Below are 72,089 nucleotides of genomic sequence, written 5' to 3'. Positions count from 1 at the left end.
TTTTAAAAAGCTTTCTATAAAAAGACAAGAAAAGAACATATCAGCAGTTTACTTCTTCTATTCATAATCCTTATACTTGTTTATTATAATCTCAACATAAGCTTTAGCTACTTTGCACTGAAAGAAGACAAGCAGTATGATTGAATAAATGACTACAAGAATCTGGGAGATACTACCAAAAAGAATCATTTCTCTAGGAAAAGAGAAGAACCAAGAAATGTTTAAATATTTGAATAATGTTGGGTATGATTGATTTTGAAGAAAAAAAAATGCATGATGTCAAATCAGGGAAGAATTATACATACAAATATTGGACTATGCAGTGCTATCAAGCTCAAGCCCAAAGATAACACTGTGAAATCCAACTTTTTTTTTTATTTGTTTACATCTAGCAGAGACAGAATATTGCCAGACTAAAGCTATAACCTTCTAACTTAACAGATATATTCTGAGAGATTCTGTTCTGTCGCCAGTAAAGAGACTCACAGACCGGAGTTGAATTCAGCTCTTTAATAATAACAGTAACTTCAACTGCAGTCGAACCTCAGCAGCCCTTTTATAGCAGCTGCTCCATGGCTTGCAACCAATGACATTTAGTTAAACTTCTCGCCGCTATTGGCGGCCAATCAGGTACTAACGTTACTAATCAATTGTATCATTGCTTCTGTTAACCAATAGGAACATCGCCCTCTTTATTTAAATGCACTACAGATTCTAAGGTGTGGCTACTCTGGAATACACTACCTGACTCTGTGGTTTCTTCCCCAAACCCCCAAAACTTTAACCTTAGACTGTCTACTGTTGACCTCACCTCATTCCTAAGAGGTCTGTAGGGGGAGTGCATAAGCGCACCAATGTGCCTACGGTCCCTGTCTTAGTGTTCCTTTTTATTCGTATTCATTTCATATATTCATAATTATGTTTATACTGATACATGTCACCTAATACATGCTTGACAAAAATAAATGAATAAAAATAGAATAAAATAAATCTTCCCCCTCCAGCTCAGGATTGCAGAGTCCCTTATTTTGGGCTTCTCTCTGGCATGTAGAACGTCCTCCCTAGGAAACTGTGGTGCTCTTGCTAAGATTTCCTCAATTCTCCAGGTACACATTTCACCATAACTGCACTCTGTTGGCATCATCAGGGACTAAATAAATTGTCAGTAAATGGGACATTCCAATCACACACTCACACACACAAAACCCCAGCCATACAGAAGATCTCTGTGTTTACCAATTGTAAAATAATTATATCAACTAAGTTAAAACAGTTTACATAGACAAGGCCAAGACAGCTGTAAAAAGAAATTAATTAAAATGTCATTTCCCAAACTGCTTTTGTTGTCATCTAAATAGCCACCTTACTCATCCCATTATAAGCAGCACCTGGCTATTAACTATTTTACATGGTCATTTCTTCTTACTAAATAATATTCTCTTCTCTTTTATTTATCTGTGATGTCTTCAGGGCAACCTTTTCATAATCAGGGTTTGTTTTCAGAGTTCAAAGCAGTACAACTTCATCTAATCAGGCTTCTTAAAATAGGGAACAAATGTAAATACAGGTCGCATTACAATTGCAAAAAGGAGGAAAGTCACTTGAATTATCTGCAATTCTGTAAGTGCTTTCAAAAGCTACAGGACAGCCATGAAGTGATTGAACTAGGGATTCAATAAATAAGGTTCTGATCTGTATATTCTAGGAATATTACAAAGGGCAGGGAAGACTGTAATTGGCTTTAAATAAATGTGGCATTAATAAAAACAAAAGAAAATGATCCAAGGGAGCGAATTACAAAACAAAAAAACAAGAAAAAATTCCCACACGCATACATACACACACACACTGTCCCCAATTTCAATTCGTCCCATGTGTTTCCAAACCTCAAATTTATTCTCAAAACTATCCATTTTGAGGTAGCTATTACAAATCGTGCTTCCTCCCTTGTCCCCATTTTACACAAAACTATTATTTAGAAAAATGATTCTTATTTTTACAACATTAAAATGTGACAAACAAGTTTGAATTAATAAGTAACTGAAATGAACACAAGTCCCTTGATCTCAGATCGCTTAGCTCACAGCATGAGTTCCAGATAGAAAGTTAGAAATATACATTTTCAAATTAATCTTCATATAGCAACAAGCAGTTTTTCTTCCTGTTTCTAAATCACTCTGATACAGCTTTACAAGAAAATATAACAAAAACAAACCCAAAGTTTATCTGGAAACATGCAAGAGGGTTTGATTTAAAAAACAAAAACAAAAATAAAATAATGATGTAAAAGTTTACAATTTTTCAGTTCAGTGGAACATATATTATACTTTCTATCCCTTTTCTACGAGAAAAGTAAAGAAAAACAAAGACACAGGGAAAAGTTGCATATAAAACAGCTTTATGGAGTATGCATGCAATATATATCAACACTATCAAGGATACATTGCATTAAATATTTAGTTGCTAAGCTAAATTATCTACTGTAATATCATTGTGATGTTATTTTCTCATACTTGTCATTTCGCAGTATTTTCACTGTTTCCAAAGGACTTGTTTTATTCAAAACTATTCATATATTAATACTAAGGTCTTTTCTGCTGTCCAAATCCATTTAGCTGAGCAAGTGTGTTTATTTATATCCCACCTTTATTTTCACAAATAACTCAAGATGACAACCACATCCAACACACATTCCTCCTCCTATTTGCCCCACAACAACCCTGTGAGATGAGTTGGGTGAGAAAGAGTGACAGCCTAAAGTCACCCAGCTTTCTTTCGTGGCTAAGAAGGGACTAGAATTTATGAACTCCCGCTTTGTAGCTTGGTGCTTTAATCCCTAAACCAATTGGCTCAGTTTTTTTAAAATACTGATACTCAGTAAAGCACTTCATACCTACCTCCTATATAGAAACACTCTCTCCAGTTGCTTCATAGAAGATACTAATCCAAAATCTAGAGATACCTCCTCTAAGTTATGCCACAGACTGAATTCTCACTAAGTCCTGTTAGTTGTTGAATTAACCACAGTTGACTTTATTCATAACATATGCCAACTACTGATTGTTGTGGTTTACAATGTACAACAGCTGCATTCAAATAACACCTAAGTTAAACCCAAACAATCAATATTGTCTTGATATAGGATTGAAATATAATTTTTTTTTAAAAATTATTCTGCTTTTCTTCTGAATTCAGTATTATTGCTTTTGGGGGGGATGCAAGTAAAGGCAAAAGCATAAACCATGATAAAGAAAACCACAAGCAACTTCCCCCCTCTGCCCCTCCTCCATCTATAGTTGTTTTGACTACTGCAAATCTTTTTATTTCTTTACTGTTCTTCCTCCAGAAAAGCCTAGAGCAATTTATCAATCAATTATTGTCTTAATAAGCACAACAACAGCCTTTCACCCTAGTTCAAACTTATTCAAAGGCTGGAACAGAACTTTATTTTGAAGAGAATTATGAAAGTCACCTAGAGCAGGAAAAGAATCCAGGTTTATTTTGTAGTTTTGAGTGAATGCAATTCAGCATTCTCAATAATCTATCTCAGTAATGTAACCAATAACAGGATATTAACAAACTGGTGACCTAAGAGAAAATAATATGATTGTGTGGACATAAAGCACTTCCTGAGACCAGATGCCATATGGTGCTCCTCTACTATTCAAATCCCAGCCAAGAGCATCACCACAGTAGGCTCCCAGGATTGCAGTAGTGGTGTTCTGTTTCACTCAATAACAGACAAGAAGGCCTTTGATTAAAACAGGACAGGAAGGAAATGATCCATCATTATGGGGTTAAGGTGTCTCAGAAATGGAGCAGAGAAATAGGCAGCTTACCCAACATTTGGAAACCAAAGGGATTAGACGGAACATAATAAACTGAAATATAGGTAGTCCTGAACTTACAACAGTTCATTTAGTGATCGTTCAGGGCACTGAAAAAAGTGACTTATGACCATTTTTCACAGTTATGAGCTTGAGGCATCCTCATGATCATGTGATCAAAATTCAGATGCTTGGCAATTGGTTCATACTTATAACCGTTGCTGTGTCCCAAAGTCATGTGATCTCCTTTTGCAACCTTCTGACAAGCAAAGTCAATAGGGAATCCAGATTCACTTAACAACAGGTTACTAACTTATCAACTGAAATGATTCGCTTAACAACTGTGGTAAAAAAAAGGTTGAAAAATGGGGCAATATCTCACATAACAACACAAATTTTGGGGTTAATTGTAGTCATAAGTTGAGGACTGCCTGTACAATTGTAGTTGCTGTTCAAAAAACTTTTTATAGTTTCTTGGTCCCTCCAGCTGGGTCTGGTGGGGCCTTCATTCCCTTGAAAGAGTGTATTTGTGATCTGGGAGCACTCCTAGATTCATAGCTCTGAATAGATAAACGTTTGAACCTATAAAAATATTGATGTATGGGATGGCAGTATAATAAATCACGCCACAAAAATGGTGCAAGTAACCGTTTCAAGGTGAAAATATTTTTGCCCAAACATTTTCTTTTAAAGTGTTACAGCCAATTTAAATAACAAACATGTTATTTGCTTACTTACAGCTGCCAAAAATTTAGATGGCAAGACACTAAAAGAAAGAGATTTGGTATATTTACATATAAGATGAAGACTATCATATTTTCCATAAAAAATGAGATCTGCACTAAATAATAGGGTCTTGATTAAAAAGAATACACCTTGAAGCAATGCTTAGATGCCACACGTTTCTTTGTGATCACTAATCTAATCTAGGATATACACATGAATGCATGTCAAAGGACCCCAATAGTACTGAATGATTTATTTCGAGAGATGGGATTAAAGGATTGTGCTAATACTGTTGACAGTGATCAAAATAAACTGGGCTGATCTCTTTTCGAATGATTCGGTATTTATGGGCTTCCTCCCTCCCGCCCCTCATATTCAGAAAAAGATTATCTATGCCCTGAAAAAAAATCCAAGTCTTAAAATGCTACTATACACTCATAGGTAGTCCTCGACTTAGGATGAGTCAGTGACAATTCAAAGTTAAGACCTATCCCCTCCTCCCCACATCTTGTCACCGATATTTTGCCCTTGGACCTGTCAGAAAGAAAAGAAGGCTAAATCTGAACCATAAAAGAAATGTTCTACCACTGGCACCTTTCACCAGCAAGATTGGCAAAAATGTTTCCCAATATGTCACCCAAATGCTGGAAGTGCAATCATAGCCAAGGAAGGTATTTTCACATGTGGTGGACATGCCCCAAAGCTAGAAAATACTGGTCTAAGATACAGGGATGGCTGGAAGAGATGACAAAAATAAAGATTAAACTCAATCCAGAGACCTTATCAGGAATATCAGAACTGTCATGGAGTAAAAAACAATAGCATCTAATACTACACATCATCACAGCAACAAGAATAGCCTTTGCCCAAAATTGGAAATTAACAATGGTACCCACAGTTTAAGCAGTAATCAACAAAATTTACCAATGCACAGAAATGATTAGATTAACTATGATATTAAAAAACAAGGAAGAATTTTTTACAACATGGAATACATGGTACAAATGGTTAAATGAAAAGGAAATAAAGATGTATAGTGAAAATGATTAAAGAAATATTATGGAACAACAGAAATAAAGATAAATGTATAGCTATGTATATACGTATAGTATAGCTATGTATATAGGTGTAGTAGTGTAGTAACATAGAAAAACAAACAATGTATCACGAACTATTAATAACATAGATAAGTAAGAAATTAGGAATTAGATTTAAGATATTTGTGTAGTAAATGATTTCAGTTAACACTAATAGAGATGTGCACTGTTATGAAAACACTGTAAAATGTGAGAACGTGATTCTCGTTTTAAAATATTTTTTTCTTGAATAAAAACTTTTTTTGAAAAAAAGAAACTTTAAAGCCCAAACTCAGTACAGGTAGTGCTCAACCTACCACCAAAATTGAGCCCAAATTTTCTGTTGTTTAGTGAGACATTTGTTAAGTGAGTTTTGCCCCATTTTATTACATTTCTTGCCACAGCGGTTAAGCAAATCACTGCAGTTGTTCCGTTAGTCACTGTCATGCCCATCAGAATCTGATTCCAAGGGGGAGGCTGAGCAGCTGACAGGGAGTGGGAGTATGGCTCTGTTGGCTGTGGAAGAAACTGGGGAAGGGCACAGTCCAGCTGGGCAGAGGAGGGGAGAGGTAGAGGTAGAGCAAGGGAGAGGGAATTCAGAGGAAGATCCAGGCCCACCCCATCTTCATCCTAGGCACACAGGAAGGAATGGAGAAGGGATCAACGTGAGTTGCATAGCTTATCGGGGAGGAAAGGGCCCTGATTCCCTTCATTAGCTGCAGCTGGGAACACAGTGTTTAAAAAGGGAGTTTGTGCACAGCAACTTGTTGGAAACAAATTGTGTATTATCTTGTTTTGTTGAGGCTTATCTGGGTTCCTGGCGTCTTCCCAACTGTGTGTGTTTTGTTGGCCTTTGAAGCCTACAATTCCTTATCCTGCCCTGTCCAGTTAATTGCTGCAGAATGGTTTGTGTGGATTTTTATTTACAGTTTGTATGTACTTTGTTTTTGGACTGAATTTCCTCCACTTAGACTGTTCTTGGGAGAGTTTTTTTTCTCCAGCCGAAGGTTACTGGACATTGGGGGCAAAGCTAGAGGTATTAAAGGAACTTTTCTTACTTATGTGACTGTGTTGCCTTTGTGCTACGCCCCAGGTCATCACAGTCACATGGTTCTTTCATGAATCTGGCTTCCCTATTGACTTTGCTTGATAGAGTCACAAAAGGGAATCACATGACCCCAGGACACTGCAACAGTCATATATATGAGTCAGTTGCCAAGTGCTGAATATATATGAGTCAGTTGCCAAGTGCTGAACATGACCATGGGAATTCTGCAATGGTCGTAAGTCACTTTTTTTCAGTGCAGTTGTAACTTTGAATGGTCACTAAATGAACTATTGTAAGTCAAGGACTACTTGTAATTTGCTTTGCATCTTGGTAATGATTTCATCTCTCCATCTCTTCATCATTCCTTTTCGTATTTTGTTTGTAAGATTGGTTTGACGTTGTTTTCTTGTAATGTTGCCAGCAAACTGCATCCATTGTTTGCATTCAGTGAGTAATATATATGAAGTGTATATGGAGTGTATATGAACTTGAATACTTGAATTTGTTTTAACTTCCCTCTGAGCTGCGATTTGGCTGAATGAGCTTTCTGCCAAGGACAGATCAAGTTTGCCCCTAGGTATGAATTAGCTAGAATATGCTAAAAGAATTGGCAGTAAATTTATTAATTAAGATTGCCATCCAAGGCAAAAGCCATTGAAGCATAGAACTGAACTAAATTAATAAATCATAGATTAGCTCCTAACAAAATGACACCACTTTCTATATGAGATTCTAATATAGCAGTTCAGATCTGGTTTAAACTAGATTAAATCAAATACTGTCCAGCTTTTTGAGGATTTTGAGGATTTTGAGGGGGGGGAGAGAGACTGTTTTACACAACAGTAGTCGTTCAAACTTTTATATCTTGTGACCTTATAAATTATCTGCTGCTGTCTTTCGATTCAATAACTTAGATTTCCATTATTCAATTTGTTTCCTGATTCCAGCAATCAGTTTCAATCCAGCCACTTCAAATCTTCAGTCACTGTAATGTGTTGATCGCATGATTCATACGTTTCTGTGGTAAAATTTGAAAAGTATGTCATTGTCTATTCTATTGCCACCATATCTTCTTGGAAATAAAGGTTTGGAAAATATTGTGATTGAAAAACTAGTCTTTCCAATGTTAGAAAAGGTTATTTCATCTAAATGTAGATCTAAGAGTTTTTTTCACAGTTTTTCACTGTAATTTTTGTTATGAGTGCCAGGAAGTTTAAATAATATGTTCTCTTTTTGTGCCTCATTTGTCCTTTTTAGTAACTCTCCCCAGGCTTGAAAGGATCTTATATAAGATATCTTTGGTATTCCTTGTATTCTAAACTAGATTTAGTTTCCCATAATGCCTTTTTAATTTTATACAAAGCTTAGAAGAGTAAGGAGTATTCAGAAGAATGATTGCATGAAATATATAAAGTGCTGAATTACAAAATAAAATTTAAGTGATATCTAAGAAATTAATAAAATAAATGTTCACTTCTCTGCCCCATTAAGCTGATACTATCGAATGAGAGAGCTCATTGTCACAGCCATGAATCATTTTTCAGTCATACATCCTCAGTGACATTGCCCTCCTCTCACCCTTATCCACAATGAAGATATCCCAAAGGTGCTTTTTCAGAAAGCAACTGGACTTCTTTCTTTTTTCTTTTTTTTTCTTTTTTCTTTGAAGATGTTTCACTTCTCACCCAAGAAGTTTCTTCAGCTCTGACAGGATAGTGGGGAATGGAAGGATTTATATTCCTTGCAGCGCATTTGCATCCTTTTAGGGTTACTGAAGCACTTGAAGGTTTATCTGTGCCCTCAGGGTCACCTGAGTAGTTTTCCTGGTTCCTGTAGTCTGCTATTTCTTCTCTGGAAATCCATTCCTACTCCCACACCAGTCAAAGGGTATTCATTCCAAACTGTATACCTAAAAGAATATAAACCCTTCCATTCCCCACTATACTGTCAGAGCTAAAGAAGCTTCTCGGGTGAGAAGTGAAACATCTTCAAAAGAAAAAACAAGAATGTCCAGTTGCCTTCTGAAAAGTACCTTTGGGACAACCATGACCTGGATGACTGAGAATCTCTACAGACACAGTGAAGATAGTTTACAATTATATTTTACTGACAATTACTATTGATAGTATATCTGACATAAAAAATTATTGAAATCATTCCCCCCCCCCTCTTCCCCACCATAACATCTCCCAGGAAGGATAGAAGAATTATATTATACTAATATTCTTCTTTCAGGATGTAACTATCTTACCATCAAGACAACAGCCAATTTTATGTGGCTACAGTGAAAATGTGGCAACTACAAATGTGACATATTTGTCAATCTCAGTAATTTTATAATTTCAGTAATTTTATGTTGTGGGGGTGAGGTGATAATTTGAACTTTGATTGTAGAAATATATTGATTGGATATGATGTTTACCTGCCAGCAGATACCTTTCAATAGATTGTAATAGCCAGTTCAATATTTATAACAACCAATTTGAAAGGATGTTTCCCCTGAAGGTGTTGATATAAATTCTGTCCTTCAGTATCCCAAATCTCACAAATTTTATTGCATGAATAAACATTCATTCCTCGAACGCTATCCAGCCATTATTGATCACTCTAGCAAACATCCTCATCCAAGGAGTTACACTAGACAATCTCTGGACTAGCACAGGAAAGGATGTCCAAAATGTGATCACTTACAAAGTTTAACAGCAATCTTTAACTTTGTTTTTAAGTTTGCAGTCCACTGACATGCATTATACATCACTTAACGTAACACAATCCTTTATGTATTCACTCAACAATGAATGTTTCTTACATTTGGTGGAAGTGGCAAGTACTTTGCTAAACTTGCCTGGAATCAGAAACTAAGTATGATCAAGCCTGAACAGCTATTAGATGGGGAAACACTTAGAAAATCCAGGACTGCATGTTGGGAGCGGTAATTACAGAGGATGGTAAATGTTAAGTTTGGGAAAAGAGAGGCTGAACCAGAGCATGAGTGCAACGATACTTTATTATAACAATAAAGGACTGACCGTGCTTGCCAAGCCTGGAACTGGCTCGCAGCGATCAGCAACTGGTTGGACCCCGCAGCCTGCTTTTATAGCTGGCTGCTGGGGAGAACCAACCAATGAGTGAAGGGGAAGAACGCCCCCGTAAAGTGAATGGACCTGAGTGAGAACTCCTAGAGTTCCCAGGACATAACACCCCTTCCCCCCAGATGCGAACACGCATAGTCTTTGAGGTAGGCAGGAGGTTTATGTTGGCGCCCGGAGCGGCGCAACTCTGGGATGTTGTCTGTCCGTTCAGGACCTGTCTGGGAAGGCAGAGCCAGTAAAGTGTCACCAACGTGCCCCTCAGTTCGGGCAGGCCCGGGACTCGTAGGGTTGGTCACTGGGGACGTGCTCCCGTTGACTGGATCGGACTGGTCAGCCGACTGGACGCCGCTGTCCGTGTTCGGGCTTTCTGGAATGTCTGCTGGTGTATGAGTCTGTAGGAGTAGGCTGCTAGGAAGAGGGTCCATCTCGTCATTCTAGGAGAAAGGATTTGAGGGGTCTGTTTGTCCCCAGCTAGTAGACCCAGGAGGGGCTTGTGGTCCGTGACCAGCTCGAAAAAATGGCCAAAGAGAAATTCGTGAAATTTTTTCACTGCTGCAACAGCTGCTAGAGCTTCCTTATCGATCTGGCTGTAATTACGCTCTGTTGCAGAGAGCGTCCTGGAGAAAAAAGCAATGGGAGCCTCGGAGCCATTGGGAAGCCTGTGACTTAATACTGTCCCGATTCCAAAGGGGGAGGCATCTGCTGCCAGCACTAATGGAAGGTTGGGGTCGAACTGAATAAGTACCGCCTCTGACGTGAGTAGTGATTTGACGGCGTGAAAAGCAGAGTCTTGTGACCCCAGTGCCAAGGTGATTTTTTATCCAGTAATCTGTGTAGGGGTTCTTCCACTGATGCTTTATGGGGCAAGAAGGATGCGTAAAAGTTCAATAGCCCCAAGAAGACCTGTAGTTCAGTTTTGGAGGTTGGAGTGGGTGCCTCGTGAATTGCCTTAACCTTGGACTCCAGGGGGTGAATGCCTGAGGCGTCAATTTTATAACCCAGAAAGTCCACCTGTCTAGTGGCAATAGCGCATTTTTCTTTTTTCAATTTGAGGCCATGCTGTCTGAACCTCTCTAATACTGCTCGAACTCTCTGGAAGAGTTGGGGTCTGTCCCTGGCCGAGACTAAAATGTCATCGAAGTAGGGTACTACACCAGGGAGGCCCTGCAAAATCCGCTCCATGAGGGATTGAAAAATGCCTGGGGCAACGCTTACGCCAAATTGGAGACGCTTACATCGGAAAGCACCCCTGTGAGTGACAATGGTCTGGAGTTCCGCTGTTTGGTTGTCAACAGGGAACTGTTGATACGCTTGAGACATGTCCAATTTGGCAAAAATGCTGCCAGGTTCAAAAGTGTGTAATAAATGCTGAATGACGGGCACTGGGTAAGCGCTAACTTGCAGAAACTTATTGATTGTGGTCTTGTAGTCCGAGCAAATTCTCAGGCTACCGTCTTTTTTGAGGGTGTGACAATGGGCGTCTCCCATTTGGCGAAATCTGTTGGCTCAATGACCCCTTGTTTTAACAGTTTATCCAATTCCGCATCTAGTTTTGGCCGAATAGCGAATGGGACCCTACGCGGTTTTAGCCTGATTGGGACCGCCTGGGGTCGACTGAAAATGAGATAGGGTACCGTTATAACACCCCAGCTCATCGCTGAATACATCTGCGTAATCAGCGAATAAGGAGTCAGTGTCAGAGGTTGAGACAGCATAGACTCCTGATAGCCCTAGGCCGAGATGGGGAAACCAATCGAGCCCCAATAATGTAGGGAGATTGCCGTTAACTACCACTAGAGGTAGGTGACCTTTAAAAGCTCTAAAATTGACAAGGAACTTGCCTCTGCCGATTACAGGAATGGTCTTCCCCTGGTAGTCCTTCAGGCTAAACTGGCACTTCTGGAGCCGGCTAGTTGATAGGCTGGGCTGGAGCCTCTTGAGGGTGTTCCACGAGATAATTGAGAGCGCTGACCCTGTGTCAACCTCCATGCGGCACGGTTTACCTTCTAACAAAACGGAGAGAGAAATTTTACTAACAGTGTGGCAAGTGCGCTTGGCATGGTGGTGAGTGCGACAGTTCAATACTTGCCTCTGCTGTCCAGAGTGTGAGAAGGGGGGGTGTCTTTGTGCTGAGTTTTGAGAGGCTTGGCAGACTCTCGCGATGTGTCCCCTTTTATGGCAGGTATTGCAGGTGGCTCCTTTGAATTTGCAGGTGGCCCTCAGGTGAGATCCACCACAGGCTAGGCACAGGGTGATGTGTTTGGGTGGCCCGATGTTCTCTTGTTTGGCTCCTACCTGCGGGTGCCTGGCGTTGGAGAGGCGGTGGACGTCGTTTTCATCACTAAGGGCTTCCTCTGCTACCACCTCCTCGGAGTGGACTGGAACTGCCGTTAGCTTGGAAGTCGGGCCATGAATTTCGGTGGCTGAGTGAGCTGCCAGCTCCGCTGCCAAGGCCTCCTCGACGGCCTGTGCGAGGTTGAGGTCTCTTTTAGCGAGAAGGCGCCTTTGAAGGTGGAGGTCCTTGACCCTGCAGACCAGTTGATCGAGGAGCATGTCCTCCAGGTAGGTTCCAAACCCACAATGCAGTGCTGCTGTTCTGAGGGCGGCCATGTACTGATTGATGGTCTCCTTGTCTGATTGTTTCCTCATACGGAAGGTGAATCGCCTGGCAATCTGTGAAGGCCTGGGAGAATAGTGGTTAGTGAGAATTTCAAGTAGTTCAGACCAAGGAACGTTTTTCAAGTCACGTGGAGCCACGAGGGCTGTGGCAGTATTGAAGACGGTGGCTCCACAGTAGATCAGGAAATACGATTTTTTGCGATGCTCCCCAGCATCAGCCAGCCCAATTGCATCGATATAATGGTTGAAGCGGTTCTTGTAAGATTCCCACTTCTCCTCATCCGGCTTGAACGCTGGGAAGACTGGATTGGAATTCATGGTGAATGGAACCGGTAGAACAACCTGTGGACAAATCTCTCTGGGGCAGCAGCAAAAGGTTCTAGTCCCTGTGGCAGGCAAGTGATTTCAGCTCTGGAGAGGCTTTTCGCAATCCTCTCTCTCTCTCTCTGGGCTAGCACACGGTTTGACTGTCAGCCGTTGGCAGCGTTTGAATTCGTGCCTGTGTGGGCGTCAGTGACTTGACTACAGCAAGCGCTGTACCTTTTAGGTTTGAAATTCAAATGACAGCCGTTTGAATTTCGCGCCTAAACCAAACGAGCGGCTGCGGCTCGCAGCGCTTCACTTTTCCTGTAGCTGGGCTAACAAGCGGCTACAGACGCTTCTAACTTTCGATTCTGACCGCTCTCTCTGGCTGCGGATCAGCGTTCGCTTCTTAGTGCTTGCTGACCACTTTCTCTGTCAGCGGATCAGCGTTCGCTCTTTTTGTTTGCTGACCGCTCTATCTGGCTGCGGATCAGCGTTGCTCTTATCGCCGGCCGATCGCTCTCTCTGGCTGCGGATCGGCGGCTAGTGACTCAGCGGTTGCATGGTGCTTCTGGTAGCCATCCCACCCTCGTCGCCAGTGTTAAGTTTGGGAAAAGAGAGGCTGAACCAGAGCATGAGTGCAACGATACTTTATTATAACAATAAAGGACTGACCGTGCTTGCCAAGCCTGGAACTGGCTCGCAGCGATCAGCAACTGGTTGGACCCCGCAGCCTGCTTTTATAGCTGGCTGCTGGGGAGAACCAACCAATGAGTGAAGGGGAAGAACGCCCCCATAAAGTGAATGGACCTGAGTGAGAACTCCTAGAGTTCCCAGGACATAACAGTAAACACAGCACAAAACATCGTGGGCTGTTCCCTGATACCACTAGATGACATCGCTAGGGCTCGCTACCTTAGAGGAGTGAGGAAAATTCTCAGGGACAACTCAGGTAGGAGATATAGAAGCATAGCCAGCCGCACTGACAGGCTGAAGAACAATTTCTACCCGTGGGCTGTCAGACTTCTGAAAGGAAAATAACTTCATGTCAACATAGTATGATAGATTTGCAGGGCCAGCACGTTGTGCAACAAGCTCACATAGTGTAATAACATTGGGACTGGGTTAGGGACTTTTATCCTCACTGCGAGTTGTGTTGGGGATGGGGTGCACGAAGGGAGGCTCAGCCAATCTCATTGTACACATGTTGTACTCTGACAATAAAGGTAATAATAATTCTCCAGGAAAAAAACCTGAGATATCAGTTCTACATTTCTGTCAAGCAAAACTACATGGACTGTCGACCAGGCATAAAACTTGATTTGAAGGAGACTATATCTCTGCATCTTTAGGGCATCTAAAAACATACCATTTGTCCTGGTTCTGGCTCATTTCCATGTCCCTCTCGAACCCAGTTGTCATAGTTGTGGAGCAGCACTTATTTATTTCCAACTCAGATGCAATAACATCAGAAATCACCAAGCTCCCTTAGGGTCAACTGCTTTTCAGCTTCTGGGCTCTTCTCTCTCTTTAGAAGAGGTTCAGTTGAGGCGGCAATGAATTTCATCCTTTAGTCATTGTCCTCCTCAGTTGCGTTGATGTTTTGCAAACACGACCACAGCGTGGAGGGGGAAAGGTTCCTGCTCCCGCTATTGTTGTTGTTGGGGTAGGGTTGTTGGTGGGGTTTTTGTACGTGTGTGTGTGTGCATTTTGCATTTATTAGCTTTCTGCTATCGATCAGCTGGGTGGAACTACAGGTGAGCTCCCGTGGAGTTTTCCACCCGTCAAGATCAATTCTAACAAGACCTTAGACTTTTGTGGGGGGGAGATTTGGGGAAGAGAAAACGTCGTGCGAAGGAACCTTTTGCAAAAGAGCCACAACTTTGCCACGATTGTCTTAAGATACTCAGAAGCGCGCGACTGTCCCGTATCTCTGCACTACCGGCCCTAACAGACCATCTCTCCTGCAGGTGGCGCTGTCACCGACCGAAGCGCCTTTTATGCGAAGACGTGAGGAATATTGTTCCTGCTCGCGGCCGGTCGCTGAGAAGGCTTCGTTGAGCTGACGTGTGACTTTCGAAGCCTTCTTTTGGACACGCCCCTTTTCCCCTGCTCCGTCGCCTCTTCACCTTCCCCCGACCAAACCCGGGCTGCGATGGCCGCTACGTGGGAAGAAATCCTTAAGTTGTCCCAGCAGTTTCAATCCGCTCAGTTCGCTCAGGCGACGCAGAGGTGAGGGGAGGGGAAAGTACTAGGTGGGCAGAGCGAGGAAAAAGCCCCCCCACGCGCATCCTTTCGCTGCACTCACGAATACACGCCCCCCCCATCCCGAAAGACGCTTTTCCAATGCTGTGTTGCCCCTTAACTCTCTGCCCCATGTCAGGACCGTAATGCTTGTGGAAAAAGCGGCGCGTCCTTCCCGCTTTTAATAAAAGGGGAGGCTTCTGAACAAGTGCACCGTAATCTCTCAATTAGAGCTGCTCTTTCTTTTTTGCCTTCCTTTCAAAAGTATTTGCATTCCCTATTTGACTGCTGCCGTGAAGTGATGATTGACTGTGATGATTTTTGCTTGCCAGGAACTAAACAAACATGATGGTTTTCTTCATGCCAGGAATTAAACAAACAATCATGGGATTTGCTTAGATTTTCCTGTAAGCCTACTATCAAAGGGCCCAGATCCACAAAAACAAAAAAAATCTGCCTACATTTATCTGTATTTATCTATTCAACATGTCTGGGTTTCCTTGCTGCTTTTCATGGAAAGTACATGAAATTTACCACTGTGGGCTTCCTGTCTCAAACATATTTAATATAGAGCTTTCCTGGTGACATCTTCAAATGTTCAACATTTGAAGTACCAGTTTCCTTTGCAGACTTTCATACTATTCCTTTCAACTATTGCATAGCTTGTATAACAGGAAATTGACAAAGAAAGTGGTGTTATAAAAAAAAACACATGGTGATAAAGCTATTTAATTCAGCAGGATTCTTGAAACAGAATTTTGGGGAAATGAAGTTACAATAATAAGAAACATTGGGAAAATCAGCTTTCATAAAACCTTGCTTGGATGAATATATCAATCTGACCCTACTGATTTTAAACGTGTCTAACTCTGAAATAGTAGTCTCCATGATTCATATTTAAAATGTATTTCATATAATTGTAGTTCTATACAATTTTAAAAGCACTTGGTGCTGAATTTCTGATAAGTTTCAAGTCATTGTCTGAAATAGGTACAAAATATAAAGTGTTGAACATACTACTCTTTGTATTTAGATGTTCATGAAATATTTTGGATACTGGGAATTTGGTGCTGTTTGATAGAAAATAGACAAGAAGGTCCAGACCTGAATTATAGGCAGCTTTGAACTTTTAATTTTGACTGGTAGCACATATCACAATGCTGGTATGTATGTTTTTGTCAGATAGCACCAGTATTGACATAATCCTAATTTAACCTAAAACCCCTTAACCATGGGAGATGGACATTATTTCCAAATATCCATTATTGAAAATGTTTAAAATTAAACAGCTATAAATGGGTACTATTTGGGTTCTATACATGTAGAGAAAAATTATCCTAACAAATATATCTAAAATATAGACTGTTGATATATCTGTACAATATATTACAGGAGGTTCTTATGTAGCAATCACAATTGCTTCTAGCAATTATTTGGTCATTAAAGATAGCACTTGCTACGTGGAAAATTATGTGACAGTGACTATGCTTATGATTTTACTTCAACTCTTTGTTGCTTTACAGTATCAGAAGGATACTACCCCAAACAGCCAGCTAAACCTAAATGTGGGGAAAGTTTCCAGAGCCCAACTCACAAGGAAACTGGATAAAAGGGCAAATGTTATAGTCCTTTTTCCTCACTCCCCCATCACTTGGATCAGTCAACCAAGCATAGGAATAATTAGCAAGAAGAGAATTAATGTTTCTATTTAAATTCATTGTAGAGGAAGGGATTACAAGAGAGTAAGCAGGCAGACAATGGACTATACACACTGAAAGGAATGTATTAGAGTCTGTTGCCTCACACTTCCTGCCACCAGCTGTGTAAGAAGCTAAAAAGCCTTTATATGAAACTGATTAAGGTCTGGTCAATTTCAAGTAGCAGCCGTCCTGGAGAGATTTAATCAACTAATTAAGCTCATACAGCTGAGCTTGTTAATTTGCAATAGAGATGCACTGTGCTGTGGAGAAAAGTAGCTGAGGAAGAGAGCTTGTTCTGCGAGGGCAGAGGGGAAGGAAGTTCTGACACAGAACAACACAACTTAACTGATTGTAATATTGAATACTGTACATGACTAAGAGAGAGAGGGAGACTGCAAGCATTGTAAATGTAGGCATTGGTCGCCAAGTTACTTTTTAATCACCATAATTAAATAGTTGCTTTTATGAAGCAATTGCTAAATGAAGACTACCTGTAGTGGCAGAAATGACACATTTAAAGTCAGATGTTTAGGATTACATGCAAATTCTCTTTACCTGTTCTTTCAATTTACAGACTGTCAGAACGTAATTGCATAGAGATTGTTTCTAAGTTAATTGCTGAAAAACAGTTGGATGTAGTGCATACTCTTGATGGAAAAGAGTATATTACTCCTGCACAGATTAGCAAAGAAATACGTGATGAGCTTCATATTCATGGTGGTAAGTGTGCCTTGATATAATTTTCAAAAATTGACATAATTTGTTGTTAAACATCACTTATTTTTTAAAAGAAAAGTGTTACTGAAATGTGTATCTTTCTTATTTAGGCATTGAATAATTATAATTTTAAAATTGAAATCATGGTTCAGTGCCTAATAGTAGATACTGAGATTCTACCAAGCCACATTTCCAGTAGAATTTTTCCTACCATTAGATTGTTGAGAGAGTACTTGAATTTAGCAAGAGAAACATTTTAGACATTTCATTTCTAAAAGCATTAGCCAAAATGCTAATAATAATTTTGTTTAAATTTATATTGAACACTAAACATCTCTATTCAGAAATTTCACTAATGACATTTCCCATCAGGTAAGTAGGTGTATGAAATCCTTTTTGTCAAGTTATATATTGCTTGGCTAATATAATACTCAATGTTCATTTCTTAGAGCGAATGACAAGAAACATATATGGATTTTATATGGATTCCATGCGCATAATTTTCTCTGGTGGAAAATTACATATCTGTATTGAATAAAATTGTTAAAACAATTCATTGGACACATTTTTTATTACTGCATTAGTTCACTGATATTTTACCCATGAAGTGAATAAGAAACAAAAAGTCGATCTCATCTCTTTGCATTTTTATAAGAAGCGCTGTGTGGTATCTTAGTATGATTCAGGATTACAATGGCTTTGAATATTTTTTCCCTCCAATGACATTTTCTTGACAAATCTTGCATAACTTCCTTCATCCTCCTTGCATGATACAAAAGCAGTATTGTTGTAATATTAAAATACTTTCCAAGGCAGCTTTCTTTCTTGTGAATGTGTTCCTTGTGATGCTTGTGGCAATGCCTTCACAGCCCATGAAACAGAGATGATAAGAGTTTAGCACTTTTGAAGTTCATTGTAAGGATTATATCATGTCTCTACAAAAAACGACTGCAGTTTATATTGCAGAATGTAAAAAAACCCACTGTCAAGACTTCATCCCTAGGAATCTTGGGATTCTCAGATTAATGTTTGCATTGAGCTGATTTCATTTTTACTTTCATAGGGAAAGAAGGCATCTTTATGCCCTGATTTTTTTTAAAAAAAATCATTGAATCAATCCCTTTACGGAAATAGGATGCCATGTCAATGTAAAGCTTATTTTGAATCTTTGTACTCAGCATTTTGTAGTCAGCATCTTTACTATTCTTGGTGGTGCTGATTCAGTCTTTGCTTTTAAAGTTGTAGAAGTCCTGTTCTGCATCATAAATGGTATGTTTCCCTTAGTGCAAGAGAATACAGGTAGTCCTTGACTTAATAACAGTTCACTCAAACGATTAAAAGTTACAATAGCACTGAAAAACTGACTTTCGACCATTTTTCACACTTATGAAAATTTCAGCATCCCCAGGGTCATGTGATTGACAGATGCTTGACAACTGACTCACATTTATGATAGTGTCCTGAGGTCACGTGATCCCCTTTTGCAACCTTCTGACAAGCAAAGTCAATGCGGAAGCCAGATTCACTTAACAACCATGTAATTAATTTAGCAACTGCAATGATTCACTTAACAAATGTGGCAAGAAAAGTCGTAAAATGGGGCAAAACTCACTTAAGAAACTTCTTACTTAGCAACATAAATGTTGGTCATAAGTTGAGAATTACTTCTATATACAGATGAAAGTAGAGTACAGATGGGAGCAACCGTGCTGGAGAAAATATTATAGGCAGCAGTTATAGATATAAATCATGCTTAAAGTTGTCCCAAGTTACTTTGGAGATTTGAAGTCAAAATGAAAAACATAATGAACAAATATTAATATTTCAAGGCATTGATTTTTTTATCTTACTACAGGTCGGGTGAACATTGTGGATTTGCAACAGGTAATTGGACCTTATTATAAACATTATTTTCCCTTTATTAAATCAGTTTGAAGTTTATAGGTATTATTAATAGCTCTGTCATTAAATAATTTTTAAAGGAGGTAAAACTCTATTTGATATCTGTAGATTTTATAATCATTGTATATATCACCTACTTAGTTTCTATTATGTTTATAATTTTGTAGTTAAATACTTTATTCATACTAAAATATTCTATCATATTGTTTTAATTTAATTTCTTTTAAAGCTGTTGTAACTTTTTGAGGAAACCTTTCCTTTTATTCATCCAGTGTTGAATATTGGTGAGTGTATAAATAAAAAAATATATACACCGATGCATGCAGAAATATAATATTTCATTTCAATTAACCTTTTTTCTTCTAAAACTTCAAGTATATTGAATTAGTTTATAACATTTTTAGTGATATATTACTTTGTGTTTTATCCAGTCTTGATCTTTTTCAGATCCATATTTTAGTTAAAATTTTGTGTATTGAAATAGCTGCTAAATTATGTAGGAAATTGTTTTAACAGGAGGTAACAAATTAGATTTATTTTGCTACACTACAATATTTGTTAAACCAGATACGTTATGATTGCTATAAACTATTACATTTGTTCTGTTTCAACTGCTGTTAATTTGTTGAATTCCAGTCAGTGACAGTTATGAAATACTAATTACTAACATATTCCTTCTTTCTTTGCTCTGTCAGATAATAAACGTTGATCTGCTTCATATTGAGAACCGAGCTAACAACATTGTCAAATCAGATCGAACAGTTCGATTGGTATTGGGACAACTTATAGATGAGTGAGTTCCTTAGGATAATTAAATGCAACCTAATTATGATTGAGACATAATTTTTAGGAATAGCTTCATCTGTATTTATATAAACCTTTCAGGTTTCAAACCCAATCAAAATGCTGTTCTAGACTTTATTGTAAACTGCAATATATTGTATTTTCTTGTTAAACTGGAGACAAATGGTCTGTCTTGAAATTCATAGTATCACTGTCTAGATGGTAAAAAAACATCCAAAATAAAGAACAGCACTCTGGAATTATGTTATGTTGTTATGTTACGTTATGTTGCTTATTTATTTATTTATTTATTTAATATATCAAATTTAGAACTCACTCAAATAAGATTACTAAATAATACTAGGATGAGGAGAGCTAAAAAGAGATAGCACAGTGAAAACAGAGACATTTATGTCTAATATCTAAAATGAAGGTGAATGAGAGCAGTAACAAGTAGTCCGTCTTTGGGGACTACTAAAAGAGACAAAGAAATTTTCAAAAATCTTAATACATACAAAAATTCCCTTTTAAGTTACATTATACTATTTGGAGCTTGGGATTTTTGCAGAAAGAAGTACCAAATTTTATAAACTACATGGAAGTCATAGAATAACAAGAACAAAGAAATAGCTATTTATATATCTGTTTCCATTTTTCAGTTATAAAGACTTGTGTGAGTTGTATTCTGTTACACACTGGTTTTGGACTTCTTACAAGAAAAGACAATAGATTGAAAATAGTAAGCAAAAACAACATTCAAAACAATAGCCTCTACCAGAGACAGGCACAAAGTAACCTTTCTCAAGCTCTCTTAAAATCCAGCAAAGAAACAGAGATCCAGAGGTATGGTAGCATAATGTTCCATAAACCGTGAAATTGTTGCTTCATCAGCTCCCTGAAAATATGGACTTGACAGAAGCTTTTATTTGAGTAAAATGACTCTGTTCCTTGGAAGTTTTATAGTCAGGCACTATACAGCTATATCTTTTCTGTTTTATAAGTACTGCTCCTAAACCAAATACTGATATGATGTATATTTAATAGCTACATTTGAAACATTACACCAATACTGATTTTTCATGTCATATCAGAAATTATTTAGATCACATAGCAGAAGAAATAAATGACAAGTTGCAGGAATGTGGCCAAGTGAAAATATCTGACTTGTGCAAGACGTATGACCTTCCAGGAGACTTCTTGAAGCAGGTAATTCATCTGAAAATTACTTTTTTCACTGAAACTGTTTCACTTTGGTATCTATTTTGATTGCCAGATATATCCTAAATGTAATGTGATAACACTATTTTCTCTTGAGATTTAAATCATAACTGATCTCATATGCACAGCTTTCCTTAAGTTCTTTCTGCCACATTGTTAGGGTTAGGGTTGTGTCCAATTCCTTGGCAACTGCTTGCTTAGTAACCAGGAAGTAAGGTAGCTTTTAAATTATGAAAAGAAGCTAAGTACCAATTATATGATTGTTTTGATGAAATTCTCTATAAAACAAAAGTAGAATTCTGAGATTGTGCTAATGTGTTGCTTATATTGTGTGGTTGGTGGGATGTAGGCAACAGTATTAATTTATCTATTTTATATAATTGTCCATCTCACAAGCAAGTGGCTCTGGATGGCATGCAACAAAACAATAAAATATAAAATCATTATTAACAAATATTAAAAACAGTTTTTTAAAAAACCATAAAACTGCTAAAAACAATAGATAAAGGGATATTCATAGTGCACCTCACTAGTTCATCTGCCTCAGGCCCCTCTGGCATAACCAGGTCTTAAGAGACTTTTGAAAGCTTAGAAGGAGGAGGAGATTTGACAGTGTGGGGGGGCCACAGCAGAAAAGGCCCTCTGCCTTAGGGCCCACCAAATGTACCTCCCTAGATAGTAGAATCTATAACGTATCCATTCTGATAGATCTGGTGGGGTGGATAAATGAAATTGGGAAAGGCAGTCCCTCAAGTAACCAGTCCTATGCTATCTAGGGTTTTAAAGATCCCTACAACACCTTGAATTGAACTCAGAAGCAAACCGGTAACCAATGCAGCTCATGCAGCAGTGCTCTACCAGAGACACTTATAACTGCTTATGCCACTGCATTTTGCACCAGCTAAAATTTATAGATACTCTTCATGGGCAGCCGCAGCCCCATGTAAAGTGCATTGCAATAATCAAACCGGGAGGTGACCAGGGCATGAATAGGGCCCATTGATCCAGGAACAGGTACAATTAATACATAGTATGAAATTAGGCAAAAGCACTCCTTGCCATGACTTCCCTGACTTGAGAATCCAGAAAGACTCCCAGACTGCACACTAGGCCTCTTTGGGGCACTGCAGCACCATCCAGCATCAGAGATGGTGTAGTCCTAGAATCGGGAGCCTCCCAAAATCCAGTGCCACTTAATCTTACCAGACTTTAGCTGAAGTTTGTTGTTCCCATCCTGACCTTCACAGCCTCCAGACATCAGGATAAGATGTCCATAGTATTGCTTAGTTGACCAGGAACAGAAATATACATTGGATATCACCACCATACTGATGATACTTCACCCATAGATATGGATGAGCTCACCTCACAATCTTATTAGATGTTAAAACAGGAGAGGGGAGAGCACCAATCCCTGTGGCCCCTGTACACTAGGAGCCAGGGGTAGGATCTCTCCTCCCTCAATTCCATTATCTGAAATCAACCCCAGAGAAAGGAGGTGTGTACCCACATAACACTGTACTGCTCGCTCTCAATCCCCTGAATCTATCTAGAAGTATACCATTGTTGCATTTTTCCTAACTTAATAAGAAACATTATATAAAAACTTTCATTAACCAAGCCATGATGGGTGTTGTCAGTCAGTAATTATTGTCCTACCTGTTGATGTTCATGGCATATGAAACATTGTGTATTGGCATATAAGAGAAGTAAATGGAAAGGAGCAGGGCAAATTGACAGGAAGACAAATAGACAATGAGTGATAGTGGTCCATTCTTTAACATTTGAATTACATATTAGCAAGATCAATTAATCTCTAAAATGAACAAAATATTGTTCAGCCAAAGAATCATTTTCTTATATTAATGTATAAGAAAAATAAGATAACGTGCAAGTTAGATATTACTCATGTTTTGAACTTAGAATTTTCTTGCACAAGAATTTCTCCTGCACAATACCACGTAATGTGATTCTTCTCTTAATTGGTATATTTTTATTCTAGGTGTTTTCTGTTCGCTTGGGAAAAATTATTCATGGCCAATTCGATCAGGAAAACCATGGGGTGATTTTCACTAATACATTTGTCACAAGACATCGGGCCCGTATTCGTGGTCTCTTCCGGGCTATTACCCGGTAAGTCAAAGAAAATGCAAAGTTGGCTATGAGTAATTTAATATGTTTATAAATGTTTTTGATGAAATGTGTATTTTAAAGGTACAAGTAAAATAATTTAGCCTTCTGTTCTTCACAGATTGTCATGAAGTTTAGATTTGTGCAATGTGAAAAGCTATGGTCTAAAAGACCATAGAAATATTTTATGAGTTGACAGTGAGTTGTTGGTTGTTTGCTTAGCATCAGCCATTCAGTTTTTAAACTAGCAATGGCACTTACTTATATACCTCATCATTTGTTTGGTACTCAACACACAAGCTAGAAATTGTCAACGTCGGCTGCCTTGTGACTCACTACATTATGGGGGAAAATTGTTTGGTACTCATTGTTTTTGGTATTCATATTTCCTGGAACCAATTAACGATGAATCCTGAGGTAGCACTGTATCTATTGTGGAATTCAGTTGCATGAAAGATTATACTGTATTTTTTTCTTTTATACCTCATTTTTAACACAATAAAACATGTATTCAATTTTTTAAAAAAATCTGAGACCATTAATCTCATAACTTTTCGTATACATTTCAATTATCAATAAAAGTAAATGTTGGTTTAGTTTCTGAAAATATTTGCTCTAATACATTCAAAACTACATGAGTTCCCAAAGCTGTCAAGATACTGCTTGTTAGTTGCTTTGGGCAAATTACATTCTTAATAAAATCTTACAAAAAGTTTTAAAAGATACACAAAAAATCTAAATAGAGCAATAGGAAAAATCTGGAATTGTTTTTTACACTCTTCATGAAGAAAGAGGAGAAAAAAGGAGACCGGAAAAAGGATACATTCATGCATCACAGCTTCTTGTTGCTATCCATTTTTTTTTACCTCTATTCCAATTTGCTCTTATTTCATTGATTTTTGAAACATGTTCCCCAGACCATTGGTGATTCATAAAATCCCATCAAAAAATGCATGGTCTAGAGCCCGGTAGCTTCCACCTTCCCATGTGTATCCTGACAGTTCATTTGGAGGCTAAAAACTTGTTTGTTGACTTATACAATTGATTATACAAGTAGCAACATTTTGAGTAAATTTACTAATTCTAAGTATGTAGCGCTAGGTGAAACAGTGGTCTTGCACAAAAACCGAAAAAGGAAAGTTTGAAATGGCAATATGATGGAAAATATCTAATTTAATTGAGATCCACTCACTTTGGATCCTTAATATTTAGAATTGTTACATTGAAGAACATCCTTAACATGCAAATTTGTACCAAGAGTTGTCATTATGATATGGTATACCTAAAATAATTCAAGCGGTAAATAAATGTTTAATTTGGAGTTAAATTCTGTCATAAATTCTAGTTTATAAAAGCCTTAAAACTAAGATGGAAATGCATTTCATATTCATTAATTTATTTGCCAAAGAAGGCCATTAAAAACAGAAACAAAACGGGGGATGCTAACTGGTGATCCCTGCATAGTTATTTAGGAGTAAGATACGCATCCTCCCCAAATTTCCACACATTTTCATTGTATTATAGTGCTAACAAACAAAAACAGTTATTGAGCACAGCAAACTCTAGAAAACAGTTCATCTGTACTGAAGATTATACCTGGTTATTCAGGACATGGTGACATGGTATTTGACATGATGCTTATGTCACTTCTTTCTTAGACCTACACCAATAATTAACCTAATCACTCGACATGGATTTCAGGAACATCTGCTTTACTGTGAGTTTTGTTCAGATGCTTTCTTTATTTTCCATTTTAGTAAAACTGGCATTTCAAAGTGATAACAAGCTCATTATCTATTTTCTTGCTACATCTCCATAAGCAACTATATTAACTTTTTGAGGCCTCTGCAGAGCTTGGGAATTGGAGACATGGTTTCTGATTGGTACTCCTCTTTCTTCAGTGGGCAATGCTCAGCTGGTACTGTTGGGGAAGGAGCTGTAGGGCACTTCAGTGTGGAATGCATCAGTGTTTGACTTTATCTCTGAACTTACTAAAAATATACATCAGGGGTGTCAAACTCAAGGCCCATGGGCCAAATCCAGCCCTTGGGGTGCTTAGATTTGGCCCATAGGGCGACTCTGGAAACAGCAAGGGACTAGCCCGTGGTTCCTCTGCGGCCCTCCCGAGCTCTATTTTCGCTGGCAGAGGGTTGCAGGGTTGCTGTTGCTCAATACATTTGTGATATCAAATTTTAGATGTCAGTCCCACACTGAATAGTAAATGTATCTAAGTCCTGACTCAGTGGCTTGAGGCTATGAGAGGCTGTGAGAGACAAAACAGACAAGGACTCAATTCTAGCAAGACCTCGTTTGTGAAACTTTCTTGTGTGATGGAATAGTTCATCCCTTAACTTTTGATTGGATAGCATTGCCCCCGAAGGAGGTGATGTGCATTCCCAGGTTGTTATGCTGAATTAGCAGAGGGAAGCTAAAGCCAAGACTAGCTTCAGCACATTTACTAGTTTTGTTCTTTTTTTAAAAAAAAAATGGTAGCTCAAACTTTGTTACACTACTACAAGTTACTTTTGGTGGGGCTACCTTTGAAAATGATTAAGAGGCTACAATTGCTACAGTAAGCAATAGCTTACATATTGATGTGCATTCGTCAGTTTAGCAAGACAACATCTGTTTAACTGGCTGCCAGTTCACTTCTGTATCCAATTTAGTTGCCAGCAGGCTTGGGCCCTTGTTACCTTGACTGTCATCATATACAATTTGTTCGATTCATGCAGTCTAATAAGGAGATGTTCCAAATAACTAGCCAGAAGTAAGTACGGGTCTATCAGAATGACTCCCTCCCTCTGCAATAGCTTACCCCAAGTTAAGTGCCCTTACTAATGGCATTGAATGATAATGAAAACAGTTATCTTCAAGAGAGAATTTGACCTAATTTGATATGCATGTATTTATAGATTTTTACCTTTTTGTTTATTATTATTATTGGTTTTACAAGTGGGTGTACTTTTATTAATGTTTTATCTCATGTGTTGTAAGCCTCTTAGAATCAGACGACTAAAATGGCATATTAAATAAATAAATTGGTTGCTGTAAACGATCTTGTTGTTCTTCTTGGTTGCCTTCATTTAATTTCTCCATGCTTAAATTTTCAATCCTGTTGAAATCATTCTTTCCACTTGATAATACTTGGAAGCCTGAAACCACGTATGAATTTGTCTTAGCACAGTGTCAGATTTGTTTTGCCAGGGATCTGTTGATTTTTTTAAAAAAAAAAACCCATAGAATTGGGTCTGATCTAATTATTCTAGGTTTCCAGATTGACTATAGCAGAGAACTTGTTATGAAAGTGGCTTGTTTGATACATGTCGACATCATCATGATAGCTGATCGTATACAAACAGTAGTTTTCACTCTATAGTTCAATATCTGGCATTTCTAGGCAGATCTAGAAAAGATTGGTGCCTGAAACTGGAGATCCCCTACCTGTCATTAGGTGATCGTAAGCTAGAAAGTCCAGTGAATCTGACTCTGTGAATCTGACCGTACATGGCAACATATTAAAGTTTCTTATTATTTCAGTTTATATCCTGTGTACTCACAATTAAAATAAAGCAACTGCTGGTCAACAATAACAATAAAAGAATCAGTTTAAAAACCAACTAAAATCATTCATTCGTCTAAAAAGGCCTCAGAAAAGAAGAAGGCTATAACTCTGTAAAGGTATAGGTAGTCTCAACTTACAGCAGTTCATTTAATGATCACTCAAAGTTATCACAGCAATGAAAAAAGTGACTGATGACCATTTTTCACACTTAACGACCTTTGTAGGAGCCCCATGGTCATGTAATCAGAATTCAGATGCTTGGCAACTGGTTCATCCTTATGACCGTTGCCATATCACAAGGTCATGTGATTATCTTTTGCAGCTTCCTGATAAGCAAAATCAATGGGGAAGCCAGATTCCCTTAACAACCGTGTCACTAACTTAACAATTGCAGTGATTCACTTAATAACTGTGGCAAGAAAGGTTGTAGAATGGGGGAAAACTCTCTTAACAAATGTCTCACTTAATAACAGTAATTTGGGGCTCAATTGTGGTCATAAGTCGAGGACTACCTGTAATTGCCTGTACTACAGTGCAGAGATTGGAAAAAGTGTGTAGCTGTTTTTCCCTTATTCTAGGAAGGAGCCTTGGTCATCATTCAACTATTTCAGCCTTATTCACATGTTACTTTCTATTATCCCTAAAGGAGCCCAAAGCATTTTGTTCTGGCCATTCAACTCCTTTATAGTTTGCCCTTGACAAAAAACAGAACAGCCATGCTATCAATAGTGTATTGCAGTGAACTGGATTCAGATGTGTACCCATTTAAAATAGATCCATTGAAGTCCATAAAATGTAATCATAATTTGTTTTGGAGCCAGTTTCTTAGCCCACTCAACAGGTTGTTGTTTTTAGTACCAGAGAGTGCTTTTCTCAGAAAGAAATTATTGTCTAAATTAAAAATAACCCTGTTAGAAAACATGTTGCTATGAAAGCTATTTTTATTAAAATAATAGATGTTACAATGAAAGTTTCTAGGGATTTTATGTCAACAAGCTGAAGCCTGGTGCAAATAACTGCTTCCCAGAATCCAGACTCTTTCTGAGCAAGGGGATCAAAAACACAAGAAAACACATATCATAACCTTTCTCTTCACTCCAGTCTTAATTGTTCTTGGAGTTTAAGTATTGCAATAGTGAGAAAGATCTGCAACTACTTGCTTTAGAAATCTTGCTGATATTCTCTGTGCTTCTCATTTTTTAAGACCTGGTTGTTACTGATGTTCTATTTTTTTTTTTACATAAATTGTCTATAAATTTGCAAATCAGCAAATTACTGCCAGCAAATCTATGCATATTAGAAAAGAATATTCCCAAAAATGTGCACACAAATGTGTATGAATTGCCATGTTTGTTTTTTTACGGCTGAATTTATTGCTGATGCAGAACTGGACTAAACCCGTAGAAAATGCCCCACTGATGATGTAAGAGTAAGTGGCAAGGTATATAAAAATACACTGTCATCTAATCTAAGGCCAGGAACATGCCTAGAAGCACTTCTCCATTTCACTTTTTAATCATTTGAATTTAAGTTGTGATCACCGTTATAAGAGACAGATGGGATTTGTAAAGCAAAAACAATGTTTACACATGAAAACTCACCTTGACCCAAACTTTCATGCTTCCAAATTACAAATCATACTGGAAACTAAGCGAATCCTATCTTAATCTTTTTAATTTACAAAAAAAAAACCCAGGTGTGGACCATTAAATATCCTTAACTACTTACTATGTTCTGCCAGCTCTGTTCCTGAAATGTATGGGTACATACTTTATTATTGCAGCTAAATTTGCTTTCATTATTTCTTTGTAAATCTTTTCTAATGCTGCGGATACTTCATTTCTTTCCTCAGCTTTGCTTGAAGAACTTATTAATTCTGGATGTCTGAAAGGCACAGTGGTTGGTGGAAGGCAAGATAAAGCTGTGTTTATCCCTGACATTTACGCCAGAACTCAGAGTAATTGGGTAGATTCATTTTTCAAGCAAAATGGTTATTTAGGTAACAAAATCCTTTTGATCAACCCTTTTTTAAAAAAAAATGTTTAAGAGAAGTATTGTATATTCTAGAGATTGTTTATACACATGTGTGTACACTTGTCAGTTCTTATCATCCTTGCGTGCATTTGTATGACGAAGAAAAGAACAGCAGTAACTAGGGAAAACATGAATTCTTAAAAGGTTAGCATCACTAAACAGGAGTTTTTACAATTGCTCTTTTATGTTCTCCTGTAGGGGATTTTGACCATTAATTGTTACGGAAAAGAAAGAAAGCGCATACTTGGGACTAGAAGTGTGCCTATGATTCCTGAATGAGGAGTTATAATAACCAATTATTACATTCCCAGAAATGGAGCAGTACGTTCCTTTTTCATCTATAAAGTAGAAAGAATGGAAAAATGTTTTTATAGTTCCACCAAAGCCCATTCTAGAAGCAGTTTCTGGCTTAGAAAAATAATACATTGCTTTCTTATTTACCTCCTCATTTACCCTATAGGAACTAATAATGAGTTTATTGTGGGGGAGAAAGCTGATGGCAGTCTTGAGTTGTAGAAGGCTCTATGGATAGAACTTCCCTTCATCTTTGGAATAGAGCTGAGACTGCTTTGGCCACAGTTCAGTGGTCAAAACAGCCTTTGGGCATAAGAAAGCTTCTAAGACTGGGATGTTCTGGAAAAAAATTGGGGTGGCCGTATAGCAGGGTCCCCTGTTTGCAAGTAGATGTTATTTGCTCTTAGTACCGTTTTTCTTGATGTTTTGATGACTAGGGAGCTGTTTGATACTGCTTTTGATAATTTATTTTTCTATTACCTTTTGTATTAATAAAAGTGGCTCAGAGCCTTTTAGGAATTTAATGCCATATACATTGCAGAAATAAATAAAATAAATTGAAGATAACAGGCTTTTAGGTAAGCTCAGAGTAAAACCCACAATCAATATATAAAGAAGGGTCTAGAATCCACTGAGAAGTAAATATCTGCCCCCACCCCATCCCCATCCTAAATACTTTGTATATCATTGTAAAAGACCTTGTATCATTTTGTAGAATTCGATGCATTGTCAAGACTTGGCATCCCTGATCCTGTGAGCTACATAAAGAAAAGATACAAGTCTTTGCCAATTTTGTTTCTGAAAGCATCTTGTGTTGGTCGTGAAATTTTAGATCAGGTGGAGGCATCTGTGGATGAAGCTATCAGTTCTGGTCTGTGGGTGGATATTATGGTATGGTTTTCCTTTTTTCTAACTTTCAATTATTTTTATTGTTGAGAAATAAGATCTAGCTTTCAGTGACATATGTTTTCTGTAGAAAATCCCACATTCAATCCCAAATATATGCGGGAAGAGCTGAGAAAGAATCTTGAATTAAATCTTACAGAGTACTTCCAATCATAATATGAGATATGATATCTTGTACCTGCATTTGTATGTAATTCTGTAATATAACAATGTATATCTAATTGTGACAGATTGAAATAGTGTGAATTCTAGAAGTACAGCCTCTCCCAGTTTTAGACTGTTGAAAATCCTTCGACAATCATTTATTCTAATTTGAAAAGTATTACTGGTTTAATTTCAAAGATTATCTTATAGCAAAACAATATTTAACCTGAGCAACAAAACATAGTGCTGTTTGAAGTGCTATTTTCTTATGAATTTTGAATGAACAGATTTATTTCTTAATATGGCCATCTATATAATATCAATGACATACTTGTATTGCTCCTTGATTCAGTTGGGGAGAAGAATGTATTTATTTTGAAATTCTATCAGATTTCTTTGAAGGCTGAAATCTGATATCTGTTTCATCAGCTCTTTAGAAAGCACTTGATATTAAATGTCTTTGAATGAATCTAGGGGTAAAATTAAAGTCCATTGTTACACAGAGACCTGAATGAGATTAGGATTCCTAAATTAATAATGTACCTTGCTTATGCTCAATAGTAACTTATAATTGACACAGTTTTTAATGCCTGCTTGAACTACTTCATCCAGCTTATTGCAGGAGTTTGTTTAAAAACACAACACCATTTTGCTGCTATAGATGACTGTTGAATTTTACTGTATGTCTGGAGCTATTAGAATGGAGCTGCAGTAGTAATTTCTTCACTTCCCTGTAGCAAGACTTACTAGACATATATTAATACGCATCCCCATCCTAATAGAATTATTGCTTGAAATCAACTTCCTGCAACCAAATTCTACAGAATGTAACCTTTGAGTTATAATATCTTAACTTATATTTTAATACAATTTGTGTTTGTCTGCTCCTTTCCTTACCTTTATTTATATTACAAGCGTGCTCACTGTTAAAATCTTGGTGGTTTCTTTTTATGCATTCTTCTATACAAATATACCTATTCAAATTACTATAGATATAACACAAGAACATCGATATCACAGTTAGCTTAATTCTGCCAACCTAATTCATCCAGATGTATATTCTTACAACCATGATGCCATGATGCTATCAGGCATCATGTTCATATTTTCATATCAATAGTTGGAGATGTAAAGTTTTGAATAAGGTTAGTTTCTTTTATGAAACTGAACTTTACATTGATAAATTCTGTGCCAGGTTTACTGTCATATATAAAATTTACAAACGACTGCGTATACATTATAACAATAACATGAGGATATTTTGAAATAAATTTCAAAATACTATGAAAGTATGAAGCTTTTGTTATAGTGTTTTGAAATGTAAATATCTTTTGCACACACTGTGAAGTGTTTACTTCCTTCTTGATTTCTTGAAATATTTTAGATGGTTCATTAACCAATAAATGTAAGCTTGAATGTGACCGTTTTTGTTTTATTGTCGTAGCCTCTTCTTCCAAGTTCATTATCTGTAGAAGATGCCAGCATGTTGCTTCAGCAAGTGATGAGATCCTTCAATAAGCAACCTTCAGCCTTGGTCTTTGGTGACACTAATGTAGTCAGTGAGAAATTTATCAGCAGCTGTGCTGATTTGTTTAGTGATCTTATGCATCAGAAAGCTGAAAAGGTTGGTTTACTGAGCGTAACATTTCAAAACAAACCTTGGAGAAGATTGCTTGCCTAATTTATAATTTCTAAGAGAATAGCCTAAGCAAAATTACAACCAAGATACATACTGTAAGCAATTTTGTGAAGCATTAGGGTATAAAGTGTAAAATTTATCTGCAGGAAAAATAGCCATCTAAAGCGAAAGATAGTAAGATTAAATGTTTCCTAACAAAGCCTGACATAATGCAGTACATACTGTCCAAGATAATAGTACTGAACTTGGATCTGAAACATATGTTACTTTCGTAGAGCTTATTGAACTTGTATCAGTCATCAAAATATAATAATCATTCCCCATTAGAGAAAAGAATATCTAGTTCAGTATTGTCTTTCTGAAGATAGCCAGATAACCTGGGAAATGTATTAGATAATTGATATAAAGCTTTGGCCTTTCCCTGTTTATTCTTTACTGGGTATGCAAAGACACAATACTTTACCACTGGGTCTCTTCCCAGTTGTCTCAACTGATGGACTTGAGGCAACGTTACAGATAAACCAAGTACAACAAAGAGGGAACAATGATTTCTGTGTCTGCAGAAATATATAGGCAGGATTTTTAAAAAAAAATCAGAAACACAAAGCAAAATGGCTGATCATACACATTCAAACGGACAAATGAACAGCTGTTCAGAAAGAGATGATTTGGAAAACATCTTCTGAAGGACTTGTCCTGACCATTCTTTAATTTCCCTATCTCTGGACAAGACTAGAGATACACATTCTTATAACTAGAACTGCTGCCTGGCTTAGCTTTCAGTTTTTAGGACATGGAGGGTATATTTGAACTGCAGATTGCCCACATAGGATCTCATATCCAAACCGTTTCCACATTATATAATTTTCTAGATTTAGCTTCAATTGAATCACAGGTTCTATATTTAGTTCAGGGTCTAGAATTTAAATGAGATGATATTGGGACCTTCCATGATTGATCTCATACTGCTCCAAACTTCTTTGGGTTTCAGGCTAATACTAAGCTGATGGGAAGATAAACTGAAAATCTTGACAACCCATAGGAATTCCTAATATTACTTACCTAATTTGATATGATATTCATTTCAGGAAATGAAAAATGATCCGGTTCATTTAATCACAGAAGAGGACTTGAAACACTCTGCTCTTATAGAAAACACATTTTTGAGCAGAAAAGACAAAAAGGATGAAAGAAGGAAGAAAGCCATAGGTAAACAAGTGGGACATAATCATGGGTATCCAAAATAGTTTGTACTCATCTCAGACAATCTGGGCTCCAACTGAAATTTTGAGTTTTAGATACTCTGTTCTGGACATGGTAAGAAATTGAATGGTATTGTTTTAGATTTGGACAAGCTCCATTTTTTTTTTCTGAAGAGAAGTGTTCCAAGTGTTTTGTGCTCTTCGGTGTGGTGGTTGGAAGCTATCTTGCCTTTTGTAGTTGACTTGTTATCTTTCCTATTTCCTTTTTCCTGAAGCTGACCAACGGGAGGAATAGTGGTTTCCCTTCTGCTGTTGCCTAGGGTGGCTGGGTTTTAGCTAGAATTTGGGATGATGATCTAATTTAGGCAGGTCAGGTAATAGTTTGAGTAATGAAATGTCTTCAAGAAAGCAACCAAGGTCAGAGAGTACCAAGGACCCCTTGTAGTCCATGCTACATGTAGTCCATTATGCTGCTGAGGAGATAGTAGCATGGTACATGTTTACTCAGAGTTAAAGCCCTCTGACTTTTCTGGGACCTGCCTTCAAAAGCATTTTATTCCTCTCTCAGCCCTCATTCATAAAATTTGTGAGTCTTCTGGAATAGGGATTACAGGCAATGGAAACTTATGATGGGAGGAAGGAGAAGAAAGTCCCATTGAAAAAATTACAAGAATTCTACTAGTGTGGATTGCATGAAAATCAGTCAAACTTGTGATTGTATGATGGTCCTTCTGTTAAGTGATATTTATCATGGGATAGATAGCTAAAAGACAGTTTTGTTCTCCAATAACAATAACTGTGGAGGAACAAACACAAAGCGTTTTTTTGAAGAAGGCACTTTATTCAGGCATTTCTTTGTAAAAATGCTTTAATATAAAAAATTTAAGCCTCAATAACAATGTCGCTCTAATTTTTCAGCTTACAACTATTTAGTGGGGCATACATCTAAAGCACTTGAATATAGCTTATAGCTAAAATGTTTTGGCTGGTGAATTGAAGCCATTTTATATGAAAAATACTACAAGACATTGTTCTGTTTAAATTACATACAATAATCATTTCCCCTCTTTGGAAAAACGGTGTTATTTTAATTCCAGTATTGGAAATTTAAATGTGTTTTCTTTCATTGCTAAGCAAATGTATAGTTGAAGTCTTGCTATAGATGTTGCTTTCTTTTTCCTAATAACTGTTTGATTTACATAGAAGTTGCATTTTGCAACCAGTTCTACATATATTTATATGGATGAAGAGAAAAATTAGAATAAATATTTAACTATTGTGCTCCTAGTGCTCTTTAATTCATTGCTTTTTACTGACTCCGTACATACTTTTATAAATTCAGGACTACTATTTTTTCCTGTTCGTTTTTTACAAGGATATCAGTTCCATTTCATTATGTTTATGAAAATAGATGATGATCTATGAATGTGTGCTATGAATATGACTTGACACATTCGTAGGGCCAATGGTAACTATATTGTTTTTCCACCAGAGGGCACTGGAAGGGTGAAAGATAGTGGTGGTGGAAATGCTAGAGAAATCAAAACTAAAAAAACAAAAAAGAAGGCAAGAAAAGATGCCGATAGTGATGACGAGGCACAAGCAAGTAGCACAAGTAAGTAGTGCTTGCTCTGATTTGCCACCTCTTGTAGTTTTTTAAGTCTATTTTGTGTTTCATTTTATTTGTACATGCTTGAATTTATCATAAAATGCATGTCTACAAAAATGTGTCTGTATATTATTATACCCTCATTAGAGAGTTTAATATATTAGTATGATGATGATTTTTATAGATAATTCTTTAAAAAGTGGCTTGAAGTATTAGGGCAATGTGGAAATGATACTTCTTGAATAGATCTATCTCAAATAGTAATGAAATGAACATGTACAAGAAATCCCAAATACAACTCTTTAGCGACTTTAATTTTTAATTACTTTTTATCTTAAAGAATTACATGAGATTGTTACATCTCGTGCTATGCAGAGCGTTTAAAGAAAGGGTCTGCTTTAATAACTCAAGGAGAGGTGAATCATTTACACTTTGTATGTTGTGAAGCATTTAATCAAATGCCTTGCCCAACCCCAACACCAGAGCACATTATTTACACCAAATAACAGTGATGGATCATTTAAGCTAGTAGTTTGAGGTAGAAAATCAATTTTATTAAGGCTCTCTCATTGATTGTTTTCCTGGATTAAATAATTAAAGATTTTGAGTAACACCTATGTCCTGATGACTTTACGTTCACATCCATGTAGTTTTTTGTGGCAGCTGTTCAGAACTGGTTTGCTATGAATTTTCTGGGATGTTTCTCAGTTTCCTAGTCCAGCCTACAACTATAGTTCCTAAATTTTCTGTAGATTAGTATTTAGTAGACTTGGCAATGCTTAGCTTTTCAAGATCAGCCAAGTCTGGTTAAGTAACGCACCTATCTGTGTTTTGAATTCAATTTATCATAACTTTATAAGAAACAAAGCTTAGATTTGTGATATGGACACATCTATAATTCAGAATAATTTTGGAGCAGTGCTCAGCACCTGATATTTTCCTGCATTGTAGAATAATCTTTGATATTAAGATAACTTTATTTTGCACTAGCTTTTACTGTAAAGATCTAGTAGTTTCTTCTATCAGGATCTGTTAAGTCAATTAGAAATGTTTGTCATATTACGACAGGTAGGAGCAAGCAACTTGAGATCCATTTTATGTCGCAAGAAGAAATTGAGGATGTTTTAAAAAAGCACATAAGGGACTGTCCTCAAGAGCTCATCACAGAACTTGCTGGTCATCTAATCAGGTAGCTGCAATCATTTATCCTGAGAAAATATTAAACTGCGTCTCTTGTACACAAAGCACCCAGAGGTCAAGTGACAAAATCTGCATTGAGGCACACATTCCATTCCTTACATACTTGGTGGCAATGTCACAGTGCAAGAATGGCAAGAGTTTGCATACTAAAATCTCAGTGGGATTTTTGTCATTGCTGGAGTTAGAAATGGATGCCTGCGCCTGTATTGCTCACAACCGGCCAAACAGAAACCCAGCATTTCATTTTGTAAGGAATACATAGAACTTGAAAGGGCAGAAACATTTTAAAATATTTTAACAAATGAAACTACAGCTGCAGGTAGTTGTAATATTACTCAGGTATGGGTCATTGTAATGTTTGTTTTTTCCAAAGAGATAAATCCCTGCATCTTTCATAATTTTTCATACATGCACATAGATGTACAATAGATGCATAGAATCATTCCCAATAAAGGGAATATTCTGTTCTCACTCTGACAGCAGTTGTGTATTGCTAATTTTTTCTAAGTCACAGATACTAATATTTGTGAAACCTTTGTAAATACAATAAGAGTTAAGAAGATGCTTATCTTGGTTAGAAGGATAGAAATACAAATATAATCACCATGGACTAAAAATAGTCTCTGGTTTGATCTGCAAGTGTATTCTGATTGTTTTGTAATCATTACCTTTATCTAGAGCTTGTAGGTTGGTTGCAATTTCACAGTGCAAGAATGGAGAGAGTCTGTGCTTTCTTAAATTCCCTTATGGATCATGACCTGAAATCTTCCACAAACCAGGTGTTCATTCCTTCAAGCACCTCCAGCAGATGAGTGAAAATGTTCCTGCTTTGTGAGGCATTAATGCCCCTAAAAAAATGGAAACTTCTTTCTTGAATCTTGTTTTATTGACTTGTAAATAGTTTGAATTTAAATTGTTAAATTGTTTCCTCCTTCCTTTATCTTTGTGAGAACATGTCTGAGATTTTTTTTTTCCAGGTTACATTCCCCCCCAGATTCAATGTTTTTTTTTAATCTGATCATTATCTTGATAGCCACTCTTCCTCCTATCCCTCAAGTTCATTCAGTCTGCCTATTAAACCCACTGGGAAAATTAATTTTAACAAGGCCAATAAAACACAAAGTACTGCAGGGCTAATTCTTTTTCGTGCCTGGGCATTCTGCCATCTAATATGGGGTCCTTCCCTTTCCTATCTTTACTGGAAGCCATTCACTCTTCTGTACTGACAGATGTGAAGGTCAGCCTGACATCAGCAGTTCTCTGATTCAAGACCAGGCTATTCTGTTTTGACAGTCTATCAATTTTGGACCAATGTTTGGTTTCTGCTAATTATCACCCTGTGTTCTGTTTCTCCCTATACTTTAGGCCCTTAACAAAGAACTATCAGGAAGTGTTGCGTTCAGTATTCTTGTCTTCAACTTCTTATTCTGGAGCTAGCAGAAAAAGGACCATTAAGGATTTGCAGGAAGAAGTTTCCAATTTGTATAACAATATCCGGTTATTTGAAAAAGGAGCAAAACATTTTACAGGTGAGATAAAGAGATCTCATAACAACATAATAAATAAGCATTTTGTTCTTAGAGCAGAGAATTATTGATTATGGAGAACTGGAAGAATAACAATTGAGCTAAACAACAGATAGATCAGAAAAACTTAGGTAGTTACAGTGAGTGAGGCTGGCTCAGGTCTTGATAAGTCAGTTTGTTTTAAGAATATTTTTTTGAATATGATTATAGTGGTTTGGTTCAAACATAATTTTGAAGTAAAAAAACTTGTGGTCGGGTTCCCATGGTTTGCTAAGAAGTTGGTAAATTGTATCATAATACAGTCTCTCTCTCTCTCTCTCTCTCTCCTCCTCTCCCTCTCCCTCTCCCTCCCTCCCTCCCTCTCTCCCTCCCTCCACTTTTTTGTTCCCAGGTTTTTTTTTATCTCTTTGTTTCACATGAACCCTTTTTTATTGTTTGCTGACTGTTTTAATTTCCAGCTGGTTGATTATACTTCTCCTTCAATTGTCTTAGACAATTTTCTGCTATACTTCGGCTCATTGTTTTTTCTGGTCTTCTCTGCTGCTTCATCTCTACAATACTTTTGTGTTGATCTTTATTGATTCTATAATTTGTGATTTACATAGTATGGATTATTGTTTTGTCTACTAGAAGCAGGATGATCCAATTTGAAATATTTGACATTTCCAGCAAGCTTTTCATGTTCTTTGATGTTATATTTTAGTAACAAAAGCAGCTGGGCACAGAGTTTCACAGTGTAACCCAAAGAAAGTTTACTGGGTACAAAGGGATAACTATGTCAAGAAATCTGTTCTTTTTTTATTTTGAGATTTCTATTTTGCCATTTAATCCATATATATATTTAATCCATATATATATGCCATTTAATATATATATATATTATGCTGAACTTAGATTGTGGACATTTCTTATGTAATGTGCTGATTTTAAACTAGCATTTTAATAATAGAAATGTTATTTTACAGATGAGGCACAAAATAACATTGCCAAACACATGCTGAAGACAGTTTGTACAGATATCACTAATCTTATTTTCAACTTCCTTGCTGCTGATGTAATGATGGCAGCTGATGACTATACCGCCATTACAACTGAGGTAGAACAATGCAATTTTCTGTAGTGTCTTGGTTTCTTAAAAGAATGAATGGGGTTCCCAAGCTGTGCAAGAAATCTACACATTTACAATTAATTTAAAAATCTTGACAGGTATCACATTTTACTGTGTTTGATTATGGCCTCCATAATCTTCCAAAACACACCAAAATTTAGCATCTCCAGTTGATTACTTAAATTGATTTTCAAAAAAAAAGATGAATGGGGGAACTTGAAGCCTTTAAGAGAGAACATTAGAAGAAATGCATTTGAAATTATTGTACAATAATTAAAATGAAAAGAATATTTCCAGCAGCCTGCTGAAAACATCACACAAGTAGTGTAAGGACAGTGGTGGACAGGGGCCCCTAGCATGCTATGGTCCATGGTGTCGTGAAGAATTGAATATGACTTAGTGACTGAAGAAGAAAAAAAATGGCAAGTTTATAGAAGAATGGGTGATATTTCAGATATCCTGGTCTTAAACTATTTAGCAATTTGTAGGAATAACCATCACCTTTAACACTGCACAGAAACAACTTAGCAGCAGTACAATTATGATGAAACCTGTGTAGTAGGATCAACAAGAGACACATTGAAAGGCATCAGTTGTGTTACATTGTGTTCTAATTGCAGTTGAAACACTCTTCAAGTGTATCTTAAATATGTAGAAATAATCTAAACTAGAAAAAGTTAAGCCAAGCATTGTATCATTTAGAATTAAGTAGCTGTGAGTTAGGTATCTTCCTTCCCCTCAGATAAGTAGCTATGGATAAAATTTTCAATATTTCCTGTCTGTTTCCCAGACTAGTACACAAGTAATAAAATTATTTAGGACATTACCATCCAATTCTTTCCTTATTTGTAAAAATAAGGAAGAGATAGATTTGGGCTAATAAATTACACACACACACGGGAGCGCACACACACACAAAAGACAGTTTTTAGAATATATTGATAATTGTGAAATATTTAAGCATTTTCAGAAATAAATGAGACCCTGAAACCTCACATTATCTTTAACATGTTATATTCTTCTTAAATAGATGAGGAAAAAAATTTTAAGTACATTATCTGAAGAGATGAGAGGTCCTTTAACAAAGCTCCATATTTCTCTGAATGGCAAGGTAAGTTCCAAGTTAATTATAAATTTGTTTTGTAATCAGTTTTGTTGAAGGATATTGTTAATTACTTATTAGCTTAATGACATTTTGAAATATGTAGATGTTAAGTCTGAACCACTCTTGATTAATCACTATTGGGTTAGTACCAGTCAGTTTGGGGGGGAAATGACATTTTATCTGAACAGAAATCAAAATGGAGATGAAGATAGGGACATCAACATTATAAAATTTAGTTTTCATGTCTATTTGGAGGAAGAAAGTTATAAAATGATAAAATTTCCTAATAGGAATAGGAAACGTTAATTACATTTTGATCAGTTAAAATGTCAGATTAGTTTTTAAATGTACTGTTTTGCTTTTGATTGAAATCTATATGAATTGTGGATAGTTCTCATTTGATCTATGCCATACCTTGATATAAGAATTGTGTTTAGTTTTTTTTCTTAAGTGACACATTGTGCTAGAACTATTCTTACGCAGTGTAATGGGTAAAGAGAGAAAATGGTAGAGCACTTGTAAAAGATATATCCTCACAGTCAGTGATTAGATTCAGGAATGGAATTACTTTTCAATTAACTGAACCTATCCAAAATCCTATATTTAAATTGTATTTCATTTATCTGACTATTACATCTGATCTCTCAAATGTTTATCCTATATCTCATCTAGATATACTACAGTCTTATCTGTGGTACATACCGCTGTGTAAACATCCTTGCTTCGATAGATGAAGGGTCTTTTCTCTCTCTTTTCCCCTTTCTGACGACTCATTGCTTTACTCTTTTTATATGTCTAGAAAATAATATTTTTGTTAGAAAAACTGCTGCAACTTGAACTGATGAATAATAAGTTTGTTTCTATATTTTTAAAAGACTTTGGAAGAATTTGTTTGTTGTCTTGATGCTGCTGCAGAGGCTTGTGATATTATGGTGAAAAAGGGAGATAAGAAGAAAGAAAGGTAACTGTTAATTTGGGGGTGATGGAAGATTACCATCTTGTTGTGGTGAAGATACTATAGTAATTCATATGAGTCTGAGAGTTCAAGTTCTGTGTAGAATCACCCTTGCCAATAAAATAGAAAGGGAAGCATGAATACTAAGTCTAATCGATAGCACAGGGGTTAGTTGGTCACGTTCTGGCTGAAGAAAGTAAACTGATATCACAGAAAAAAAGCTTAAAATTCAAGTCTGGAAGAAGGCAATAGCAACTTCCTTCTGTATTGTTGTCCATAAAACCGTACAGTCAAGGCTGTGACATTTGGACAGGTTTATATGCCAGCTGGAAAGACTTCCACTCTGAAAGGCATTCATCTAGTTCCCAGGGAATAGTTTAAAAAGCCCATAAGCAGATCAGGAGGTTCGGACATGGACTGACCAATTGTACTAGAAGAGCAAGGGTTTTTGTTGTTTGTTGTTTGCTTTTTAACTAAGAACATACATTGTGGGGGGAAATGAAATTAAAAATATCAGAGAGGGAGGGAGAGGGAGAGAGAAAAGAAAAAAAGAAAGAAAGGAAAGAAAGAGAAAGAAAGAAAGAAAGAAAGAAAGAAAGAAAGAAAGAAAGAAAGAAAGAGAAAGGAAAGGAGGAAAAGAAAAGAAAAGAAAGAAAGAAAAGTGGAAATTAATCTAATGATGATTTCCAGCTTTGCTCATGACACCAGATTTGTCTGTAAATGTTTTCTGGATAGAGAATTTGAGTTATTTTATATTATTGATCTAGTGAAGACCTGTTAGATTCTTAAATGTTTATTATCTGCTATTGTATTTAAAGGTTATAGTATAGGAGTCCAAAATTAGATATAATTGAAATATTTTCAATCTTATTGGTAGGTGAATAATTAGATAGAGCAGTATTTAATATGCGTATGGGCTCCCAAGAGAATTCTCTTCCAAGCCCATAGTTTTATGTTTTTTAACACATTATTTTGCAAATGTGTTGAACATTATGATAAATCTAAACATAATTTAGTTGATTAAAAAATAACTTTCTTCCTGTTTAATTTCTTAGACAAATCCTGTTTCAGCATAGACAAGCTCTGATTGAACATCTGAAAGTCGCAGAAGATCCAGCTCTTATTCTCCATCTGACATCAGTCTTGCTGTTTCAGTTCTCAACCCATTCCATGCTCCATGCACCAGGAAGATGCGTGCCACAGATAATTACTTTCTTAAGTACAAAGATCCCAGAGGTATTTTCACTGAAAACCAGGAGATTATTTTATATTCCTATGTCCCACTTGTAGACCTAATATACTTCATTCGCTGACAAGAGGGACGGTTGTGTTTTTGACTCTGGTTTTGCCTAATCAAAGAGTACAGGGGGTTAAGAAAAGAATTTCGCCCAGTCCTGGTGTATGGGGGTTAATTTGTTGGAAACCATATGTAATTCAGCAGGCTCATGAGTTTTATGCAACCACAAATCGGTCGTTAAAGTTTCCAGTGAATGAATGTTAAATGGTTCTTCCAGTAATTGAGAGTTTGCTTATTAAAGCAGAGCTCCCCAAACACACCATACTCACAATCTGCCCCTACAACTCTATTGGCCAGAATCTAGGGCAGGGCTGTCAAACTCCCGGCCTTGAACCGGATGCATAATGTGCTTGGTCACGCCCATGCCCATTTAGCAAAGGGGGGGAAAGTCCCGATACGTCACATGATGCCGCCATGACGTAACTTTGACACCCCTGGTCTAGGGTATTGGAAGAAGTCACGTCTAGATTCCAACACTTCTTGTTTCCTTCCTGGTCAGTTTCCTTTCACAAGCAGTGCTGAAGCTCACATCCTAGGATTGAAGGCCTTTTTCTTTTTTGAACCTATTTTGTAGCTGACTGGCTTCATGTCTTTTCAGACATAACATTTGAGCCAGTGCCTTTTCATTCCATCAGCTTTGGTGCTTCGTTTCTGCATTCCAGCTCTACTACATTTTTGTGGTTGCTTCTCCTCTAAGTTCATCTACAGTTTGCAATTGAATCTCCATATTGAACCTGGCCTCTTGATAATCAATATTACTATTATAGTCTTGGGCCTTCTCACAAGTGTCCATTCTGCATCTGCAATAGGGGTGGAGGGGGCAAAAGAAAGACATATACTGACATTCATTAAACCATTTTTAATGATTTACAGTACATTGGCAAACCACTATTTTTGAAGGACAGGCAGAATTAAAATGAAGTAGAGAAGTCTTAGGAAGGAGACTGCTGTGACAAGAGTTCCAGTGATTGAGAAATAGAAAGTTAGTTTTTTGGGATCCACTGGATCAAAAATCTCATGGACCTTTCAAAGAGTCTGGTTTTGTAACATAAACCCTGCTAGCCTGGGATAATAAAACAACAACTTTCCCACAAACATGCAGGATTTCTTACCTGACCAGTAGAAAATGATGGAGTTTGGGATATGATAAGGGATTCAATGCTGCCTGACCCTTAAATTGCACCACTCGTGGGCACTGCTATGCTCATTTATTGGAAAAGATCCATTGAATTTGATGGGCCTTGATTTTATGTGGATGTATAGAATTGTTTTGTAATGGTTTGTATTTCTATTACCATATTTTAGCAAAATATTTTAAGTCTGCAAGGAAATGAAACTTAAATAACTCTGGGTTAACAAATTAGACTTTTGATGCAGCTGTTACTTTACATTTCTGGATCTGACATATTCTTCATAAAAGAACTAAAACATGACACAGTGTACAGAACTGTACATTTCTCTGTTGCCTTGATCCCAATGTTATCATCCTGTTCAGAAAGCATTATTTAATTTGTTAGATTTTTTATTCCACTTTCATTTTGTGCATCTCGGGAAAGCATACATAATTTTCCCACTTCCCATTTTCCCCACAAAAACAGCCCTTAAAATGGATTGTCTCAGAGAAAGGGAGTGGCCCAAAGTCCTCCAGCTGGCTTCCATACTTTAAGGCAGGATTGGAACTCTTATCATTTCCTTTGATCCATCTTGTTTCTCTAGATTTTTGAGTTTATTTTTGTCTATTTCATTTGTAACATCTAATTAGCGCTCATAAAAGCCACTTTTTAATTTCTTTCTTTCTAGGATCAGCATTCTCTTCTTGTCAAGTACCAAGGATTAGTAGTGAAGCAACTGATAAGTCAAAACAAGAAGATTGGGCAAGGTGATGATGATTCAGTTGAGAGCACCTTGAACACAGAAGAAAACACAGAAGCAATCTGGAAAGAACTCCAGGAGCTGTCTGGGTCTGTCAAAGATCTTATTCTCAGGTCCAGAAAATCTTCTGTAACAGAGGAATGTTAAAACTAATAAACTTCCTTCAGGCTTCTCAAAGAGTCAGAATATTTTCTTAGAGAAAAACATTGCTGATGATCTTGAAACAGCCATGACTTTTAAAAGCTTTGCTTGGAAAACTGTACTGTATTATGAAATCCAGAAGGTGATAATGTAGTAGCTCTGTGTGCATCTAGTCAAGAAATATTCACTGAATATTAATTATGAAGAAAGGGAAAATAACAACTAAAGCTCCTCTATGAAGGAGGTGGGCAGTTAAATAAACAAGATTTTTTTTTTTTGACAAAAATAATTTACATTTTGGTCAGTTGATTTCTGTATTTTTATACAGCTGATAATTCTTGAATCAGGTGGTTATTAGGCAGGTTTATAAAAAGAATTAATATTAGGTTTTGGAGACTGGCTGCCTGCAGCAATTATCTCTAAATATAAAATATATTCGTTATATCAGTAATAGTATTATTAAAGTGCTTTATATACAGTCATGCCAACTTTCAGATTTTATACAACACTGTCTAGGACATTCTTTGTAATTTGACAACCTACAATTTCATACATTCAGTACAAGAGAGGTTTTTTTTTCACTTAGGAAATGTAGTACTTTTGCAAAATCATGAACGCTGGAACGTGGAGCCATTCTGAAACATTTGATAACATACAAGACTGTTTTATATCTAGTATGTTATCCTCCAGAACTGTCCACTGGAGAAGGAGGAAAATAGCAATCTTTAGATTCCTGTCCCCACAAAAAAAAAAAAAAAAATTGATTGTGTGCCATCAAATCAATGAGCCCTCAGCAACTACATAGATAGATTTTTCTCATTAAATTCCAACATTGACTTTCAGTGTCTCTTTTAATGAAAATAGCACTAGTTTATTCATGCTCTGATCTTGCTTTAGATTCTGGAAAGGATCAGATAAATAAAATGACACGGTTGTGATTTAAAATAAACTGGTCTTTCAATGGCCATCACTGTAACCTTTTTCAACACACATGATTTTTGGTGAAAAATACATATATGCATAAGATACAAAAATGCAGAAGGTCTGACAGTGGCAAAGTCAATGCAATATTACTATGAAAAAAACAAGTAGCCAAAGTTGTCTGGTATTCTTACTCAAAAAATTAAATACTATAAATTAAATAAAATTAAATATATATTAATTATAAATATAAATTATAAATATATATTATTTTGATCTTTTGGGGAGGAAAAATGCGCTCACCGCAAAATTTTAAAATTCCTCGGACACCAAGTATATTCCAGCTTGTTTTTTTCCTAGCATGTAGTATTTTTATAATAAATGAACTTAAATAGGATCTATGGCTACTTATTGCAAGATGCTTCTTCAGTAGTATCCATAATAATAGGATTTTATTTTCTTTCAGAAGGAAAAACAAGTTACAGCTTATCACTTGCACTTTCATCGGTTTCTGTATTTCTCAAGTGTTGTTGAGCGAGTTATTTTGTCCTAATGCTATTCTTGGAGGATTTTATCATTATTTTTGTACAAAGTGCTGCTATCTTCTTTCATTTTATCCATTTGTGTTAGCAGTATAATTTCATCAGATTTTAATGTTATATTAAGCATTTGGTTTATTGCCACTCATGTAATTTCTGGTGTTTTTTTTTCCAGTTTTATGCAGTAACGTGGTAGTGCTTTTTGGATACTACCATATTAGCACGTTTTATAATGCCATAATTAATGTTTCTCCATGTCTTGCTGCATTTGTAATGCAATTTGCATCTGCTGGCTTCAAATCAAGGCATGAAATAGGATTGTGACAGCTGGATTCAAAGGGAAGCAGAATTGTCTTCTACCAAACTGGATTTCTTGAAAGAGTGTTTAGTCATAAAAGCATAACAGAATTACCTGTCTCAAAATGAGATTCCGTTTTTTTCCTTTCCTCCTCTTGGACAGAATTTTTTTTCTCCCTGCCTTATCCAAGTCTTACCCTCCTGGTTTTCCCACACCTCCATCATGTACCCAGTTGCTCCATGCTAGTAGCCTCTCCTTTGTGACATATTTTGTGCCTGTCCTCCCAATTTTCTCTCTCTGTTCCTCACTTTGGATCAGACTTCTGCAACTTACATCAGTTCCATTTTCTTTCATTCTTCAGCAGGGCTGTCAAACTCCCAGCCCGCCGGCCGGATGAGCCGTGCACTGGCCACTGCCATGCCTGGTTTAACGAAGGGGAGTGGGGGAGTCCAGATATGTCATGTGACGACACTGATGCCACGAGTCTGACACCCCTGTTCCTCATTATTCTGCTTTCCTCAATGCTTCCAAGTTTCCTTTGTAGAACAGTCGTGCCTTAATCTGTATACCTGTGCTTCCTTCATTTGTTCTTACAAATTAAACATTGCAAATCAATTTTGATGTACTGATTGAAAATATTGCATAATAATCAACTCTTTTAAACATTCCCCCCCCTCCACTGCCAGTTATGTCCAAATGTGAAAGGATCAGAATCTCTCCCTCCCTCCACCCCACTCTTTATATTTATATTTCAGAGTTTCTCATTAAATTCCAACATTAACTTTCAGGGTCTTCTTTTAACGAAAATAGTACTAGTTTATTCATGTTCTGATCTTGCTTTAGATACGGGAAAGGATCAGAGAACTAAAAAGACTGGGTTGTGATTTAAAATCATTTCGAAAACTGGGACACAGCTGTATCCCCCCCAGGTTCCAGCCCAAATTTGCATGGAGCGCTCAATCATTTGCAGATAAGGATGAGTTTCTAATTTGCCAAGTAAATCACCACATGCCAGCTTTCCATGTACATTAGCTAGTAGTCTCTCCGTTTAATTCTAAGCATAACTATGAGTCTTAGCATCTGTGGGATGTGTTGTAATCAGTTCTGTGTTGCATGTGTGGCATCCAAACAACAGAGCATTAAGCCAATGATAAAAACATAAATGACAGAAGGTAATTACTTAAATACTCCAACTCTCATTTTACACAAGCCTGTTCAGCATATTTAACTTGTTACTGGATATAGCTTTATATAATGATTTACTCTAAACTAGAAATATATATATACAATAATGCATTTTGTAAGGCTTCTGAATAAAATTATATTTTTAAAATGTTTTAATTAAATAAGATTTTCATATATTTATTCTAACTAGAGGATTGCAGATCTTTTGTTCTATTCTGTAAGCAAAAAGAACCGACTTCAATACGTTGGGATATTTATTTTACCTTTTTAATACCTTGAGGTATCAAAACTGCAACCTTCTGGTACCGGTTTTAAACCAGATTACCATAAGCATTTATTAGATAGCTCTGTGTCCCTGCATGAATCTGTATTTCAAATTTGTCTGGTGCAAAAGATAATGGAAAAATACTGGTAATTTTTGTGTATTTTGTAATATAGAAAATAACTGCAAAAGTGAGTTGAAAAAGGACATCAATATAATAAATTGGAAAAGCAGTTGGGGTGAAACTCAACTTTTTTCATTGGGAACTCTGGAAGTTTACTGTTTGTTTTAGAAGAGTAGAAGAAGCCTAGAAGAAAGCTCCAATTTTATACAATAATTTCTACCCATGTATACAAGTAACCTATTCTACAGATTGCAGAGGACAGCAATTTGCAGCTAAAATGGAACTAACACTGATCGTTGTGCTTTGAAAGCTGAAAGTTTGTTCAATTCCAGTTAAGGAATACTATTTAAGCATTCCCATTATACCCATAAACCGAAGACAAACGTGGGTGAGCTTGAAGCACACACAGTATTCAAACAAGTCCAAAAGAAGTCTCTCCAAATGAAATGGAATGTGTGGATGACATGACTTCAAACAGGATAGAGCTAGAGGTCTTAATCCAACTCCCTGCACAAGCAGGAGACCCTATACCATTTCAGACTAGTGACTGTCCAGTCTCTTCTTAAAAACTTCCCACAGCTTCTAACTGCAAGCTACTGGTTAATTGTTCTCACTGTTAGGAAGTTTCTCCTTAATTCCAGGTTCCTTCCCTCCTTGATTAGTGTCCTTCCACTGTTTCTTGTCCTGCCCTCTGGTGCTTTGGAAAATAAGTTGACCCCCATCCTCTCTGTGGCAGCCTTTCAAATACTGGAATACTGCTATGATGTCCCTTTAGAGTAGCTAAACTCAAATCTGCAACCTTGGAGACAAGAGAAAAGGGTGCTGCCTGAGACGAGAGGGGGGAGCCTACAATTGTTTTAACAGGGAACGAAACTTGGGAAAGACCTGCCCAACTGTCAAAGGGTTAAAAGTGGCAGCGCGAAATTTGTACCTTCAGACTTGCTCTGTTAATGTAGCCTTACAATTAGGTAGATTTCACAGAATCATGGAGTAACAGAGTTGCAAGGGACCTTGGAAGTCTTCTATTCCAACCCTCTGCTCAAGCATGAGAGTCCATATACCATTTCATGATTTATCTCATTTAGTCGTGTTTCCTGTATGGATTACCCAGGAGGACTGATACCAAATCATGAAAGCAGCTGAACCTTTTCCCCTGGGAAAAGTCTCACAGCTGCCTCTAGAAACTTCCAAATGTTGTGCTGGTGAGTGCATACGTAGCTACTTCAAAATATGAAGGCAGCCAGGACATGTATGTATGGGTTGGGCAACCCAAGGAAAGCAAAACTTTGTGCGTGATGATGTTATCACCAAAAGTGCTGTGACGTATTTGCATCAGACTTCCTGAAGCAATTATGTAATTAATTGCAGCATTTGTGTGAAGAGGGCAACCCTGTGATATCACTATGGTTTGCAGTGGAGGCTGCTGGTAGTTTCACAATCTTTTTAAAAGGCAAAAAGAAATGGGTTTGTGCTCCAATACATTTCAAACACCTTGCTTGAAATGCAGACCTGTAACTTGAGCTGCTGGATCCAACTCAGACAGAGATGGCACTTAGTGACCTTGATCAAAATGCTTCCAAAGGAGCATGGTATTCTAAAAAGTCAATGGCCACCCAGTTTCTATTAGAACTGCTGGAATTTATGCTGGAAGATGGCCCATAGAATGTGGCACCTTATAAGTCAGTGACTGACTTCATAACATTTTACTAAGCCACCATGTAGTTGGTTTGGTTTTTCCTTAATTCAGTACCATATGTGAACCAGCCAACTGTGACTTAGTAAACAACTGTTCCACATGATCCATTCTTTTCCATGGGAAATACAGGACAACTTATTTTTTGACAGTTGTGGTTTCTCAAAAGCCCAGATCTTTGAAATGTCTCCTCTCTGCTTCTGAAGAATAAGCCTGTTTAAGACCCTCCTACATGCATTTGCACTCCAATTTGCAAGCTGTGTGTAATGACAAATAGGAAGGGAGTCAGCTGTTTGAGATCTAAAGGAAACAGTGACTTTCTTGGCTGCTTTTTCCAAAACCAAAAGAATCTTGAAGAAGAAAAACAGGGCTGGCAGTTGGGGCTTGTTTCTTCAAGATTTCTTTTCGTTCTCGGGTCCAAAGATGACAAGAAGCAACTGTTAAAAAAAAGGTGAGTATTGTGACAAGTTTTTTTTTCTTTTCTAATCTATTTTTGCCTGTCATGATTTCAAAATATTAATCAAATCTATACTAAGGATCTCCTCCCATAGCTGTCATTATGAAATACAATGTATAACTTTGGTTCCTTTTATTCCTGTAATCCTATTGACAAAATGTGTCAATTAATATTCATTATGTGGATAGTGGAAAAACATATCAAAAAAGTGTACTTTTAAAGGAGTATTCGTATTATGCACTGGAAGGACTAATTAATCTTAGTTGCTTCAAAAGTTTTATTTGTTCTGAGAAAAACTATGGAAGGAGACCATATCTGAAAATTGAATAAGGAATAATACCGCAAATTATATGTTGATGGTGTGTTAAATTTTGTGTTAATCAGCAGTTAGAAGGCATATTCTGTTATGTATGTGCTTATTTAGGGATAAATATCTTTAGGATGGTCTTTGACCAACTGTTACAATAAAAACAATATTCCGTGCAGTTATAAATACATTTTAACAAGTGTGTAAGTCCCTTGATACATTAAATAAATAAATAAATCCTTAACAAATAATTTACTGCTACCAAAAGGAATCTACCATCCTTGTGTGACACATTGCTAAATAAGATAATTCTTACAGTATGATGGAGTAAACGGCATATATGCAAAGATAAAGTAAAATAAGGGCTATAAAAGGGTGAGCAATGCTCCAGGCAGGTATAGGAGAGGGATATTATTTATTTATGAGGAAAAAAGAATAAGCAGATTATTATATTTTACAAAGCACCTTGTTCTCACAGTAAGAAATATATGGGTATCTTAGAAGAGCTGATCATCACTACGTTCCTCTAAAAGTTTCTGATTAAGCAAATAAATACTACTTTAATGAAGTGTCTTCAAAGATGAATTCTTAAATTGGACCATAGGTATCTTCTGTGCCTGGGAATTTCACAAGTTCCAAGGAGCCACAGAACAGGTCCACCACTCCCTGAAATCCAGTCAGAGTGGCATCTATGTAGTAGGTGGGTCTATAAATTTACCAAATAAACAAATCCATCAATCTAACCACTTCCTGATGGACTGTAATCGCACCACAAGAAGTTCTCATGGTTTGTTCTTCAGCATGTTGCTTAGGGAGGAGCAAAGATACCAACTTGCATTTCTCACATCTGATTCCAACTGTTAACAATTAACCACGTCCATTCCCAATATAGGAATCTGCTTCTGCATCATGCAGCAAACGGAAGCAGAAATAGGGATCTATTTCAAATTAGTCAAACAAAATATTTTTTTCCACTTTGTTGCAAGCCCCCCTTCTTGACATAGCAACATCTATGCATCTACTGCCTAAGCTTGAAATAGTATGTAGAATTTCACAGCATGCAAACCTCCTTAGCTTCAGAAAGATAGTTATTTTCATTGGCCTTTGGATCAGATTACTTAAATCATTTTAAAAATTATGTTATGGTCAATAATTATGTCAGTCGTATGTAATAGTTTCAAACTTTTTTAAAAATAGAAAGAATCCATGTTTCAACCTTCAGAAACTGCATACATTAGAGACAGGTTAATATTTAAAATTTAAAAATGCCTCGAAAAGAACCAGTTAGGACAAAAAATAATTACCTGGACATCAGCAGACGCCTTCTGTTTTCTATTCTGTAATTATTCTGGTTGCATCCATACCGTACATTTGTGGCACTGCATTGTTGTGCTAAAACTACCACCTTCATTTTTTCTAATTAGAATCACAACAGGGCTCTTTTTGAGTTCAAATAAGCACTGAAGTTCAAGTAAGCACTGGAGTTTGGAACTGTAAGTGGCTACTTCATCACAAATGGTAGAATCAGCAGTACAAGTAGTCCTTGACTTACAACAATTTATCTAGTGACCGTTTGAAGTCACAACGGCACTGAAAAAGCCACTTAAGTGTCAACTAAAAAGATACTCCTTTGGTCTTTTTAACTGCCAGAAAAAAGGGAGTGGGGGAAAACAAGGCATTCTTGAAATGCCTAGATAATCACCTCGGCAGCCCAAGGTTGTCGGAGCATAAGAAGGTTATTGGAGAGCATGATGGATGACTCTTGGAGATGGAAGTGTCCCATTGGAGAAGTCAAATCCAGGGGGTGGGGGAAAGACTAGGGTCAAGGGGGAAATGTATGATGTAATTTAGTATTGGCTGCACCCAGCCACACGCCAACATGGCAAATTCTAATAAACCAATTTACTTTTCCCTGAGATGCAGCTAGAGACTTTTGTTTTGAACGAGGGTGGATTTGTTAGAACCCTGACATTAGGACTGTTTTTTACACTTATGGCTATTGGCATCCCCAGGGTCATGTGATCAAAATTCAGGCTCTTGACAATTGACTGATATTTATGATGGTTGCAGTGTGCCAAGGTTACGTGATCCCCATTTTGCAAACGTGTGACAAGTAATATCAATAGGGAATCTAGATTCATTGTGTGACTAACTTAACAACTGCAGTGATTTCTCCATTGTGACAAGAAAGGTTGTAAAATGGGGGAAAACTCACTTAACAAATGTCTTGCTTAGCAACAGAAATTTGGGGATCAATTGTGGTTTTACGTTGAGGACTACCTGTATTTCCTGCTCCTAGTCCCTCCTTGCTATTCAACTTCTGCACAGCAGGACCATTTTGTAGAAGGGATTCCCAAGAAGTAGTTCAATTATGAGTAGCATACTTAGTCAGAGGTGGGATTTGGCAAGTTCTGACCAGTTCTGGAGAACCGGTAGCGGAAATTTTGAGTAGTTTGGACAACTGACAAATACTGGAGATTTTACAGTATCCTTCCCTTGCCATGCCCACCAAGCCATGCCCACAGAAACGGTAGTAAAAAAAAATGAATCCCATCACTGTAATTAGTGCTCCTGAAATTCTTTGGGGAAAAAGAAAGGAAGCACCTTTATAAGTCCTTCCCCCATATCCCCATCATTTTGAAAAAACTTTTTAAATTTATTTTTTACTTCTGTCAAACTTGAAAGTCCTCCAGAGAGCTATCAGGATGTGCCTTTTAGGATGTAATCCCTCTGCTTCAAATTCAGGACTTTTCAGTCTACTGCATATTCCCATCACTCCTTATAGTTTGTTTTTCTTATGTTAAAAGAAAAATGAAAAATAAATAGGATAGCCAAAGGCAGTAACTTGTGATTAGTAAAACTAGAAATTAAATATTTACAATAAAAATAAAATACAAAAATTGGAAGAACCTAAGTCTTCCATTTTAGGTATGGATCATGTTATATTTGCTTGACTTGTGGAACAAATCTGGTGTTCTAATGAAGCACATTTTTGCATACAAATTTAAAACCAAGCTTATATCCAGGATGCTGTCATGTTAGCTGAAACAGATTAATGTGGTACTATTTTAAAATAAATTCCTGGGTAATCTGACATCACTTAGAGAATTTTAAAAGGATTCAAGATCAAACAAAGGTTACCATAAATATTTTTAAAGTATTGAATCAACAAACTTCATGCCTAAATGGAATTTTCTCAGAACTAAGAGTCAGGTGGATTGGTGTTTTTACCCTTCTACCCTCCGCAAAAAAGAAGGGATAAAATTAGGAAACCTAAACCTAGATGTTAATATATTGCTATGAGGGGAAAAAATTCTGACATGTCACTTGTTCTCATGTGATGTTTGTTCTAATTTTTTTTATTGATATTACAAACCCTTGACATTTAAAATATTTTTCTCAATATGGATAGAAATAATTTGTCTCAAAGTCTGTTGTCGCTGTGGTGTGTGAAAGCTGAAAAAATATCTGCAAAGGCAGATAACATGGTTTTCTTAGTTATGAATGGATTTTTCTCTTTAAAATCATATTTCTGTGCTAGCAATAGAAAACACAACAAGCTAAAAACCAAGGATGATTTAAAAAGTACTCTTTAATATTGTAGTTTAATTTCATAAGATACTGCAGAAGGGAGCGGAAGCTAGAATCTATGCAAAAATGCCAGGCACAGGGTAATGCAATGGTGTCAAAATTGCAGTCATGTCATCACCTGACATATCATGATTTTTTTCCTCCTTCACTAAAACAAGTTGGCATAGCCAGTGCATGACTCATCTGGCCTGTGGGCTGTGAGTCTGACACCCCTGGGGTAGTATGTAAATCATTTTAAAGCAATATTAAAGGAATGTAGAGTGGAGTGAAAGCAAGAATGCAGCACTAGCTTCAAAGTCTGAATTTGGTTGATAATTTCTCTGTTGACATAAAGTTAGGAGGTTTTCTTGCCCTATATGAATTTAATCGATTATTCATAAAAGATAACTTTTTTTCTCCTTTATAATCTTCTCCTTACTCTGGGCTCATTCTGGTCTGAGTGGCTAGGAGCACAGAGATCCAGTTTTGTTAAAATACCATAAAAAACTGTTTTTGAGATCTCAATTATTGTGGTTTATAGTTCTGTATCAGGCATTGGGGTTTTTTCCCCATCACATCATATTGTCTGTTATTTCATTTCATTCTATTTCCATGCAAGTCACTTTATGATAGTCTAATCCAGGGGTCTGCAATCTTAAACATCCATTTTCCACAGAAAAGAAAACACCGGAAGCCAATAATTTAACAACTGGTGTGACTGACGTGGCCAACACAACATCACTCACTCCCACCCAGTCACCTCCTGCTCTGGAATATGGAGCGAGTCTCCATCTTCCGTCATCACCCTTACCTTCTCAGGCCAGACAAAGAGGGGCGGGGAGGGGCCAGCCATTGGTGGGATCAGCCAACAGGGAGCCGCAGCAAGGGGCCGAAAGAGCCACATGTGGCTCCAGAGCCACAGGTTGCAGACTCCTGGTCTAATCTATAGAAGCAAAATTATTGGCAGCATAACGGTGTGACTGAAAAAGGTTTTGATCAGTACTGACATAGATGTTTCTCAAAGTTTTTCTGTGATGAGAAAAAAAATCACTTAATTACATATTTTAAATGTACCTTCATTGATCAGAATACAAACTTCTTTCTAGCTCTATGGGATGCTGTTCCTGCCACCTTTCTGTCTGTCTGAGAAATGGGCGTATTCTACATGAGGTCATCAGCCACTTATATAGTCCAAGTAATTCTGTGTGGAGGCCAGAATGGTTTGAGTAAAATTGATCTTTGATTCTACATTTTGTATCTGTCCTTTAATTTAATTTCAAATCAGTTGTGGCAGGAAGTATGACAGGCATCAAGATGATAGCTGTGGGCACATTTATATTTTATACTATTTCATAGTAAACATAATGTTAAAATGTAACTTTTTACAGCAGAAACAAAAAAGTGTGAAAAGTAGCCCTCAACTTACAAACACAGTTGAGACAAGAATTTGTATTGCTAAGCAAAGCAACTATTAGGTGAGTCATGTCCAACTTTACAACTTTTTTTCACAGTTGTTAAGTGAATCATGAAGCCATTAAGCAAATCCAGATTTTCCCATTGACTTTGCTTGGGAAGGTTGCAACCATTGTAGCTACATGCTGGTTGCCAAGCGCCAAAATTTTTATCACATGATTGTGGGGGCGCTGTAACAGTCGCAAATACAAGAACCAATCATAAGTCACTTTTTTCCCACTTACCATTGTAACTTTGGTCACTAAATGAATGGTTGCAAGTCATGGACAAACTGTACTCTGATGTAGGTTTAATATGTGAACACTGGTTCTACATGAATGCAGTCACCCAGTTAATAAATCTGCACACTGAAGACCCAAAGAAAATAGGGCTTAATCTTTTAGTCCAGCAATGTTGGTAGCAGCAGTTCTCTGTCTTTTTATCTAATGTATTCAAACACAAAATTTAACTTCTAGTAAAATTAAAGTCAGCATGTTCTTCTGAAAGTTAGAATCAATGCAGCAGAAAAAATTTCTCTTCAACAAAGTAGTGCATTCTCATATTTATCTTCAGACGACAGAAGAAACAGGAGTTAAATCACTCAGATGGGTTGTTTTGCACCCATGAACAAACCTGGATTAAGTCACCCACCTTTTCATTTTTTCGTCATTTCTGCCTTGTTTTACCTGGCATTTGCTGCTTTTAATACAGAGTCAAGATCAAAACATTTCAAAGAGGCCTCTTTTCAATTGATATTGATATCTTTATATACATTAAAGAACTCTAGGCACACCAATGCCAACTTGTCTTTTCCAATTTCAGGAAGGAGATTGACAAAATTTTAGGACTAGGAAAATGGTATAATAAAGTTCAAATGAGGAATATATTCATATCCATGTCTGGAAAAAACCCAGTGTATGTTTAAGGGATTATGTTAGTTATAACAAAGCTAACCAAACAGAATAAGCACATCTAACAGATAGTAGTTGTCATTCAGCTCATGATACCTAGTGGATAAAGGTAAAGACAAAGGTTTCCCCTGTCCAGTCATTAGAGGGCGGTGTTCATTTCCATTTCTTAGCAGAAGGAGCCAGCTTTGTCCAAGACATTTCCTTAGTCATGTAGCCAGCATGACTATATGCCAAGTGCAAGGAATGCTGCTGCCTTCCCACCAAAGTGGTACCTATTTATCTACTTGTATTTGCATGCTTTCGAACTTCTAGGTGGGCAGGAGCTGGGGCAAGAATAGGAGCACATCCCATCATGTGGTAGTCAGGTCTCAAACCCAACCTGTCAGCTTTCCAACTGACAAACTCAATGTCTTTAACCACTGAGCCATCACTCCTATTAACTGTGGATCTGATAAAGATGCAACAAAAAGAAAGGTTATTTTCTGCAAAACCAATATTACATTTGGAAAAAGAACTCTGATTTAGTCACCTTCAATGGAACACCTGGCACTATCAATTAATAGAAAATAGAAAATGCTTCATAGTTAGCATCCGTATAGCTTTTAAGTGTTCAAACTACATCACAGGGTTATCTAACTGTAATCCTTATCAGTTATGATAAATCAATGCTTCTAAGTCTCAAACAGCAGATGGAAGGATTGAGACTGAAAGAACATACCTTGCTCCTTTGCTTTTTCGTTTACAGAATTCCTCAGAAAGAACAGGAATCAAATGAAAGACTTTTTTAGCCAACTTTTGGTTCACAGGTTGAGTACGAACTATGATCCTCCTTTGTCTAGCTAGGATCCCTAATTTTTGTAAGTCTATATTGTTAATATAGTTCCATGTTCACTAGGACCTCATTTGTTGGGTTCATACATTATGCTCAGGCATAAATCATGACTTACCAACTACAGGGGCAGTGGTGGTTTTCTACCGGTTCAGCCCAGTTTGGCCAAACCAGTAGCTCCAAAGATCATCTATGAGTGAACCTGTTCGCTCCAATGATCAGCTGCTGGGCCCACCCACCTTCCCCGGCTCTATTCTTACCTATATTTCCTGGTTTTCAAGCTCAGCTGCTTCACGCAGCAGAGCGGATTGCTCCTCATCTGCTGTTTTATACACAGAGTTTGCAGCAGAAGGCGAGTTACAAATGCTGTGCACGCACAAAGCGCACGTTCACACCAAACCAGTGGGAAAAATTTTTGAAACCCACCACTACACAGGGGGTGGCTTCACCTAATATTCTAAGCCAAAACCAATACATTAAGAGTGATATGTGAACCCTGCTCATTGAATCTGGGTATTTCTGCATGGTTTATTATCCTGTCATTCGCTCTGCATGCTTTAAATGTGTAGAGGACAAAGTTGATACTGTTTAAATGATTAACTGGCAAGAAATCTGTGCTAAATGATTCGAGCTATGCACTCTTAGTTCATAACCAGAGTGATGTGTTAGAGCAAACTTTTTTTTTTCATTTAGAATATTTTAACAGTTCTGATAGCCAGTAGATGAATTAAAAAATAGTTGGTAAGTGATCCATTTTCTACCCAATGTTCTCTTTTAAATATTTATAAAACAAGCCACTGTAATCTATGCATACAGTACATTTCTGGAAATAAAGCTGTTGAAATCAGTACTCTTTAAATAACTCTCTCTCTGTAGGCTGTAATACTTCTTTGCAAAGCATAATGTAGGTAGCAATGCCTATTTATGTTTGTTTATTATAAACAAATTTCACATAGGAGTTCAATATTCCTGCTTTAATTGTTCCACCAGAGTTGCTGACCACCCCCACAAATTGGATTTCAGCGTTGGAAAGGTTTCTACTGCAACAGTTATCTTTGTTCTTGGGATTTGTGGTGCTCTTCTCACTTATTTGATCTCAAATAAGCAGAAAATATTTGTGAAAATATGAGGCTTTCACAAATGTTTACGCTGTGGCTTGTTTTAATGGATTGTGTTCTCTGACATTTTGAAGAGTGGAGAGTTGTGACACAATTGGAGATGCAGCAAAGCACTTAAATGCAATGATTTTGAATGCACTGGGTAAGAAATTTTCCACTGCTTATGCCAAATAAAGCTATTGCTATTTTGGGCCCGAGATAGCATTCCATCCTTGTCATACTCTTCTACTCCCCCACGCTGTCATACCACAAATCCTCCAGGAATAGAATTAAAAACTCAGCTCTCCATCCCCAGTTCATTTTTACCAGAGAAATCTGCATTAGTAATAACTCTCATGGATGTACTTATATATTTAGACAATAATATCTGTTGTTTGAATCCTGTTCCCAGTCTAGTTCAGCACAGAACTTCAGGCAGGGAGAATCAAATTTAAAGCAGATTTTTTTTTCTCTCAAGCAGATGGCAAACACCATGCCAGATGTACCCCCATCCCAAAAAGTATCAGTTAGAACAATTGACCAGTGGAATGGCTTGCTTGCAGAAGTGGTGGGTGCTCCAAAACTGGAGGTTTTTAAGATGAGATTGGACAGCACATGCACAGGGGGCATGGGGGGCCATGCACATTGCCTTCTGGGCGATGCCAGCGCAAGCGAGCACAATTTTTGATACGGGAGCCCAAAAAGGTTAGCCACCACTGCAATAGGCCGTTGCAAAAGAAGTGGAAGCTCACAAAATGAGAAGAGTTATATACTGTCATACACCATGTTAAAAATTGCTGGGTAAAATTATTAAAACTGAAATAAAGTAGCACTTCAAAAAAAGTGAGTTCAGACAATATCTAACCAGCACTAGAATGTGACCCATGATTTAATGCATGGAGAAAAATATAGAAATAAAGAAGTATCAGTAGAAGACTACAAAGAAGGAATGAAGGTTTTCATTTGGTTTTCTTCTAAGACCTATTCCAGAGCACATCCCTTTGAACCAGTTTACATACCTATGCTAAAGATATGAAAGGAGTTTCTTGTTTTGTTTTCCAGATAGTTCTTCTTCAAGCCCATCATAGACCCTATGCTATGGGTGGGAATTGCACAGTGATATTATAATAGAATTCAATGAATCCAGCAGATGTGCTTGTGATCAGCTTCACTGGGAATTCTTTTGGATCCTGTTTACTTCTTCATTCTCAGGAACCGTGCCCTAATTTTAGCAAAGTTCTTATGGTCCAATGGGCAAATAATGAGGCTAAAATAGCTTGCCTGCAAACCTCTGAAGATTCTGTTGTTTTGTAAAGTTTGAATGTTTATCTAAAATTTGTTTTTCTCAATTTGAACAGGCCAAAAATATGTATGTGTGGGAGTGTTGGGTTAAGGAAGATTTGCAATGGACTGATAATGCATCTTTCTAGAAACGCATTTCTGAAAAATATATATAAAGGGGGGCGCTGATGCCTCATGCTACTTCTCCAAATACCAATCTGCCAATCAGTTTTCTATTGATCTTGGTTGGTCCTATTGAAGATCATTTAGCACCCATAAAGAATCCTCTGCTTAATGTTAAAAAACTGACAAGTTGTTTAATTTTTATATTTTAAAGGATAGCAGGGGGGAGGGGGGATTGAAAAAGACAGACTAAATCTGTCAAAATCATCAATGAGAATAATGAAGATTTAAAATTGTTCCCTTCCTCTGTATTAGAACTTGGGGTTTGTTTGTTTGTTTGTTTGTTTTGAATCATTGTGACTGGGCAGAACTTCCAAAATTGGGAATCTTGATCTTGCAGCCATATTATTTCATCAACATGTGCCTTGTCTTTCAATCTGCAGCAGCCTCAAAAGGATTAAAAATGGCCACTGGTCAGTCAAACTGCTTTCGCTGCAAGGATTCACTTTGTGGCAAACGATACATCATGAAAGAAGAAAATGTTTTCTGTGTGAAATGCTATGACAGCCTTTTTGCTAACCTTTGTGAAAAATGTCATAAAGCCATTGAATGTGACTCCAAGGTAAGCACTAGTTGGTTTCATGACCATCTATACTCCAACAGGAAAATGGAAAAAAACATTGCCCAGAGGCTCAGCTATGTAATTATTATTTGTGATGTGAATCTTATCTTCTATAATAATTAGGATATTCTTCCTAATGCTACTCTTATGTTAATGCATCTATGGAAACTGATCTGGCTGAGATTTCCTCAGTGGAATATCCCAGCTTCATGGGTTTGTTTTCAGCATGTTTTAAGTCAGTAGGAAGCAGAAGGGTGTTATCACTTATTTAAAACTTTAGAAATATTTGATTTAATTTGGATAATGAATATTTAGCATTGTAGCATGAAATCGTTTTTTCTGTACTATCCAGACGTGCTATTCAGCAGGTTCTGACCAGTTCCGGAGGACCAGTAGTGGAAATTTTGAGTAGTTCAGAGAGCCGGCAAATACCACCTCTGACTGGCCCCACCCCCATCTATAGTCTGCCTCCTGAGTCCCAGCTGATCGGGAGGGTTCTTCTTTTGCCGCCCTGCACAGGAGAAAGGATCTGGAAAGCAGATTAGTAGGGTGGGGAGGGAATGGGGATTTTACAGTATCCTTCCCCTGCCACACCCACCAAGCCACACCCACAGAACCAGTAGTAAAAAAATTGAATCCCACCACTGGTACTATCTGATATGGATGTACTAAATGAAATTACCTACAAGTTGACAATCTGCTATTAGTGTGACCTTAGATATCTACCTTAGCACTTGGTAAATTTACCATCCACAAATTCCTAGCAACCTGGTAATTATTAGGAAGTCATGCTTCTAATATCAGCTTTACTTCCAAATGTATCTCTGGACCACAGAATAACACATAGATGTTAATACAAATAAACAATAAATATGGATGGGATGTTTTCTTTGGGAGCATTCGATCTGTCAACAAAGCAACAGAAAGCTAAGCAGAAGTGATAGGGACAATCCTGGAAGAGGACAGGAGCCTGCAGATAACAATTTCACCATTTGTCTCTGGGGGAATGTGTCTTCTGATTGGCTACATCACAAAAAAACACTACATTTTGAATAGACAGGATCTTTATGGCAGAGTACAGAATATCAGCACTTTCTTGATATTCATAAAATGTTCCCTGACTGCACAAGTCTGCTTACTCAAAATTAAGTTGAATTTGGATAGCTGCAAATTTCACCTTTTTATTCCCTAGGTACTATACCACTTGTCTGGTATGCTTGAACTCTTGTGAACCCCAACCAGTGGGGCCCATAGTGAGAATAATGAAAAATGGAGTCCATACCCCTGTCCGGAAGACCATCTGCTGCTGATAGTCTAGCAGTGTCCATTATAAAAATTTAAAATAAAGATTTATATCTAATATTGCTGGCACAGAGATAGGACCTCATTGTGATCTGATAAAGATGTTTTTATATTCAGTATATATAATCCATTGACACAATACTATACAATTCAATTAAAAGAAAAGCAAAGATTACTTCTACTGTATACGCAAACATAGATTAAGATCTATAGATTTCATAAAGACTCAAAGGCAAGTATGTGATTAAGCTTCTAGAGAGATATTGAGAATTTTAATGGTTTGTAGATTCCCTACAGATCAGATAGGATTGGTTTCATCCATCATCTGACTGCAGAAGCTTTAGAAATATATTAAATAGTTGTATTAATTTCAGTGCAACATTTTAGCTCCCTTAGTATCCCTTTTTTAAAAAAAAATAGTTTTATTTTCACAATTTATTCCATAGTGATAATGACATTGATTTTCTTTTCTATGCATGGTTTCATTCAATTGATAAGATCAACCAAACCTTTAAAATAAATTCCATTGACAAATAGCTAGTGAAAAATGACTTCTTTTCCTCTGTATTGCCAATGGTTTCCATTTAACTGCAGAGATTTAAAGGGAGTTTCATTAGAAAATAAAATGACATTCATCATTTTTATGTTTATAACATCATCAACCTGAGCATGATATCTAAGCAAGAGAAAGGGAGAAAGATTAATGTCTTTGGTAAAAAAAAATACCATATTTGCTAAACAATAATTTAATTTTTGGATATATCTCTTATACTTTGCAGTTCCAGGAATAGGGCAAGCCTAAATACACTAACCATATATTTGAAGTTTTTTTTTTTAATTTCATCTTTCCTCAAAGTATTCTTCAACAATTCCTTCCTTCCTTTCTTCCTCCCTCTCTCCCTCCCTCCCTTCTTTCCTTCTTTGTGCTTCCTATAGTTAATTATTAGCAATCAGCAAGGAAGGGAGGCATCTTCAACAACTTCACTGAGTCTCTCCAAACATAAATGCACATGTGTACACACATACACATACATTTACCTTTTGTCTCCCCTATGCACATAGGCGACAGCCACTAGCCATGAACAGCTGCCTTGATAGCCCTCTAAGTAAAAAGGTGGTATCTAAATTGAATAAATCATGATGAATCACAATTGCAAAACCATCGAGTGCAATCAGACAGCGAGGAAGAGAGATCTAGGTGATATTTTGCAGGACAGAAGTTCAACCCCTAGAATTTCCAGAACGTTTTGGAGAAGAAACCTTTCAAACTCCATGCCCATTAGGAGCAAAGTAGCTGAAACACAAATTATATTCTATTTTGATCCAGTTTCTAAAAGCAATTGCTTAATTTACTGTGAATCCTTAGTGGCCAAATTGGATCAGAACTACCCTGGATAACTACCATGATCTTCTCTATTTCTTTTTTTTAAAAAAATAATGTTCCTCATACAAATTTTGTCAGAGGATCTCAAAAGTGCTTTTTCAAGAGGCAGGTGGACTTTCTGGTTTTTCTTTGAAGACATTTCGATTTTCAAAGAATGTCTTCAAAGAAAAACCAGAAAGTCCAGTTGCCTCTTCAAAAAGCACTTTTGGAACAATGATTAGATGACTGTGAGTCTCCATAGACATTTGTCAAACGCTGTTGAAGATGATAATATCTATTATTTTGCAGATTCCACTGGAATCTATAGGGTAGAACCACCCAAAATGTGTGTGTTTTCCAGATTATCACTCCCCCAAAAAACAAATGAACTAAGTCACTTTACTTTCTGAAGCAAGGACAAAGGTCTTATCATGTTCCTGCATTAAAATTGACCAGACCAGCTCTATTTCAGCAGTGTAACAACAAAAGAATCAGAATGAGGACAGAAGGTTAGATTAAATGGTTGCATCATGGCTGTTCTCCCATTTCCTTCCTCTCTTAGCCACCAACCATCTGCTGCTCAAGACAGAAGCCTCACTCTGCCTAACAGCTGACTGTACATATTTTAGTCCTGCTCTAGCTGTGCTGCAGAGGCATATGTTCTTCATGACTCCTTTGCAGGGAAAGTATCAGAGGTGGTATTCAGCAGGTTCTGACCAGTTCTGGAGAATCAAGAGCAGAAATTTTGAGTAGTTTGGAGAACCAACAAATACCACCTCTGACTGGAGATTTGACAGTATCCTTCCCCTGCCATGACCACAGCACTGGTAGTAAAAAAAAAAAAATTGCATCTCACCACTGAGTTCAGAGAACCGGCAAATACCACTGCTAACTGGCCCCACCCCCCGTCTATTATTCTCTGCCTCTTGAGTCCCAGCTGATAGGCTGGGTCTTCTTTTGTTGCCCTGCACAGGAGAATGGAGCTGGAAAGCAGATTAGTGGGGTGGGGACGGAATGGGATTTTGTAGTAACCTTCCCCCAGGAGTGGGGAGGGAATGGGGATTTTACAGTATCCTTCCCCTGCCATGCCCATCAAGTCATGTCCGCCAAGCCATGCCCACAGAACCGGTAGTAAAAAAAAAAATTGAATCCCACCACTGGAAAGTACTAATTTAAAACATAAAATCATAACAAACCTCAAGATATACAGGTCGTCCTCAACTTACAACAGTTCACCATTCAAAGTTACAACAGCAATGAAAAAAAATGACTTACGACCATTTTTCACAGTTACGATCTTTGCAGCATCCCCATGACTATGTGGTCAAAATTCAGGTGCTTGGCAACCAGTTCATATTTATGACCATTGCTGTGTCCCAAGATCATGAGATCCCCTTTTGTGACCTTCTGACAAGCAAAGTCAATAGGGAAGCCAGATCCACTTAACAACCGGGTTGCTAACTTATCAATTGGAGTGATTCACTTAACACCTGTGGCAAGGAAGGAAAATGGGGCAAAGCTCACTTAACAAGTGAAACTTTGGGCTCCGTTGTGGCTGTAAGTCAAGGACTACCTGTACAGTAAACTGCTGGTTTCTTTCCAGACCGTGGTAAAAGTGTAATCTTCTTGAGAATATCACAAGGAGGAGGAAAAAGGGAAGAGGAGTAAAGGGCATGGAATTTATCTTCTTTCAGGTCCTTGTTGAACAATTGGTGTGAAGTCCAACAGCTCATAGTTTCAGTTGGGATCTGGGTAGCCAATGCTTTTTTCTTTTTTTGCTAACATGAATTCACTCTCTCCAAGGATCTTGCTTATAAAGGCTGCCACTGGCATGAAACGTGCTTCAAGTGTGCCCAATGTCATCACTCCCTGGTTGAGAAGCCCTTTGCAGCTAAAGACGAGCGCCTGCTGTGTACAACTTGCTATTCTAATGAATATTCATCTAAGTGCTTTCACTGCAAGAGGACTATTATGCCTGGTAAGATAACAGGAAGCTGGAGATGGGCATTCCTTAATGGGGATAAATAAATGAAAAGGGTGGGGATGACCTGGAGGCATTGATTCATGGAAATTGGTATGGGGGGGGAATCAGATGGGGGGAGGTTTCTTCCAAGGACCTTTTCAGGTGAATGCTTCACTATATGTGCCCTGCACAGACCATATGCTGCTCTAAATATCAGCTATTTCTTTTCCATCCCATGACCTATTAATAATTCTTCATCTTTCAAGCATTTGGGACTGGTAACTATAATGGGAAATGACTGATGGTGCCTCTGTAAAATGTGACACTGCTGATACAGTCTCCACTACATCAGAATCATCAAATTTTGTAGTACCTTTTCTTCCTATAGAACTGTAATTAAAATTATTCTTCATGCACGTAAATGCTCCCCAGTCTTCTTTTCCACTGGTATCACTGTTTCTTTCTTGCAATGCCCTCTCACATTCTTAAGCCTGTATGTACACATGTACTGTATATACACATGTACTGTGCATATATACTGTACATACATTCACACACTAACTACATTTTAGAGTTGAGTTGTCCCATTGATGTCAATGGGATGTCCTTTCCTTATAAAAAGAATTCTGGAAGACTAAACAGTACTTGCTGAAATCTTGGTGTGTGTGTGTGTGTGTGTGTGTGTGTGTGTGTTTAATCCAAATGGTTACAATCAGGGGTGGGATTCTACCAGTTCGCACCTATTCGCTAGAACCGGCTGTTAACATTCTAAGCAGATCAGAGAACTGGTTGTTAGAAGAAATTACTGGCCTAATCCTGTAAGGAAGGCAGGAAGGAAACATTCTGGTGTTGCTTACAGAAACTGACTCTCCGTTAACCCTTATTACATTCTTGGCAAGACTAGACTTCCTGTCTCAGGAACTTCTCTGGAGTTTTTTTCCCCTCCTTTGCTGGTACTTTGCTTGTGTGGAGTGACCATTTAAAGTTACAATGGCACTGGAAAAAGTGACTTATTACCATTTTTCACACTTATGACTGTTGCAGCATCCCCATAGGCCAGGCGAGGAGATGCATGCCTCGATGTGACTGATATTGAGTTGACTACACCAGCCAATAACATGACCACCAAGCCACGCCCACCAACTAAGCCATGCCCACAGAACTGGTTGTTAAAAAATTTGAATCCCACCCCTGGTTACAATCCATTCTTTCTGTCCATAAAGAAAAGGCAATTTTGCTCACTTTGACTCTATTTCAAGCAATAGATTCCCAAAGAATCAGAGATAAGAACCCAGTAATTGTAAAAAAAAAAAAAAGAACAAAACCCTCTTATAACAACCCTTATCAAAAACTTGCTGGTCAAGAATAGTCTTGAGTGGAAACTTCTGATTACTAAGAGAGGAAAGGCAAATGGACCTTCAGCTCGATGAAATCCTGCTTTTTGATATTTATAATTGTATTTCATAGTTGCACTTTTCTCATTGAGATGCTTGCGTAGGCTCACAATTCCATCTAGCATAGCATCTGCAAATTCATCTTCTGTAACAACACTCTAAATCTATTCACTGTTGTTCTTTGGCTGAATTTTATTATTTTGCTTTATCTCCTTCATGCTTCAATTAACTAGTTCCAGCCATCCGTCAGGTCAGTGATAAGCACATTATTAACTTTTCTTATGTTGATTTAGATTAGGAATACTGATATATAAAACATAGAGGCTGTTCTCAGTTCCTAGCATATCTGCAACAGTTCTTCCTCTCATTAAATGATTAAAATGAAGAAGAACTCACGGAAATGTGTATTGCCACAGGTAATAGTAAACAGGTAATACAGTACTGAAGTTAAAATGAAGTCATTCTGTACTGGCTCAATTTGCAATGCTAAAAAGGTACTTAATTCATTCACTGGTTAGGAACACATTATTTCACTATGCTTATATTCAAATTATTCCATGTATAAGAAAACTATTCTAATTATCTTTCTCTAATTGTCTTCCTCTGCTTTCCTCACATAGCAATTTCAAACAATGATTTTTCAATTCCTTGAGGCAATGATACTGCAAAAAAAAGTTCCAATTATCTGATGATAAAATATATATTTAAAATACTATCTATTTTGTTATTGTGACATTAGTCACTGGTGCATGGCCCTAGCACACAGTGTTAATAGGGCTAATCGTATGGACATTTCAAATTATCATTAATTTGGAAGTTTTAATTGCTACCAGGGACATTTCAATTGTCATTACTGTATTTTTGTTTTACTATGGATGTGTTGTTAGCTGCCATGATTCTGTCTAAATTGGCAGCATATAAATCTCAGCATTAATTTGACCACGTGTCCACACAATTATAATTGCAAAAAAGTACCACCATAGTGGTGCTTTGGAAACTCGAGTGGTGTAGTTAAAATACCAGGCTGGGAACTATTGTGGTCATAAGTTGAGGACTACCTGTACTGCATCTTTGTTTCAGTGCATTTTGAAAAAAAGTAAGAGCTGTTTGCCAGGAAAGTAACTGGGATTACAATTCAATTTGCAGGTTCTCGTAAAATGGAATTTAAAGGCAATTGTTGGCACGAAGCTTGCTTTGTTTGCCGGTATTGCCGGCAACCACTAGGAATGAAACCTTTGATTACCAAGGATGATGACAATTACTGTGTACCCTGTTATGAGAAGCAATTTGCACAGTATTGCTACTCCTGCAAAAAGGTAGTGTGGGAAATGAAAATAAGAACATACACACACACACACACACACACACATATATGTTTTCTTATGTTTTCTTAAGTTTTCGCGGGTACTTACATGTATGGCATTCAGCTTTGTTCGGGTATTTTCCCACGTCATTGTAGTTGTGCTTTTAAAGTTGTAGCAACGTTTTGGCAGAATCTCATCTGCCATCATCAGGCTTCTGTATAGATGATGATGATGATGATGAGATGATGGCAGATGAGATTCTGCCGAAATGTTGCTACAACTTTAAAAGCACAACTACAATGACGTGGGAAAATACCCCAACAAAGCTGAATGCCATATACATATATACATATACGTATACATATACATATATATATAGAAGCACACATTTTAAAAATATATTTATGTTTGTTTAATAAATGTTCTTCCATAAGTGATTTACAGTGAAAGAAACCCAAAGAGATAATCTGAATACAACCTCACACAATAAAATCAAATAAAATGAATGAAAACCACCATTTGAACTTGACAAATAATGCAAGTCTTGGCATGATATGAACTGAAATGCCTGGGAATATAGAAAGCTCTCCTGCTCCAAGTTGTCCTGCAGCCAGTTGGCCATGGCAAGTTGTTCTGCAGCAGATTGGCCGTAGCAAGTTGTCCCACAATGAATTGGCCCATTCTTGTAAAAAATAGCCATAGCTAATGAGTTGATCCTCCCATCATTGCTTTGTCTATCAAGACTTCCTCCTAAGTCCTTTTAATAAGAAAACACAGGTGTGGATTACATTATCAGCAACTACGTAACTAAAAGAGATTGTTGCTTTATGCAGAAGTTCCAAATTCTTACTATTATTTTGATTTGTATGTTGGGTTCTCATGCCTCTTGAGATGTGTTCCAAATGTTTTCAAATAATTAGTTATGAGCTAAAATAGCATGGGCTTCAGCATCCAAATCTACTAACAGCACTATAAAAGTCATAGGATATTCCTCATGATGAAGTATCCATCTCACTAAAGCAGTAAAAGGGAACCTGAGACTCCCATGATCTTGTTGAACTGCTGCTACCCATGGGCTGTCAGACTTCTGAATAGAAAATAACTTCATGTCAACATAGTATGATAGACTTGTGGGGCCGGCACATTGTGCAACAAGGTCACATAGTGTAATAACATTGGGACTGGGTTAGGGACCTCTGTCCTCACTGTGAGTTGTCTTGGGGGGTGCATGAAGGGAGGCTCAGGCAATCTCATTGTACACATGTTGTACTCTGACAATAAAAGTAATAATAAAGTGATAATAGTGGTAGCATCTCTCACAATGTCCTATTACTGGTTGAAGCTGCTACAGTATAATTTATCAACACCTGGGGAGCATCGTTGCTTCCTCAGCACTGCCCTAAAGTGAAGGAAAAGAAAGATATTAATTTTAAAAATGCTTAGTTCTTCAGACACTGTGATACAGATAGTCCTTATTTAGCAACCCCAATTAGCAGTTGTGAACAACTGGCAACTTAGTTATTAAGCAGAGCAGTTGCTAAGTGAAACCACAATTGTCCTTATGAGCTTACTTCAGCTTTTCTTTGCTTTACAAACCTGAGAAATCATACATGCAAGAAATGTTGCAAAGTTACATTTTCATTCTGTTTGTAACTACAAATGGATTCCAAACAAGGCGGTCATTGTACAAGGACTGCTGTAGTGCTTTCCTCAATACTCTCATTATCTCTTTTTGAAAAACTTTAATTAAGGGGCAGTAATTATTTTTTAATATGGTACAGCCATATGTCAATCCATCATTTTACACTAATGATATTTTCTCTTGTACTAGGTGGTCACCAATGGTGGGGTGACTTACCATGACCAGCCATGGCATAAGGAATGTTTTCTATGTACTGGATGTAAGAAGCAACTTGCAGAACACCGATTCATGTCCAAAGATGAACATCCTTTCTGCCTGGAGTGCTTCAGTGGACATTTTGCAAAGAAGTGTGTGGCCTGCACCGAACCCATTACTGGTGACTGTTCACAATCTTCTTACTTACATAAGCAACTTCAATTTTGACAGTCCTGGGACAAATACATTTGTTCTAGGCATAGCTGGCATTTACATTCCTTACATCATGAAAGCATATACGATCAAATAGCAGTGTCACAAGTTTCCATCGTGGACAATTTCCCACCATTACGATATTGGATAGAAAGTGATCTGAAACATGTGGTGGCACTAGAAAACAGAATTTTAATCTTTTCATTGTATCTGACACCACAACATTGTAGGTTTAATTGGCGAAAGGCTGGAATTTGGAGTGGAAAGGGATGAGCACATTTGACTGAATTACTCACTGAAGGAAGAGCAGAAAAGAAAGAAAGGGGAAAGAAGAAAAATGTCACTGTTTTTAATTGGAGGAGGGAGGGAGTGGCTGTGGTTAGCTGTGCTTCATTTAACCAGTTTCAGCCATTTATCATGTCAGTGCATGGGAGGCATTGCTGAGATAGCAAGTGAGCTTTTGCCTGTGAATGTGGGGCGTTTGTGGCAAAATGCCTAAAAATCATTCCTTTTTTCAGAATCTGTGCCCCTCAAGAGAAAAAAAAAATGAAATAACCAGGTGCTTGAGAACATAGTAATTCAGGGTTAGATCATATGTTTGCAAGCCAGAAGACCAAAACAGCAAAACAAAAACAAATAAAAACCTAGACTATTTGTCTTAGCTATAAATCACTCCTCTCACATTTTAAACTCAGATTTTTCAGAAGAAAGAACTCTGCTTATCAGAGTGTAAGCAAAATCTGCCGCATGCAATCCAGTGATGGGATTCAAAATTTTTTACTACCGGTTCTATGGGCGTGGCTTAGTGGGTGTGGCAGGGGAAGGATACTGTAAAATCTCCAGTCAGAGGTAGTTTTTGCCAGTTCTCTGAACTACTCAAAATTTCTCCTACCGGTTCTCCAGAACTGGTCAGAACCTGCTGAATACCACCTCTGATGCAATCCCAACATCTCATCTTGTTGCTTTCTCCTTTTAGCTCTTGGAGGAGGCAAGTTCATCTTGTATGAAGATCACCAATGGCACAGCGACTGCTTCAAGTGCAGCCGATGTGCCTGCTCCCTGGTGGGAAAGAACTTCCTCACCCAGCAAGATCAAGTCCTCTGCTGCAATTGTGGGTCTTCTATATGACTCAGGAGCTCCTCAAGGATGCTTGTCCCTTCCCCTGCATTATTTTAGCCATGCACATATTTGCTCACTAGTCAGAAAGCAATCTAACAAGAATCATAATTTACGACTCTCTGCATCCAATATTGCTACTTTCCATAACAGGACTCTTGTTTGAAAGAAATTATTCTGAACATAACAAGAGCCAGAAAATGTTTGTCGTCACTGTGTTTTCTTGTAGTAGAGTGCACTCTGCTGTTAGGAATCTGAGTCTGTACACGATCTTGTTAAAATTCTCAGTGAAATAAGTTTATGCAAGATCTGTGTTGCAGGAAAAAAAAAAACTTAAAACTCTCCAACAGTACAATGTTTTTTTTGTTGTGTAACACATACCTATAAAAGAATATCCTGACAGGCAAGTAAGATTCAATGGTTTGTGTTGGTCAGCTTGCTTAATTTAGAAAAACTGAAAAGAGAGGATCAATTATATTCTGCTGCCACCAAAGGTATCATCCTAAGATTACATCCCATAACTAACCATAAAAATATTAGAAATTCAGCCTGTCATGTAGTCATTCAAATCTTTATTCCTCCGCCAACACACTTCAATCCCCAATATATGCACAGAACTAAAACTGCTATTACCCTGAGGAACAAAACCAGGTTTTTAAACTATATATTGTTCCTCAAAGGTGACCTCCCCAACTCTCTTCTCTTCCAAAGTTGTCACCAAACAGCAATTTTTAGGGGATCTGAAAGAGAAAATTATGAAATATATGACTGAAGAGCAATCACCTTAAGTCAATTAATTTGGTTGGATACACAGCTGTATCATCTCATTCAACAGCCAACGAGGCCATTTGTCCTGAAAAAAAATTGTGCAGTGCAGAAGTAGCCTATATAGAAGCATATATATAACATGGTTCGATTGGCTTTAGCTTAGATGGCTATGGAAAGGCAATTGCATTTAGCAGACATCAATTAGCTTGATAAAAGAGGGAGAAAAAACACATGAAGAAAAGCAATGAATATCATCCCTGAATGTGTAAATTCTGCTGTGATAGTTCGCCTGCTGTATGTGCATGTCAAGATCTTAAATTCTAGAGTTGGTTCACATAATTGAAATCCAAAACAAATTATTCCTGGTTGTCTTTACTTTAACTGTTGTTTTATAAGTAGCTTGGGCCCCTTAGAAGCAGAGAAAGAGTATCATTACAATAGTTCAATCAGGATGAACAACCAGGAGCAGAACCTTTGAATTCCAGGAATGGGCACAATCGGTGTACAACATGGATTGAGGCAGAGACTCTCCTAGCCACAGTTACTTCCTGCTTCTCAAGCAGGAGTTGCAAGTACTCCAAATTGCAATATGTTCTGTCTAAGCAAAAGTACTGTCATCCAGAACTAAAAATGAAGAATCATCAGATCCAGGGGAGTTTCTAAAAGCACAGCCATTCAGTCTTGTTCCAGTTTAGGACCCAGATTCTTACAGATTTCAGACACAGGGAAATATTTTGATGGTATCACTTCATTATAGAGATATATAGCTGGGTATCATATACTGATGATATTTAAACATGTGGTTATGGATAAATCACTCAACAGTTTTTTATATATATATATATATATGTTAAATAGGAATAGGGAAAAAGTTGAGCTCTGAGTCATCCTGCTTTGCAGAGTATCTAGAGTTGGACCTTACTCACGCCAGTGACTGAAGCCAGAGTTGAAGAAGAGAGGAGAATCACTAAAGCTCCTTCCATACTGTCTCAACTCCTTAAGCTGATCCAGAAGGATACTATGATCAGAAAAACCAAAGACACCGAAAGATCAAAAGGGCCAGAATGAATGCAATTCTTCCACTTCAAACCCCTTAAAGATCATCAATCAGTGTGATTAATGCTATCACAGTACTATTACTCAACCTGAAACCCAACTTAAAATGATTCCGATAGTCGG

At 37.3% G+C, this 72,089-nt stretch overlaps 2 protein-coding genes across 3 annotated transcripts; both read left to right on the top strand.

Moving 5' to 3' along the window:
- The first annotated feature begins 14,817 nt into the window (after positions 1 to 14,817).
- On the top strand, positions 14,818 to 44,015 carry UFL1 (UFM1 specific ligase 1). Its single transcript, XM_026726697.2, has 19 exons — positions 14,818 to 14,923; positions 17,210 to 17,355; positions 19,208 to 19,236; positions 19,950 to 20,047; positions 21,129 to 21,243; positions 23,258 to 23,388; positions 25,044 to 25,102; positions 28,800 to 28,946; positions 29,991 to 30,166; positions 31,770 to 31,949; positions 33,053 to 33,173; positions 34,659 to 34,781; positions 35,844 to 35,964; positions 37,341 to 37,504; positions 38,467 to 38,597; positions 39,640 to 39,720; positions 40,590 to 40,675; positions 41,725 to 41,905; positions 43,767 to 44,015. The coding sequence occupies exons 1-19, from the start codon at positions 14,847 to 14,849 to the stop codon at positions 43,983 to 43,985; spliced, it is 2,385 nt and encodes a 794-aa protein (XP_026582482.2). The 5' UTR covers positions 14,818 to 14,846; the 3' UTR covers positions 43,986 to 44,015.
- A 5,222-nt stretch (positions 44,016 to 49,237) lies between these two features.
- Positions 49,238 to 70,493, top strand: FHL5 (four and a half LIM domains 5). 2 transcript variants are annotated; one of them, XM_026726702.2, is made up of 6 exons: positions 49,238 to 49,452; positions 59,472 to 59,650; positions 64,119 to 64,293; positions 66,819 to 66,988; positions 68,808 to 68,994; positions 70,003 to 70,493. In XM_026726702.2, the coding sequence occupies exons 2-6, from the start codon at positions 59,492 to 59,494 to the stop codon at positions 70,152 to 70,154; spliced, it is 843 nt and encodes a 280-aa protein (XP_026582487.2). In that variant the 5' UTR covers positions 49,238 to 49,452; positions 59,472 to 59,491; the 3' UTR covers positions 70,155 to 70,493. The 2 variants fall into 2 exon arrangements, with proteins under 2 accessions (XP_026582487.2, XP_087770087.1); XM_087913961.1 differs by having other exon boundaries at positions 49,348 to 49,456; positions 59,475 to 59,650.
- The last annotated feature ends 1,596 nt before the right edge of the window (positions 70,494 to 72,089 follow it).

This window comes from Pseudonaja textilis, chromosome 1 (genome assembly GCF_049901715.1).
Source record: "Pseudonaja textilis isolate UNSWEBS1 chromosome 1, rPseTex1.2, whole genome shotgun sequence".
NCBI lineage: Eukaryota > Metazoa > Chordata > Lepidosauria > Squamata > Elapidae > Pseudonaja > Pseudonaja textilis.
Note: the sequence above shows the minus strand (reverse complement) of the source record. Positions and strands in the feature narration are given on the sequence as shown.

Coding starts and splice junctions, on each gene's coding strand:
- UFL1 (XM_026726697.2), top strand. CDS start 14,847: ATGGCCGCTACGTGGGAAGAAATCCTTAAGTTGTCCCAGCAGTTTCAA. Junction 17,356..19,207: donor TGAGCTTCATATTCATGGTG/GTAAGTGTGCCT, acceptor ATCTTACTACAG/GTCGGGTGAACATTGTGGAT. Junction 37,505..38,466: donor AGGAGCAAAACATTTTACAG/GTGAGATAAAGA, acceptor GTTATTTTACAG/ATGAGGCACAAAATAACATT.
- FHL5 (XM_026726702.2), top strand. CDS start 59,492: ATGGCCACTGGTCAGTCAAACTGCTTTCGCTGCAAGGATTCACTTTGT. Junction 64,294..66,818: donor CAAGAGGACTATTATGCCTG/GTAAGATAACAG, acceptor TTCAATTTGCAG/GTTCTCGTAAAATGGAATTT. Junction 66,989..68,807: donor ATTGCTACTCCTGCAAAAAG/GTAGTGTGGGAA, acceptor CTCTTGTACTAG/GTGGTCACCAATGGTGGGGT.